Here is a 58,138-nt window from a genome sequence, read left to right on the forward strand (position 1 = left end):
ACGAGTTACAGGGAGCAGGCAACCATGGAGTACAAACTTCCGCGACGTGCTCTGGCTGGCTGTTTTGATTGGTTGCGCCGGGTGCCATCATTGGGAGAGCGAAATAGGAGTGGGAAGCCCCGCCAAAATCGAGTGGAGGGCAGCGTTTTGTTTGCTTGTATTTTGGAATTTCTCCACTGAATAACTCTCGTTCCTGTGCATCGATTCCTGTAATTCTTTTTAAGTCAGCATCTGTGTGACATAAAGAACCCACCTGAAGTATAGCCGGTATCCCCCCCAAGCAGTGTTTCGCAGCCCCTTTAAGTGCCCAAAGAATTTTTATTAATGCGAAAGCCTTTAATGCCTCATACTGTCGTTAGCAGCCGTATCGGCAGCCGTGTCAACAGCCGTGTCGGCAGCCGCGTCGGCAGATGTGTCCGGTGTCCACCGAGATATGCGAGACAGTTACGGCGTAATTTCCTTTCCTCAAATAGAATTTTCAGCTTCTTCATTACGGTCCCTCTTTCTCTTTCGTCTTTCACTCTGGCTTTCTCCCTTCCTGTACGGTGCGGTTCGGGTGTCCACCGAAATGACTGCCATTTCCTTCCCTCAAAAAGGGTTGCGTTCAAAGGGCAACGCATCGCGCCGAACGGGTGGTGGCGTTCCGTGGACTGCCTGGCAGCGCTACAACACGCTGTCGCGTTCCACTCCTAAAGGCGAAGCTTAAGTGTCATTAATTACCAGTTAATTAGTATTTAGTCATTAATCAGTAATTAGCCATAATTGGTAATTAGTCGTTACTTCATCAATTATGTGTGACGTCATCGAGTGCCGCATAGGCAAACTGGTTCGGAAAACGCTTTCGCCTCTACGCACAAAGTGTCCCCTGAATTTTTAATGTTATTTCTTTGTTCACAAAAAAATTCAGGGGCACTTTGGCTGTCTAAAGTGCTTAGAGGCGAAAGCGTTTTCCGCACCACTTTGGCTGCTTCTGTGGCACTGGTGGCGTCACATGTAATTGAGTACTAATTACTAAGTGATGACAAATCACTGATTAATGGTTAATTACTGATTATTGCCTGAACACTAATTAACTGCTAATTAATGACGCTTAAGCTTCGCCTTTAGGAGTGGAACGCGACAGCGTGTTGTAGGCTGCCACGGAACGCCACCACCCGTTCGGCGTGATGCTTTGCCGTTTGAACGCAACGCTTTTTGAGGAAAGGAAATGGCGCAGTAATTCTCTGTAATCTCGGTGGACACCTGAACCGCACCGTAAAGGAAGGGAGGAAGTGGGAGTGAAAGAAGAAAGACAAAGATGACCCGTAATGAAGAAAATGAAAATTGTATTTGAGGAAAGGAAATGACGCAGTAACTGTCTCACATATCTCGGTCGACACCCGTCAAAATTCAGGGGGGGGGGGGGGGGGGGTTGCACTTTTTTGACCTAAAGTGGGGTCACTTATGTGTGGTTAAGATGTTAAGCTTCGCCTCTAAGAGTGAAACGCGACATCGTCTTGCAACGCTGCCAGGGAGTCCATAGAACGAAATCGCCCATTCGGTTCTACCCTCGCTCGTCGGTAAATTGGTTTTTGAGGAAAGGAATGTATCTGTCTCTCATATCTCGGTTGACACCTAAACCTCGCGGGAAGGGAAGGGAGGAGGATGACAGTGAGCGAAGACACCGTATTCCCTAGACGCGCCTTTGTTCATTCCAAACCTTCGAGCTGGCATGGCGGAGTGGATAGCATGCTCGTCTCGCACGCCGAAGACCGGGGTTCGATTCCCAAGCTCGAGGAATTTCCTACTCGGTTTTATTTATTTATATAGCTGACTGGAAAAATTAATTAGGCTAATTGGGCAATTAGGCAATTAAATAAGCTCAGTCCCACTTACTTGGAGCATCACTACAGTGTACTAGAAATTCTAGTTCACTATAGCCTCACTATACGATCCCTTCAATTGGTGGCATGGTTTGAAATTCGCGCACTGTGACGTCACGACCGTTTCGACCATTTGAAAAGCGTGACATTTCTGTCGACAACTGCTGCTTACAACGATGAGACATTAAAGGCTTTCGCCTTGATATTCTCGGAGGAGAATAAAAAATTATGGCTGAGCCTTAGCTAAGGTTAAGCCTAGTCAGATGCGAAGCATATTGGTGGCTAGGCTTGGTTATACATGGCTTTCCTTGGTTGCATACTTGGTCATTTTAATACAACCACTAGAAGCCTTCGTCGTGGGGGAAGACAACGGCATGGCTACAACGGAACGCCGACTAACCCCGAGACGCGCGTGGGGTGAGCGCCTGGATTGCCACGGAAGCCGCGTCTGCCTGCCCGGTGGAGCGAGCGTTTCACCTACACCGAGTGTGAACGCGCGTTCGAAATGCGCGGGAATGCCGCTCGAGGACATTCCGACGTCTGTGCGATGGCATCGTTACGACGACGTCACGGTGTCACGTGGCGTGACGGCTAGGGGTATAGTGTACTAGGGGTCCCACGGCGACGGCGCGAGGTGGAGGCCGCCCAACACCACCGCCTCTCACATCCGATGTCACGTGGTGTGACGTCACGGTGTCACGTGGTGTGACGTCACGGTGTCACGTGGTGTGACGTCTAGGGGTCCCACGCCGACGGCGTGAGTGGTAGCTCTAGCAATATGCTTCGCATAAAAATTGGCAGAGGCTCAGCTTGGTTAAGCCCGGAAATTGCGAAAGCAACTTCATCCTTTTCTTCAGCCCGCCATCGTTTCCTAGCTTGAGCGAATCGTTGCAGCCTTGCCTTGTGCATGTTGGACGACATGGCCTGGCTGAAACGCACAGCGTGGTTACGCCGGGACGACTGCGACATTGTTGTTGTTGCGACTGAGAGAAGGATGAAAAGGAAAGTGCACGGGCCTGCCAACTGGCTCGAGCCGAGCCACCACCGCTGCCACGTGCAGATAGAGGAGAGTTAAAAGATGAGAGGAAAGATCGAAAGAACAGACGCGCGTCGCAGCAACAACCGCGTCCGCCGAAGCGGAGAGAGAGAGAGAGAAACAACTTTATTGCCATAGATTGGCGGGATTTAGGGCAGGTGGGCTTGGTATGCCCAGGAAGTCGCCCCCACCTGGGGGCCACACCGCTGAAGCGGACGCTGGCTGAAACGACTGCGACGAGCCGGGTCGGAGCCCGAAATATCTCCGTCTGGCGTGACGTCATCATAGCGAGCGCCTCCTCGCGGCAGCGGCGCGCAGCTGCTGCTCGGCACATGGTTATACGCTGGGACGATGCTACGTGGTGCAACACTCAGGAAAACCAAGGAAGCGATCACAACATCATAGAAATTGTTGTTAATGGAGGACCAACCACATGGATTTGCTCATGGAGCACGTGGTGCAAACTCGCCTTGACAGATTTCTAGAAGAGAACGAGCTGTATCCCGACACGATGATAGGATTTCGAGCGGGGCTATCTGTAACGGATGTCATGCTACAGCTGAAATATCAGATAATAGAGGCACAAACAAAAGACACGAGAATAGTGGTAGGCCTGGATGTGGCAAAGGCCTTTGATAACGTCCGTCACGACGCTATCCTAGACAACCTCACTTCGCTAGTGGTCGGAAGCCGAACCTACAGTTATAATAAAGATTTTCTAACGAACAGAACAGCTGACATCAGCATTGGCAATTGTAGACGAAAAGGGATTCGACTTGGAGCCCGTGGGAAACCACAGGGATCTGTGCTTTCACCCATCTTATTTAACATAGCTATGATTGGCTTACCAAGCAAGCTGGTAGAGGTAAAGGGATTCCATTATAGTATCTATGCGGACGATACCACGCTCTGGATGAACCATGGAAGCGATGGCTTTATAGAGGAAGCTCTGCAGACGGCGGTGCATGCGATAGAAGACTACTTGCAAAGTAAGGGACTTCGGTGCTCTGCTGAAAAATCAGAAATCCTTGTGATGACGGCACAAGCCCGGAAAAAGAAGGAAAATCAGAACATCACTGTTAAGGTAGGGGGACAGGCAATCCCACGGGTGGACTGAATGCGCATACTGGGGCTACACGTGCAGTCCACAAGATGTAACTCCCAAGCATTGGAAAGAATCCAACGTAGCGCGCAGCACACCAGTAGGCTTATTCGACGAGTCGCCAACAAGCAGGCACGCGTAAAGGAGGCAAATCTGCTTAGGCTACTACAAGCCTTTGTAATAAGCAGGATTTTGTTTGCTTTGCCGTATCTAAAACTCACCGTCTCCGACCGTAATGGCTTAGAGTTAACCATAAGAAAAAGTGTCAAGGTAGCTCTGGGACTTCAGCAATGGGCTCCGACAAAAAAACTGCAGGCCTTAGGAGTATCAAATACCATAGGCGAGCTTATAGAAGCTGCGTTCACTGCGCAGTTTAATCGATTAACGACCACGAAGACGGGTAGGTATATTCTAAGGCAGCTGGTATATTCTCCCACGGAGGCAAAAGAACTTGAGGTGGGAATTCCTGCTGAAGTTTGGCAGAAAATCATAATCCCCCCTATGCCACGGAATATGCATCCCGATTTTCATGAGGCACGTAGGAAAGACAGGGCAGAAATGTTGCATCGCAAATATACAGGGCACCAGGAGGTCGTGTATACTGATGCGGCGGAGTGCCACGGACGAACAGCGAAGGTAGCGGTGGTCGCAAAGGAATACGCCCGGTTGGTAAGCAGCTGCACAATCAGAAGATTGTGCACTACGGCAGAAGAGGCGGCCATCGCGCTCGCGCTCACACAAAAATACATAAAGGTGGTCATCAGCGACTCTAAGGAAGCGATACGCAATTTTGATTTAGGCAGAATATCAGCAGCGGCAGCACGCATACTGTCCAACGGAAAAATTGAGAGTCCAATCCTGTTGCTTTGGACGCCTGCGCACCAAATCCTTCAAGGCAATGAGGGAGCCCACGAGCTCGCCCGAGGAATTACCTTCCGGCCGATCTCGCCGACTCCGTCCGAGGATGGACACATTTCAAAAAACGAGCGGTTATACTCTTTCCGCGATATCACACAGTTCTACATTCTTAGTCCAAGAGAATACTCCGCACCGCACGAGAAGCCGAGCAAGAAGGAGGAAGTAGCATGGCGGCAGTTGCAGGTGGGCACTTTTCCGAATCCAGCCAGGCTGACTAGGTTCATGCCCGGCTTCAATGACGGGAAATGTAGATCCTGTGGAGAACGAGCCACCTTAGTCCATATGATGTGGGTGGTGGTGGTGAAAACATTTATTCAGAACGGACAGGAGGTGTTTATATCAGCCCGTAAGGGACCGATCCTTACAAACACTAGGTGGAGGTCCCTAGTATGGGACCCCAGTGGCGGTAGCCGCCGCCCGGGCGCGCCCGAATAAGGCTTGCTGGGCCTGTAAGTCGTGGCAGCCGAGTAGGGTCGCCTCCCAGTCGTGCGGGCAGTTGCCGCTAAAGGAGGGGTCGAAATGTTTTAGGGCTGCCGGGCACAGCAATGTATTGGTGAAGAGGCGGAGAAGGAGCCGCTCATCCGCCTTCTTGAGGCCTTTACATGGGCTAGGGTAAAGGCGATGGCTATCTTGATAGTAGGTTGCGATATTTTTGAACGTATAGACCGGATTAAAATCGGGTTCCTGATCAGGTGGGGAGGAGAAAACAGCCCGGTGAGAGAGCGCGCGGGCGGCTGCGTCTGCTGCCTCGTTTCCTGCCAACCCCTGATGAGCAGGGGCCCATATGAGGTAACGGTGTGCGGGGTCCGTATCCCGTATGCAATATGCGGGCATGCGCCCAATCCACACCTTTAGTGAATTGCAAGGAGTCATGGGAGGTTTTGCTACGCAGCCAAGACCTCCAAGAGCAAAAAGAGACCATCAGATATGCCTTCGAAGCCGTCCGGTCCCAAGGGATCTCGGCCGTCTGACAAGGACGGGATGGTGAGGCCGCCGTCCTGATTATCTGATATAATAAAGTTTGTCTAAGCCTAAGCGACGATACGAGTTGGGGCACTACTTCTTACACCGTGGTTGGGGCTCTGTCTCTCTCCGTCTGGCGTGACGTCATCACAGCGAGCGCCTCCTCGCGGAAGCGGCACGCAGCTGCTGCTCGGCGCACCGTGGTTACGCTGGGACGACCGCGACGAGACGAGTTGGGGCTTTGTCTCTCTCCGTCTGGCGTGACGTCATAGCGGAGGTCATGCTAAAGGTCAAACGTGGTTACACCGCCGGGACGACGCTGAAGGGCTCAAACTGCGAGCAGTATTGCTTTCGCAATAATAACTGCAGACCTGGGGGTGGTGGTGAAAGTATTTTTGAAGCGAAAAGCTTCACTACGAGTATAGTGAACTAGAATGTATTCTAGTTCACTATAACTACGAGGGTCGGAACCGAGCTTCGCGTATGCCGGGTATGCTGCAAAAGCCATATTCTGCGCATGCGCGAAACCGAGTGAAGTCACGCGCAGCGCAGGTGGCCGCCGACTCCGTAATAAAAAAAGGAAATGAGCACAAAAACGAGAATAAAAAAGAAATGAAAGAAATGAATTATCAGAAATAAAAAACAAATAAATAAAAGAGAGTGAGCCAGGGAACTCCAATATATCGGTGGACACCCGAACCGCGCCGTAAGGGCCTTAAGGAAAATGAAATGAAAATTGGTTTTAAGGAAAGGAAATGCCTGTCTCTCATATCTTGGTGTACAACCGAAAGGAATGTACACCACAGTACATGTCGCTAAAGCAAACCTTCTAAGACAGCACCGTATCCACTACACGCGCGTCTCCTCCTCCGCCTCCGTACAGGCAGTGTGTGGACGGCCGAACGCCTCCACTGTTATCGTGGTGCTCCCAGTGCGTTGCGCGCGAACTGCGACAGCCATGACGTGAAACCAAGCGTAACTGATCCTTTTCGCTTGTATATCCAGGCTTAACCACAGCTAAGCCACTACCAATTTTTTTTTATTTTTTTTATTAATGTTATTTATTTGTTCACGAATATTCTCGGAGAATAATAACTATAGAGCTGGTGGTGGTGGTGAAAATATTTTCATGAAATAGTTTAGGAGGTTGTAGCGGCGGTTGGAGCTCTCAGTCCGGAACCCTATTGGCGTAAGCTGCTGTCCGGGCTCTTTAGACCTGAAGTTCTGAGGCTTATGAGCCTACGCAGCTGCTTCGAGGGCGACGGCACGGAGAGAAGGAGAGTATAGAAAGAGGGAGAAATGGAAGTGCCATTTGGAGCTGCTATGTTTATGCTGGCTTTGGCACGAGGACTGATGAAAAGAATTCCGGGTCGGCGATTTCGAAGCACAAAGGCGAGGCAAATAGAAGATATAGACAGCAAATAGCTGCGCCTGCTCATGAAAGCTCCGCATTGTTTTGAAGTCGTTAAAGAGTCCGTCTCACGTCGAGCATTCTTTTTCTTTCTCCCTCGCTCTGTGCATTGGAATGGAAGGGAACAATGGCCGATTTATGCCGCTCATTGTCGAGCTGAAGGCACTAACAACTAAGGTTAAGGACCTCACGTTGAAAACATTCAGGGGGCACTTTGGCTATCTCACGACCGGCTTTGGGCTATCTAAAGTGCTGCAAGGCGAAAGCGTTTCCTGGCCACTGTTTGTTTTTATTTACTTCTTATATTTTTCATATTTTGTTTTTTATTTATTTTTTGCTCCTGTTCTTAATTTTATTGTTTTTTTTTTAATTTTGATTTGCACATCTTATTCTTATTGTGCTTTTATTTTTGTTTATTTTCTTATTTTTATTTTTATTTTCCTTTTCTTGACTTTACTCCTTTTATTTTATTTCTGAAGCCCATGCATTCACTAGATGCGCCTTTATTCATGCTGTAACCTTGAGCCTTTTAAGCAGTGACGCCGAAAGGCGGATGAATCTGCCGACGCGTCTGTCGACACGGCTGCCGACGCGTCTGCTAACGACAGTATGAGGCATTAAAGGCTTTCGCCTTAATATGAATGCGACGCATTTGATTGCGATGGCTCTTGCCGCGTCCGCATTTCAGCGGAGATTAAAGATAATGTAAAGAAAGTTATTACAGCGTGCATCTCAATTCTGCTTTCCTTGCTGTCTTTAAAGTTGAAGTTTACGAGTGGATAAATATTCGTCACTCCAAGAGTTCAAACTCATCCGTCGAAGCTTTTACAATTACATTTTCGCAGCTGCAGACAGGAGTGGCCTTCTACGCAAAGTTGTTGTCATCACCTGTTCATCTAAGTTCATCAAAAGGTTTTAAAAACATGTACTATCGCACCAATATTTTTTTTTTCAGTATTTCCCACCCCTCATGCAATACCCTTTCCTGAGGCCTTTAGGAAGATAAAATGAAAATGAAAGGTAATGAAGTTGTTTTGCAATAAAATGAGCGCAAATTTTGTGAGGCCTAAATATGATCTGCTTCGGCGAAACCGTATTATGCATTAGGGCACATCAGTGGAGTAAAATTAGCTCAGGTAAAAAGAAAGGAAAAGAAAACGAAGGCTTGTTTGCTAGTATACGTTTTGTATTCTCAGAAAAAGTGTGAGTGCAACATAAGTGCCGCAGCCACAACTAATGCTGCACAAACAACTTATATCGGTAGAATATTCTGACAGGCAATCAAGGGGCAAGCTTCTTGTGACATGCAGAATTGAGGAGATAAAAATTGCTAAATTGTTTTTGAGGAAAGGAAATGGTGCAGTATCTGTCTCACATATCTCGGTGGACACTTGAACCGTGCCGTAGGGGAAGGGATGAAGGAGAGAGTTAAAGAAGAAAGAGAGAAAGAGATGCCGTAGTGGACATCGTTTATAAACGGTGGTAGTGGAGGTCTCCGGAATAATTATTCGATCACCTGGGGATCTTTAACGTGCACTAACATCGCACAGCACACGGGCGCCTCTTGCATTTCGCCTCACTCGAAACGCGGCCGCCGCGGTCGGGTTCGGACACGGGTACTCTGGCTCAGTAGACGAGCGCCTTAACCAGCCAGCCACCGCGGCGGGTTTACCACACTTTCATCATTGCAGTGCTTCATCACGTCATGAATTTTTACGTCACTCTGCAGAAAATATTCATACACAGATCAGGTTCCGGGATCGGAATGGCAGAAAGAAATTGCACTACGCCACACTGCATTCGGCTTCTACTTCTCTGCTGCCGGACTGAATATCAACGACAAAAGTAATACGAAGTACTACATAAGTTTAGCTTAGTGTTGATGTTGCGTCGGTACTACTGTGAAAGTCGATGTTAGCGGTTGTCGTGGAACCGAAGCTTGCTGCAGCAGCAGCACGCGCTCGAACAGACAATGAGCTGTTCCCTGGTCATCGTCTTTGTCGTCGTCTATAAGGAGGCCGTAACAGTTTAGATAACGTGCTATCTACGCATAGAGCCTGAGCCACTGCAGTCTTTTAGAAGTGACAGCAGTTACTCAGTTCCATCAAACTCAGCACTGCGTCATTGAAGCGTAAATGTAACTGCCCCATTTTCGGATTGTTAAAGCAGCACAACTAAAGTAACGTCTCATTTGCATAGCAACACAGAAGAAGAAAAACGCAGAACAGGCACTGCGGAACAGGCACTGCGGTTTTTCTAGAAGTAAAAATGTCGTCACATTTTATGCTTTGTGGAACAAGCTTGAAAGCCGGCGCCCTTGTTTTCGGCACTTACCAAAAACACCAGCAGAGAATGTCGGAAAGGGCCCAGCTTTGAGAGAAGTGCACACTGATATATTTTCTGACTGGCGCGACAAGACACAGCAAGGGATTAGATGTTATCTAGAACAGGCTAGTGCAGAAAAATGATCTCTCCCGGCGAACACAGTAAAACTCCATCCCATGCCCGTCAAGGCCGTGTGTCATGCTTTGTAAGGTCCGGTGCGTCTAACCTCTTATCGACTGAAGGCGCAAACTTTTCAGGCCGTTTCACAGTGCAGAGATCCCGCGGGAATTTATTTCTGGATGCATGCCTGCTCCAGTCTTTTCGTTGTCAGGACTGGAGGGCGTTTATATTTCGTCCTTTGGAAGAGAGGCTTGGATATGCTAAAGTGAGCTAGAAGGGGGTAGTGGGCTCACTCCTTAGCCGGCGCCATGCATTGCGGTGACGCCGTCTATGTCAACAGATTCTACTTCTCCGCGCCCCCGCGAGGCGGCACCACCGCCGCCTTCACTGTAGGAGCGTGCGTTGGCGCGCGTTTGAGCCGCTGCCGCCGCTGCAGCCGCTGCTGTATGCCTTCGCGTCTTGCGCGTTGCCATAATCAGTACACCAGCCTATCTTACGCAGAAAGTTGGATACAAATACTGGATGACGTCAAGAACCAGTCAGGGCACCCTTGAAAACCTATTTGGTATTATCCGGCAGTCATCAGGTAGCAGTGACGGCCCCACTTCCAACACAGTTTTTGATAATGTCTTTCATTTAGTGGTCTTGTCAAGACAGTAAGCCAGGGGAACTGCGACCAGGGCGAGCTAGCCGCATTGCTAGATATATAGACTTGTGCTGACACGCTGTCACATCAAGAAAGCACACATGCAGCTACGAGTGTAAATAGCTCAGCCAGTTACTGCACCGACATCTGCTGACCACAGCCAGCATACAGCTAAAAGTGATTCTAGGCTGATATTTTACATTTCTGGGTACTTTGCTTGAAAATGTGTAGTGAAAACGAATTGCGAAGTCTGTACAAGCCTACTAGCCATATGGCACCGCAGGGAGGTTTTCAACTTGTTCGGCTTACAACTTTTCGCGACAGTTTCCAAATTTCAGCCACCTTTCAGAACATCTCCAAGAACAGCTATATTTTACTCGCGTCCGCACGGTACTCGAATATGCCTCAGTGAGCTGGGACCCGCACACACAAGAACTATAATTGATTAAGTGGAAAAAATACAAAACAGGGCAGTCCGCTTTGTATTTGGAAATTATTCCAGGACACTCGATCAGTATCTCAGAAAGCAAAAGGAATCTTCAGTGGCCAGAACTTAAAACTCGAAGAAGAAATCTGAGATCAAAATTTTTACAGAACAATTTCTATTCCAAGAGTATAGACGGAACAAAATATTTGAAGCCGCCTTTCTATGTCTCGAAGCGAATTGGGACCACAACTTAAAGCTTTATGACCTTCCTTTTAAAGGTGATCACGTACTCCGTTATTCGTTTTTTCTGCGAACAGTTCGCGAATGGAATGCTTTACCGCCACACATTAATGTTCTACCTAATGAAGCCTATTTTCACGCGTTAAGTGCATGATTTCTTGTTTTTTTTTTAATTGTGAAGTGCCCCCTGCTGTAATGCCGAAAGGCGATGCAGGTACCAAATAAATAAATTAGAGACTGCTGTATCCGTCAGGTCAGCTGTACAGCTACATGAAAAAACTAGTAAATATGTTCACGGAGTGTTTTTCCTGCAACGAGCTGCATTCGGACAGCATCATGGATGTACTATCAGCAAGAAATGAAACGCGAACAAGTCTGCTGAACCACGCCCTGCAAAATAAGCAGCTCTTAGCCAGGAGAAGCTGAATACTAGCTCCTGCTATATTCATTTTGAAGGCAGGACGACTCTTATTTAGAAGTGTTATTCAACCGCGCTTGTATTTCTTATACAGGAGCTAATATGTTGGTGTTTTTGTGTTGCCTCCTGCGTTTTCTTGTTCGCGTTTCATTCGTTGCTGATAGTACTCGGAGTTGTAAAAGAAAGGCTCTCGCAAGAAATCGGGTGCCCACAGAATGCCTCGCGTCTCTCGGCTAACGTTATCAGCTTTTATCTAACGACACGGTTGCATTTTTTTTTGTGTGTGTGTTTGTGAAAGGAGTGCTGGCGGATCAGGGAAGCGAGAAAAAGCTAAACATTTATAGTTGAGCCGCTGCTCATGAACCATACACGTCCTATAAATCGTGGTTTTCATTAGTTCAGAACTCCATGGTGCGGCCTCACTTCTTTCCTATATAGGTCAGTTTTCATGTGCATGTAAAAAATCCATATGCGCGAATAGCCACTTAATTTTTCAGTTATTTGAGATACTTTATCTACATTGAACAAGCGCGAGTAGTGGAGAATGTGCTGCTGCAAGCATTTAAGCTATGTTGAACACAACAATTTTAGGTAGCTCTGTTCCAGAAACGGTGTGAGTAGCAAATTCACGAGCCAAAAGAAATGCGCGCAACGAAACGGCGCTGACAGCTACAGCTGTAGCCAAAGAAATATCAAGAACGTATGCATGTCCTTGCACGCTTTCGTATACCTGAAGCCGTGAATAATAATCCTCAGAAAGCGGGGCTATTGGGCGCCGCAATCATTTTCATACAGGTGTGTATTCATGTTTCTGATCTGCGTTGCGGCAGGCACGCCGGAGAGGAGCCAGAAAAGCGTTTTCGGTTCGAACACGGTAACCTGTTAGTTCATCGTGTGCTACCGGTAGCAGCATTATTTATTATTATATTCGACGTCTGTCTACCTGCTCCATCTGCTCCATCCATCTGCTGCAAGTCTAACAAATGTGACTGAAGGCGGCGAGTTTTTCCAAGCCAGATTGCCGCGAGAAAGCTGCTCAACCAGCAAAGCGCTACAGTGAAGTCGCCGGTGGCGCCACCCCGTGCGTGTAACATATACTGCGTCAGGGAAAAAGCCCCAGCGAGCCCACTACCCACTTCAGATATGCACGATTATGGCTGTCCAAACGATGGCGCCTAAAAGGGGCGCGGTCTGTTCCTAGCCCCGTCTTGTGTTAGAGGTAACATTGTAGTTTCCGCACTCGAGCTCGCAGCGCATGTTGCACTACGGGACACTCCCACAGGGTGTGCGTTGTACTCCGAATACGAAAGGAGTAAAAAATGGTGTAAGCTCTTCTCCAGTGCCTTCCATTCAAGGGGCTGGATAGCTGCACAAGCCCCGGGGTAGATATCCATCACTAATAATACGGAATACTTAAAGTTGGCAACGGAAAGAAATTCCCAGTTCAAATTCTGGTAGTTACGAAGACTTTAACCGAGGTTTCAATCTCCTCTGTTTGCTAACGTCAGTACCACCGGTGCCGAATTTAAAAGCCTCCTTTCGTTGCTAACTGCATCAATTCACTACGCTTTGCGGCGGTGATAAAACTCCGTTGAGAGTAAGCATTTCGTGTATTTAGAGACCGAGATCTACCTGCAACTTGAGCAGCATACCCTGTCACTAAAAGTGACAGCTTTAGAGGATCTCTTAACTCCCTATTTACTCCCATATAGGCTCATTCGCGTTCAGAGTGTAGGCCGCCGCCACAGTGGTGGCATTTTCAAGAATCCTGTAGCGAGCCTGATATGTATAATGTTTCGAGTACTATGAGGTCCTGTTTGGTATCGCCGGATTGATGCACCGTGGTGTCCGCGGGACAAGTTTAGCCGGCTGAACAGGGTGATGCTTCTAGTCTTGAGGTTCTGTCTTCACCATCTCACAGGACGGCCAGGCTGACGAATGCATGAACGAACATCAGTGCGACAGACAAGCGAGCAATGTTAAACACATATGCAAACACAGGAATCAAGGGGAAACAGGGGATAGAAAGCACGAGCTCTGCAAACCTACAGAGGTTTTAGGTAGAGTACCGGCACTAGAAGTGCATCACTTCATGGATCAAGGCGCAACAGAACAACAGGATAGAAACTACACAATGTCATCAGCCTAGCCCTGGGAGTGTCCACGTACTTCTGCAGCCACTCTAACAAACAGGGCATCTAAGCACCACACAAGAACTTCTTGCAAAAAATAATAATAAAAGCTGCAAAGCAACGGCCGCGCCGCAGGCGCTGAGCTCGAAGGTACTCTCGGGACTTGTCCACTCAGAAAGTACGCTTGGTATAACGTTGGCCGTCTTCGTTGCGGCCGATGAACGGTGGGCCTCTCAGTAATTAAGGAGCCTAAGAGTAATAGTTAAAAGTTAACTATCGAATGCTAGTTAACCACCTGCTAGTTAGCAAGTCTTAGCTGTATTCTGATATAGCAGCCTAATAGTAATAGTTCGAAAGTTAACTATTGAATGCTAGTTAGCCACCTGCTAGTTAGCACGTCTTAGCTGTATTCTGATATACAGGAGCCTAAGAGTAATAGTTAAAAAGTTAACTATGGAATGCCAGTTAACCATCTGTTAGTTAGCACGTCATAGGTGTATTCTGATATACTTCACCGCTGACAGTGCTATGACGAAAAAGCACTCTTTTAACTCAAAAAGCCTATCTTTGAAAATTGCTTAAAGTCTTAGGTGGAACGCCCTGTATAAAGGCCTGCTTTTTTGTGGAATAAAATCCAGTTGAAGTCCAGCGTTCGTGGTGTCTACGCCCCCTCTGTCCATGTGTTTTATGTGCGCCGAAAAGATGAGTCATACTGTTACTTGGGCGTCGTTGCGTGGTGAGACCAAGGCTACTGTTGCTTGGAACAACGATAATAATAATGTAACCCGACACCGATGCTGCATGCAGAGGTGTTCCCTGATAAAGTGGCGCTGAGTATTTGGGCGGGGAAGGCATATTGAATTCTCTTGTTTTATTCAACTTTTCCTCTTTCATTTTAGAGAGATATATCTCTACTCTATGCATCAACCCGCTCAACCCTACGTGACCTGTCTGAAATTGACCTGCAACACTCACCGATGCTGTGTACGGTGCCTCCAGTAGCGCTCCGCGATACAGTGGCGCTGACCGCAGCGGTGGTCTAGTGGTCTGAGCATCCTCCTCGCATGCGACTGGTACGGGGTTCGATCCCCAGTGCCACCGGTACCCACCGCTGATACAATGGGTACAAGCTTTCCTCTGCCTGGTGCTCGCCTTCTTTAGGGTGAAGTGCTTGGGAAATTGTTCTTTGACCCCGCCTTGAGTAGAAGAGGAAAAACCTTGTGACATGGCGCGCTTTGGCCGCAGGTGCCCTTGCGCCATAAAAATTCATCATCATCATGATACAGACCATGACACTGGGTATTTGGGATCGCAAGCCATTTCTAGTTCTCTTGTTTTCTTCAACTTTTTTTCTTTCTTTTTAGAGCGATAGGTCTATCCGATGCACTAACCTCGCTCAACACCACGTGACCTGTCCGCAGTCTCAAATTGATCTTTAACCTAGACGAAGTCAAAATGTGCCTGGACAGAAAAAAAAGAGGCAGAAAAAGCAATCAATCCACGACTGGGAGCCGAACTCATGGCCGCGTGAACCCATCAGCCCCACAGGATGGTGCGCGAGATCACTATGCTAGCACCACAGTTTATTTTCTTTATTGCACAGAAATAGAGTCGAAAAAGAAAATCTGAGTTTGCGTATGTCAGAAACCACCAGGTTGTGTAATAAGAGCAAATCATACTCCCCCCCCCCCCGTCACCACCTTCCAAAACATCAAAAGTCTAGGAGGCACAGACATGCATCTAGATAGGCGAGCCAGCTAGGCGACTCTTCCAGGGCAGCATATACTCCCCGCACCAAAGCGCTCTGCTCACGGCTCAAAGATTTCGATGACCACGGTGATTCGGCGTGGTGGTCCGTCGGCCCTTACAGAGGCTAAATAGTACCATATCTCAGCTCGAACACGCCTCGCGTTAAACTGTACCACGCTCTCGCGCTGTGCATTGCAGAGTATCATGGCATCATCTTCATCAACTTCCATCTGCTTCTTCCTGCGGCTTGCTCATCGTCGTCTTCCACAAACCCGTGCTTTCGGACTTATTCCCCGGCCAAAATTAGAAGCGTCCCGAAATTTGACCATGGCCTATTTGGACCATAATCGATGTCCAACCATAACTGACCGAGCCCGAAACGAAGGCGACCTCCAAATTTAGCCCAGGCCATTGCCAAAATGCTATCGCTCAACCTTTGGGTATAACCGCGGTTAAACACTGCCCAACTTTCTTTCTTCATAGCGTGACGTGGGTGTATTACTGCCTTTTACGTCCTATAATGGGAAACATTCGAGCTGAAATCGCCGTTCGTGATGCTGTGCGGTGCGCTGTGAGGCGTACACGGAAGTTGTGGGTGTTGCGCCTTTGAATAACGCGCACGTGACATGTCTGCTGAGAGAAAGAGGAAGACTAAGGACGTGTCCATTCATCATCATCATCATCCATCGAGTTCGCACCTCCAGCCTTCCGTGGCGATGCAAAGAGACCAGCCCAACAAGGCCAAGTGGCCGATGAGCGCCCAGACCTCTAGTGACGATACACGGCAGCCGCCGGACGGAAACCCGCCCCGGCTCGCTGCTCGGGGTTCAGCAGCCGATCCTGGCGCCTCCGGACCGACGCAGCAGCCGCAGTCGGCCGCCGAGGACACCCCCTGGCGCCGGTTCCTGGCCCTGGGCAAAGGGTTGGCCACCGACGCCGTCGACCGCGTCACCTTCGACGCTACCGTCAAGCCTCCGCCCACGGTACGTATCAGCTGCGACCGATGACTAACAACTTCCTCTGGGGCGGACGACATCGGATTCATGTGTCGCAACGCCACTGCGGTGGCTCAGTGGTTATGGTGCTCGGCTGCTGGCCCGAAAGACGCGGGTTCGATTCTGGCCGCGGCTGTCGAATTTCGATGGAGGCGAAATTCTAGAGGCCCGTGTACTGCGCGATGTCAGTGCACGGTAAAGAACCCCAGTCGAAATTTCCGGAGCCCTTCAATACGGCGTCTCTCATAGCCTGAGTCGCTTTGGGGCGTTAAATCCCACAAACCGAACCAAACCATATGTCGCAACCGATATAACCGAATTTGTAAACTATATGAACATCTGTCCGATGGTACGGGCAGAGGTATGGGGTCCGGAAGCAAGGTGACACGAGCTGAAGTTTCTCCGCGGTAGATCACGCCGCCGGCATGGATGTAGTCATCATCACGACCATCGTTATTGGCATTTGACGATATAAAACCCACACATTCCTGTGATGGCCAATGGGAACCTTATCCAGTGGCTGTATTCCATAAACTGTTCATTTAGAATAGCCATTTCGCGTCCGTCTGGTCCTCTGCTATTGGTCACTCAATATATACCCGTGGCTTTCAACCGTCTACGGAAAGCGACCTGGCCATTGGGTAGAAGGCGACCGGACCTCATCGTTGGCTGGCATTGACCGTGATATGCAGCTTCTGGTGAAGTGCATACGTGAAATCGCTATGTCACGTATGCCATTCTACGTGAAACTCACTACGCTAAATGGCACTATGCATACGTGACATAGGCCGTAAGCTTGTGGAGTCATCACAACCTGCCCCATCGGATTGTCAGAAACTGCGCACTGTGGAAGGTGGCAGTTAAATCATTGAAGAGTTGTCGCGAGAGGTCGCTCGGTAAGAGAAATCTGGGTCCGTAAGCCCCACCGATGGCCGCGCCTGCCATCGCAGGGCAGTGGCGCATCGCTTAACCGCTGCACCACTGCGCAAGGAGGGGTATATGATGACTCCCAGGAGGACTATCAGTGCTATACAATATACGCTCAGTGCAAAGATAACACCCTTTATTGCGATAGCATTTACGTTGTCGTCTTGCAAAAGCCACCCGGTTTCTCAGTAACGAAATTCTCTGATTGGTCGACAGGTTCGTGACGTCATCAGCACAGCCAAATTTGAAAATCTGAGGAGTAGGAAGTTTACCTGCTGTTGTATTGTCATATGCAATTATGTTAACATGAACAGATTTCCATTTTAACCCACCGCTAATCCCCATCTGATCCAACTCAATCCACCAATTAATCCCCAATTACTCCCACTAAATTACATTAATCCATACACTGATCTCTCCTAATCTACCATATGAAAGGCTCCGTTCTGCAGAAAATCCGGTTTCGGCATTTTGAGCGGAAAATCCCGGGCATAGCTCTGGCAAGCCCTCCTCAGAGATCAACCTAGGAGGCAGGTAGGCCACCTAGGTCACGTCACCTGGTAGCGTCACCACAACCTGCCCATCATCGCAGGAGGCAGTTAATGATTGGTCACTCGGGAAGAGCAATTTGGGCAGCACAAGGCCCACCACTTCGAGCACCTGCCATCACAGGGTAGTGGCGCATCACTTAACCCCTCCACCACTGCACCAGGAAGGGTATAAGGACTCCCACGGACCTGTGAATGTAATGAAGAGAATGACATTCTGCATGCGTGAGAATTCTTCCATTACACTATCCAGTTTTTCTGGAGTGGGTACAGTTGCAAAATTTGGAGGGTCCTTTGAAATATTTGGGCGTGGGCCAACTTTGAAATCCTATCTCCTAGAGAAAATGAGAGACGGAGGGTAGCTGCCGCGGGAAGAACTCTGTCACCTGCCAACGTTGGTACACGTACAGCAACCATAGCACACGGACGAATCAATTGCGAGCTGCCACGGTTGGCAGGTGGCAAAGTGGACCGAAGGAAATCGCCTTCTTCTAGGGGACAGTGGGCGAGACGGAGGGTAGCTGCCGCGGGAAGAACTATGTCACCTGCCAACGTTTGTACACGTAGAGCAGCTATAGTACACGGAAGAGTCAACTTCCACCTGCAGCAGTTGGCAGGTGGCAATGCGGAGCGAGGGAAATCCCCTTCTCTTCTCCTAGGGGACATGGGGAGAGACTGGAGGGTAGCTGCTGCGGGAAGAACCCTGTCACCTGCCTGCGTTGGTACACGTACAGCAACGATAGTACACGGAAAAGTCAATTACGACCTGCCGCCTACCACTGTTGGGACCTCACAAAGTGGAGCGAGGGAAATCCCCATCTCTTCTCATAGGGGACGGGAGGAGAGACCGGATGGCACTGCAGCGGGAAGAACCCTGTCACCTGCCAACGTTGGTACACTTAAAACGACCATAGTAGACGGAAGTGTCAACTGCGACCTGTCATCTGCTGACAGGTGTCAAAGTGGAGATAGGTAAATCCCCTTCTCTTCTCGTGGGGGAGAGACTAGAGAATAGCTGCACTGGGAAGGACCCTGTCATCTGGCAACGCTGGTACACGCACAGCGGCCATAGTACACGGAAGAGTCAACTGCCACCTGCCGCAGTTGGCAAAATGGAGAAAGGAAGATCCCTTCTTCACTTGTATGGCATGCGTGGTCATGCATGGCAGCTTACAACAAGGTTTTTATGCTATCGCTTTGTTACAGCCAATGGTAATTATAGGTGTCCACCATTCCTTTCAGCACTGCCTTCGTCTGCGCATCCAATGCCTTCGTGCAGGAAAAACGCAAAACCGGCGGCCCACCGTCGTCCCACAACTGGGTGTCGGGCGGCGCCGTCGGTAGCGGTACCCCGCCTCGGAGAGCCACGGAGCCGGCGGTCACCAGGTCGTCTCCGGCGACTCCTGTCCCGCTGAGCAGGCTGCCGGCCAGCTCCACGGGCTTCACGGCGCACAGTCCGAGCTCGTCCCAGTGGGACTCGTCACACCACAGCGGCAGGGGCTCGAAGACCACGCAGCAGCCCCTTCTGGTGGTGTCCGAGGTAACTGCATCGCTGCCCGACTACGCCACCAACCAGCGACAGCAGGCAAGGCTCCGCTCATTGAACGAATCGTCGCCACCACACGCCCAGGCACAGGGTAGGCAAGGATCCCGCCCCTCGCAGGCATTGGAGGGAAAAGCACAAATCTCGTCCCATAACTAGTTCTCCCCTTGCTTCGCAGAAGACATGGCCGGAAGCCTCTCTTAGTCATGCTCACATCCGGTGGGTGGCAGCCTGGCAACAATGTACCCCACTGCGCACCATACAGTAGACGGAGTCGAAACTGAAAGCGCAAACTGACGGTTGCTCGGAGCGCAAAAGAAGCTGCACATAGAGGGTGGGATTAGTGAATCTCGCCCCCCCCCCCCCCAATAGGCATTCAATAGTTAAATCCCAGCACTATCCTGGTTCCTAGAAGACAAAATAGAGGGCGCTGACAAAGTTAATTTCCTCCCCCACGCCTAGGGGCGGGAGTCACTGTCGCATTTTCCGGACAACGGGGATATGCAAAATTTCGCAAGTGCGCTTTCCCGCATAACTATGGTGACAACAAGAATCAGTCGGCCATGCGTTTCCAGCAGAAACAAAGCAGGCAGGACAAGTTTATTGTTTGACTCTTCCATAATATGTTTCATGCATTCCATCCACGCACTTAACGAACTCTGTTAAAGAACTCCACCATCTTTGCTATGGCACCATCGTTATGTGGGAAAGTGCACTTGGGAAATTTTAGTATATCCGCTAATGTGGCTGCGACGCGAACACCATGCTACTGCGCGCCACGGTTGCCTGCTTAGGCTTAACATCGCATATACAAGAAAACCACATATATCCACGTGACTTTGTAACTATGAGAACGCTACTTTTTGTGTTTTTCTTGAACAGTGTGAAGAATATTGTCACGCCTGGATATATCGAACCCGGATATTTCGAATTATCGGCTACATCAAAAGCACAGATTATCCACTTGAAAATCCTGTGTAAAAGTGCAGGAAAGTAGCGCAGGATATCGAACTGCAACTTGGCGGGTAATTCGATATATCGAACAGCACATCGCGCCCCTGCTGGCAGCACTAGCGCTGTGAAAAGGCATGTCGAAGTGAGAGCTTGGGGGTATTTTTCAGTCTGTCGCACTCATTTCCAACGCCTCATCGTTGCCACGTGGTGAAACCAGCCTGATGCCTAGCAGCAGCCATCGCCTGGCGTGCTTCCCTGGCATCGCTGCCGAAGGCGCTGCGGAAATCAACTGCACCTTAATTTAAATGAGTACTAGTGTCAGGATTAGACATGAACACGATGTGCAGATTCTCTGCTAACATATACCAGAGGGCGGCACGCTACCGCAAGGAGCGCGTCACTAACATCGGTGCAACGTATACTTCCTTCTAGATTGCATATGAGATTATCCACTGCCATTTTTTATACACCGAATCATCGATATATCGAAGGACTTCGCGATCCCCTCCGAGTTCGATATAGCCGGGTGCCACGTACAGTCTGGGACAAAAGTCTGTGGACCACGTCTTCCTCAAACGAAGCCGATGGCTCTGCTTTTAGCTGACAGCTGGAGACCACGCTTGTGGAGTCGAAATGCAAAAGTTTGTTCTTTTATCTCCACAAGTGTGGTCCACAGCCACCGGCTAATAGCAGAGCTATTGGCTTCGTTTGAAAAAAAAAAAAACTGCAGAGAATGTTTACTACATTCGAATCGGAGCGAAAGCACGGATTTGTGCTACGCAGAAGACGACGGTGAGGAGGCAGTGCCGCGGGACGGAGCAGATGACAGTTGATGCAGACGACGCTCTCCAGTGCGCAGCGCGATAGTGTGGTGCAGTTTAGCACCAGACGTGTTAGCTGCATTAGACACGGTTGTCTGCCAAGGGGCACGACAACTACGATATTTTATTGATGTATTCATTCATGCAATAAAAAAAAAAGCGGCGATCGCCTAGTGGTCTCGCTGAGCGGCCCCTAAAGGAGATCTGTTCGCGCAGCTGCGGGCTCGACTCCCAGTCATGGATTTTAATTTATTTCTCTCTTTTTCATGGTTCGACCTCTAACCCAGCTGAAGGTCAAATTTACACGGTCAGCGATTGAAGCCCGATGTCCCGTAGTGAAGCTTTCGCTTCAAAACACGTGGTCCACATACTTTTATCCCCGACTGCCGCTGCTCTGCGCTTATTCTGCAGCCGAATCGTACCCAGCAAACCAAAAACCTCTCATAGACGTCTAGGTAGACGTCTCTGAGAGGTTTTTGTTTTGAAGGCCTAGGGGCAGTGAGCGCCTAACGACATGAGTATTAAGGCGAAAGCCTTTAATGGCTCATACTGTCGTCCGTTAACAAAGCGTGTCATACGCGTTTAACACGAGAACTAAAAAAGACAGAATAAAACCAAAGACAATTGCTTCAGATAGAGGAGGAAAAAAACGAACCTAGAAGCCAAGTTTGATGACTGTAGATTAATCCGTTAAATAATTATAGGCATAAATGTCGAAATATTGCGGACGTCGATATAGCCACCGGAACGGTGTGATGTGACATCCACCGGAAGTCGTCAGGGCATGGTGAAAATTCTCACAGAATGGTCGGGAAAACGTCGTATTTGTGTTAAATTAGATTGTAAAATATGTAATTACGCGTAATTAACGCTTGAAGATCCCTGAAAGATGTACAATTTGGGTATCGATATAGCCACGGGAATGGTGTGACGTCACATCCACCGGAAGTCGTCACGGCATAGTGTCCTCGGCTTTCGCCTCTCAACACTTTAGTTGCCAAAGTGTCGTCGCAATTTTTAGAGAACCGCGCTTGTATAGCATAATCTCGTTTCTTCCGCAGAGTACGCCGCCTCCGGAGGTCCGAAAAGGGTCCGCCGCGAGCTGCGCCGCCGGAACCGGAAGTGCCCCGGAGGAAGCCAACAAGAAGGCTCTGCCGAAGCCCGGCCGACCCTGGTACTGGGAGACCGCGCAGCGGGTGTCCGTGGCCACGGCTGCGCTCACGTTGGTGGCCATGGTATTCCTGTACGCGGCCTTGATACTCCGCGACGACGGTCGACAGGCGATGGAGGCCCGCCTAAGCCCCAACCTGTGCGTCAGCGATGACTGCATCAAGCACGCCGCCACCCTCAACGACGCTATGGACAGGTGGGAGAGACAGACACGCATCCCACGTCAGAGTCGCTGTTTCAGGTAGTCGGACCTCGTTATAACGAAGTGGTTTATAACGAAATAACGGACATAACGAAGGAATGACGATTACCCTTGGAAGCTCGGTAAACACGGGCTATAACGAAGCTACGGCTATAACGAAGTAATAGCGTTGTTCTGACGAACAACCAGCTATAACCCCTAGTCCCGCTTCAGCTGATATAGTGCCAAAGTCCTCGCGAAGTAACCTGTTTTAGGTTTGGTTTGGTTTATGGGGTTTAACGTCCCAAAGCGACTAAGGCTATGAGAGAAGTGGACGGCTCCGGAAATTTCTACCACCTGGGGTTCTTTAACGTGCACTGACATCGCACAGTGCACGGGCCTGTAGAATTTCTCCTCCAAAGAAATTCGACCGCCGTGGCCGTGATCGAACCCGCGTCTTTCGGGTCAGCAGCCAAGCACCATAACCACTGAGCCACCGCGGCGGCCGTAACCTGTTTTAAAAGATACAGACGAACAAGCAGGATCCTGTCTTTTCTTCCTCTCCCGCTCCGAAGGAGCCGAAGCGATGGATGCCTGTTCCTGATCTTCATTTTGTAGCGGAGCACTTTCATTGTGTAGATGTGTGCTTTGCGAACCTGTTTTAAAAGATACAGATGCGCAAAGCACACATCTACACAATGAAAGTGCTGCGCTACAGAATGAACATCAGGAACAGCCATCTATCGCTTCGGCTCCTTCGGAACGGGAAAGGAAGAAAAGACAGGATCCTGTTTGTTCGGACCTAAATCCAGCTACAGCGAAACACCGCTACGATCCAATGGTCTATAACGAACTCACCGATATAACGAAAGAAGCATGGTTATACGTTTGAAGCTCCACGTAGTTACTTGCGGACACCTCTAAAAAAACAGTCATTATAAATTTCAACGCCTCTTTAATGGTATACGTTCACACTATGACGTTTCGGAGTCGAGAAGCGAAATAATCCGTAACGGCTCACTTTAGATTGGTTTATTGGTCACTTGGGGTTTAACGTCCCAAAGCGACTCAGGATATGAGGGACGGCGTAGCAAAGAGCTCCGAAAATTTCGACCCCCTGAGGTTCTTTAACGTGCACTGACATCGCACAGTACACGGGCCTCTAGAATCTAGCCTCCATCGGAATTCAGCCGCCGTGGCCGGGATCGAACCCGTGTCTTTCAGGCCAAGCCGAGCGCCGTAACCGCTGGGCCACCGCGGCGGGCTCGGCTCACTTTCCGGCAGAAAACCTGGCGACCAGCACGATATGCTCGGTGCCTTTTTCTACCGACTGAAAAGTCGGCCTCTGTTCTCGGTGTCTCAGGATTCAGCGAATATTCTCTCTATTTCAACGCCGGGCACCTAAGTGTGAACGTACCATATAGGGTGGTTGCGCAATGTTTAATTGCAAGTTATGCAGTTTCCTCCATCGACACTATATTTCTCACCGCTGTTGACGCAGGTCGGCGCAGCCGTGCGAAGACTTCGAGGCGTTCGCGTGCGGCCGCCGCGAGCCGTCGCCCGAGCGGCGCAGCTTCGATTCGCGGCTGCGGCGCCATTGGCACACGCTGGACGCGCACCTGCTGCTCACCAGGCGCCGCCAGCAGCCGCGTTTTGCGGTCATGCGAAAAGCGCTGGCCATGCTGGACGCTTGCCTGCAGCGGGACTCGCTCGTGGAGAGGCGCCTGGGAAAACAGGTTCGTGCTGCACAGGGGTTGGCTTTGTTGAGCGAGGGAGATTCGTACTATGGCAGAGCGACAAGCTGGGCTAGTTGGTAACATGCTCTAGTAGAGGGGTAAGCTGGGCTAGTTGGTAACATACTGTAGTAGAGCGGCAAGCTGGGCAGTTGGTAACACGCTCTAGTAGAGGGGCAAGCTGGGCTAGTTGGTAACATGCTCTAGTAGGGGCGCAAGCTGGGCTAGTTGGTAACATACTGTAGTATAGCGGCAAGCTGGGCTAGTTGATAACATACTGTAGTAGAGGGGCTAGCTGGGCTAGTTGGTAACATACTGTAGTAGAGCGACAAGCTGGGCTAGTTGGTAACATGCTCTAGTAGAGGGGTAAGCTGGGCTAGTTGGTAACATACTGTAGTTGGGCGGCAAGCCAGGTTAGTTGGTAACATACAGTATTAGAGCGGCAAGCTGAGCCAATTGGTAACATACTGTAGTAGAGCGGCAAGCTGGGCTAGCTGGTAGTAGGCCGGCAAGCTGGGCTAGTACGTTGGTTACATACTTTAGTAACTAGAGCGGAAAGCTGGGCTAGTTGGTAACATACAGTATTAGAGCGGCAAGCTGAGCCAGTTGGTAACATACTGTAGTAGAGCGGCAAGCTGGGCTAGCTGGTAGTAGGCCGGCAAGCTGGGCTAGTTGGCAACATACAGTATTAGAGCGGCAAGCTGAGCCAGTCGGTAACACACTGTAGTAGAGCGGCAAGCTGGGCTAGCTGGTAGTAGGCCGGCAAGTTGGGCTAGTTGCTTACATACTGTAGTAACTAGAGCAGAAAGCTGGGATAGTTGATAACATACAGCATTAGAGCGGTAAGCTAGGCTAGTTGGCAACATACTGTAGTAACTAGAGCGGCAAGCTGGCCTAGTTGGTAACATACTGTAGTAGAGCGGCAAGCTGCGCTAGTTGGTAACACACTGTAGTAGAGCGGCAAAGTGGGCTAGTTGGTAACATGCTGTATTAGAGCTCAAGCTGGACTAGTTCGTAACATAATGTAGTGATTAAAGCGGCAAGCTGGGCTAGTAGCTGGGCTAGTTATTAACACACTGTAGACAGCGTCAAGCTGGGCTAGTTCGTAACATGCTGTATTAGAGTGGCAACCTGGGCTAGTTGGTAACATACTGTAGTAACTATAGAACAAGTTGGGCTGCTTGCTAACATACTGCATAGTAAATAGATTCGCACGCTGGGCTATCTTGGTAACTTGCTGCATAGTAACTAGAGCGGCAAGCTGGGCTAGTATGCTCTGAGAGGAGTCCAGGGTACGAAAGGCTGCTATGGCAGCTTCCTCGGCTACCTCTGGTGTGGTAGCGAGGATCGCTGCTGCGGCGATAGTGTTCAGTGAGGAATCAATAGCACTTATCACAGCGGCTGTTCGATTTCACGAGTAATTTGATTTTCTTCGTTAGGGAGGTTACGTTTAGCATGTCCAACATTCTTGGACAAAAATTTTTGAATATGGGAAAATTGTAAGGTACTGTTATATAAATATTGAAGATAATGATTAATTCTTGCGATGTGCAGCAAAATCATTCTTTTAATTTTTTTTCCATGGCTCGCATCAAGCAGTTAAAACTGCCATAGAAAACCAATGGGGAACGCTTCTGATGAGCTATCAAAAACTTCAACAGCAAAAAAAAAAAAAAGCGACCCTGTAAACGGGAGGTCTGCCAGTATACGAAGTCTGTTAGAAAAGTATCCGACCTTTAGCCGAAGAAAAAAAACTGGCATAATTGGAGCGTTAGAAACCTAATCACCTTCAAAGTAGTCTCCTTGGGACTCCACATACTTCTCCCTGTGGTGCTGCCATTGTTGGAAGTATTCCGAAAAGGCCCCTTCCGGAATGGAGTTCAGCTCAGCTGTCGTTGCAGCCATAATGTCCTCTCTTGTCTGAAATCGCGCTCCTTTCAACGGCCTCTTGATTTTGGGAAACAGCCAGAAGTCACAGGAGGCCATATCAGGAGAGTAAGGAGTCTGTTGAACTACAGCAGTCTGGTTTTTCGCGAAAAAAGTGTGAATTTAGTGCGAGGAATGTGCAGGAGCATTGTCATGATGGAGGCGCCAATTTCCTGTTGACCTCAACTTCGGCCTCTTGCGCCGCACAGCACCACGCAGGCGACGGAGCTCATCCCTGTAGTATTATTTTGGTCAATGTTTACTTTGTGGGGTGCGTACGCGTGGTGTGCCACAGAGAGAGAGTCAAAGAAAGCAGTCAGCATCAATCTGACATTACTGCGCACTTAGCGGGCCATCTTAGGTCTTGGTGACGTGGAATGCTGCCATTGTGGCGACTGGGATTTGGTTTCCGGGTCGTACCTGTACACCCAAGACTCGTCACCAGCGATTATGGTGTTGATGAAGTCGGGGTCACTGTTTGTGGAATCCAGCATATCCTGTGAGACTTCAACACGAAGATGCTTTTGCTCCACCGTGAACAGCTTCGGCGCGAATTTCGCCGCACCTTTCTCCATGGCCAAATTTTCGGTGATAATGGAATGTGCAGAAAAATTGATGATGTCCACCTCTTCCACAATTTCTGGGATAGTCACACGATGGTCCCGCGTCACCACAGCGTTCACTTAGGCAATGACCTGGTCATTTCGGCATGTTGATGGCCGACCGGACCATGGCTCTCTCTGCACCGATGTGCGGCCGTCTTTAAAGCTATTGTACCACTGCTTAATCTGTGTGCTGCTCATAGCATTGTTACCGAAAGCCGTCTGAATATTCCGAATGGTTTCCACTTGGCTGTCGCCTAGTTTCTGGCAAAATTTGATGCAGTAGCGCTGCTTCTGCCGCTCCGCCATTTTCCTTGCAATAAAAAACCGACGAGAGCACTGCGCACTGCCTCACTCAAACGCTGCGTGCCAGTGACTGACGCTATCGGCAGGCGAGAAAAAATTTGTGCATGCGCACGAAGGTTCATGGTAGGCTGGTGCAAGCGTGCTTGTTTCAAATCCATCCGGTGTTCGTAAAAAAAATAAAGTCGGATACTTTTCTAACAGACCTCGTATTGATTGTTATGGAGAAATCTTGCAATATATGGAAAAATTGCGCTCATAATTACCATTCAAACATGCTTTTGTCCAGAATTGTTGGCTACGACTACAGAAAAGGTCACAAGCTGAAAACCTTAGACCATTTCGTATCTTGTAAGCGCGTCACTGTGGAGGTGTCAAGTGGACTTAATTCCGGACCTCGCCACAGGCCCTCCTGGATTTTCTTCACGATCGAGGTCTACCATGGCCTGAGAAGCCGACCCCGGGTCTCGCGTCCAGGCCGCTACATGTGCTCTTGGACCTGTCCCTCAACTGGGCCGTCGACATCTGGTTCCGGCTGACCTTCGTCAGGCGGCGCTCCGGCAACAAATTTTACTTCAGGTATACGACCTTCATCAATTTAAGAGCCTACGAGGTTTGCTTCGTGACTATACTGTGTTGTTCATCATTTCTCATCAGCGCTCCAAATCTTCTGAAGGTTAGAGACGCGTTCGTCCTTATATCTAAAGTTAGGACTTCAGTGAGTTCTACAAGATCTCGGCTGCACAACATAGAAGTAAATCTGTCGGGCTCTTTACTTTTGGTACAGATTGCATGTATACACTGAGGGACGCAGTGACTTATTTCTAAAGGGGGCAAACAGCTGTAAAGGACTAACACCTAGGAAGGACGATGCGTGACAACCGCTTCTTTCATCTGGCTTCATCTGCAGGTCAAGCGGCAAATATAACGAAAAAAAAAACCCCGTTGCCGCTCGCTTGAGTCACAAGACGGAAATGCGTGAACAGACGCCGTTACATCGACCACATTCAGATTTCTTTTTAATTTCAGCCTTAGTCGCTTTGGGACGTTAAAGCCCATAAGCCAAACCTATTTAATTTCTTGCTTTTTCGTTCTTGGCCTCTTCGTTCTTTTTGTCACCTTCTCTGAATGCCGCGACATCGACATGAAATGAAAATTGGTTTTAAGGAAAGGAAATACGCTTGGCTCTCATATTTCGTTGCACACCCGAAATGAATGGACACCACAGCACCCTTCTAAGACAACGCCGTATTCACTAGACGCGCCTTTGTTCATTCCAAACCGTCGAGCTGGCATGGCGGAGTGGTTAGCGTGCTCGCCTGGCACTCCGAATGCCCTGGCTCGATTCCCCAACTGGACCAATTTTCTACTCGGTTTTGTTCATTAATGCTTCTGGGATTTTTCGCTCACGGCCAGCGCCGCCGACGCCGACACCGGCTTTTCTGCGACACGGGGCCCTTAAGGCTGTCGCGGTAACAGAGCGCTACAATGCGCACTTTCGTACCAAAATGCATTCACTGTGATTCACACTCGGAACGTCTTTTTGTTTGTTTGCTTTCTGCTTGTGTCTTCGCTAAAACGATAGTTTCTGACGACGATGTGCTGTGTACAAGCACAACGAAAAGCAGTGTCTCCGCATCCATTTGAACACCGTCCTTTGGTGCCCAGAGAGCCCCTGGTGTCCCTGACGGTCATCGAGGAGCTCCGCAAGCAGGACGGACGCGACGGAGGCCGATCGCGGGTCGACTCCCTACTGCTGCAGCTGCAGAACGCCACCCTTTACGCTGCTTTCAACGCAGCTGAAAACGGCGCGGAGGACCGCGTGGCGTCGCTGCTAGAGGGCGAACAGCGAGTGGTGAGGGCGCTGCGCGACGCGGTCGACAGCTCGGCCGCCGAGGGCAACCGGCTCGTCAAGCTGGCCCTCAGGGACATGGCTTTGCTGACAGCGGCGTTTCCAGGTGAGCCCTTGGAAAGTACAGCGGTGGTGTTCATTTCAAAATTGCGTTAATCCCACAGGAAGTGTGCGGAGAGTTTACCAGTTCCGCAGAAAAACAAAATGATTGGTCCTTTGAGCAAAGGAGCAGAGGTGTTCATCTAAACGTTATTGGAATCCGTCGAAGGTTTTTTGGTCCAGAAATCATTCCAGAAAAGAAGTATTCGAACCGCGGACCACCTTGCGAGGAATATGTGACGACAGGTGAAGGCGGTGGGCCGTCAGCACGCATGGCAGAGCTGCAGGAAGTGGTAGCGGCAAATTGGCCGGGAGTTTTCTGGACCTCTGGTGCAGGGGCATGTTTATGCGTCATTCTTGGAGGAGGCGGTCGTATTTAAAACCACGTATTTCTGTTTAGAACAAATTTTATTTACATATGTACACATGCCAAGTTTACCAGAGACACTGACATTTACAAGAACACGGAGGCGAAATTCCAGAGGACCGTGTACTGTGCGATGTCAGTGCACGGTAAAGAACCCCAGGTGGTCGAAATTTCCGGAGACCTTCACTACGGCGTCCCTCATAGTTTGAGTCGTTTTGGGACGTTAAACCTCAATAAATCAAATCAATAAATCAAACATGACACTAAGCATGTAAGGCGAGCCAATTAGAGAGGTACCATACACATTTTTAAGCAACTAATAGGAATTGCTCCTGGGCAATGTAAAACAGGATAGGATACCTATTACCAGAACAGTGAAAAGGCAATAATTTCACACTGAAACACTAAAATGGACCTGCTCAGAACAAAACTGTAAATGGGGTTCAGCATTTAATTCCCATTCGCCCCAGTAGTCGTGCTTTTCAAACAACCCAGGTAGCACCGAAACGTTGCAAAAATGTTGCGTTTTTGTCATGCTCAAATGCTATTTCAATGTCCTTAATGTCCTTTTTTCTAACGTTTTTGTAATGTTACATATAAGTGTTAGAATAACCTGTCCCGAACATTCATGAAACATGTAAATAACATAAATGGAACTTTTCGAAAATGGTGAAGCAGCCCCGCACAAGCATGCAGGCCCGCCAGTGGTGACGGCACACAATTTACAACGCTTTGCAAGAACCAACAAGAGCGACACCTTTTCCACCACACTACAGCACATAACTGGTATACACTCACCTCCGAACGGATATCATGCACTCGGGCTTTCAGTACTGCGGGATGTCCCATGAGTGATAGTGGCAATTGCGTAATAACCAAAATTTTGTGACAGAATAATGGGGCTATTGATGCAATCTGTGGCGAGTGCTATCTAAGAGGTGTGGTTACAAACTAAGAGATGTAGGTACAAAGTACTGTTAGTTGAAAAACATCTTTACTCTACGAACAGTGCGAAAAGGTCCGCAAATGAGTACTCGAAATATATTTGCAATACTGTTCTATAGTTGCGACCCTAACATTGCTATTTTTTAACGTTAGTGCAAAGTTACAATGCAACATGTAACATTTCTGCAACTTACATAACAATTTTATAACACTATTCTAATGTTCGGTGCTACCTGAGAAACTCCTCAAAGGACGAATTACGAAATGCTTTCTACCTGAAGACAGAATCAAAACAGTCTCAACGCCAAAGGACACAATGAACGCCGATGGCCTATGGTTTCAGCGCCGCGTTTCTGGCACAACCTTGTCAATGCCTGCAGCCCAAACCTCTCTCTCAACACCCCACGTACATGTTATCACGATTCAGGCGTCCACTGACCCAGGGAGCCATTATGCGCACTTCCTTTCCTTAATGATCGGAGTGTAAAACGTGGTCAACGCCAACGCCAATGAACACAACGAATGCCGACGTCCTATGGGTTCAGCGCCGCGTTTCTGTCACAACGTTGTCAATGCCAACGAATGCAGCGCACACCTGTCACTACCGCCACTTAGCTTGTGTCCACCATTCCAAGAGGGCAGTTGTGCGCCTTCCCTCTTGTTCAGGTGTCCACCGAGATGTGGACACCTCGCCCTCGTCTCACGCTACTACGTATATCCTGGAATAGCAGAGCTAAGCCGCTGTCAATTTTATATACACCACAAACCACAAAGATAATGATGCGCAATCGCTACTGCGCATCAGAGAGGTAGAGAGAGGGAGACTGTCGGCGAGGTGATGGAGAGCGCGCGGCGGCGGAGAGCAAGCGGACGTCACACCATTTGTTAGGCGCGGCGGCGGCTCCTCGAGGGACAGGGGGGTCCACGTACCACGCGACGAGCGGTTAGACCTGGCGTAATAAAACTGGCTCTGGTATCGCTTAGCTTTTTCAACCGCAAGCATCATGACACGCGAACTGCAGGGACCACATTTTATTTATATTTTTTTTTGCTTTTTGTAACTCCAATCAAGAATAACGCACTGAAGAGTCAAGACATATATGTTGTATTAGAAATAACCTTCGCATCAATGAAATCGCACCAAATTACTAATCTGGTCATGACATCAGGTCTCTTTTTTTCTGTTCTCATACGCGCAAGTAAAAGATCGCTCAGAAGAGAGTCCATTCCCCCCTCCCCCCATTTTCCAATGCTTATCCCCTAAGGGTTTCTGTCCCATAGCCTAATTAAACTATTCGGCACAATATAGTGATGCAATTGAAGTAATGTTACACAAATACAGGTCACAGAACGTGCAATAAATATTTAGGAACTCTTGACAACGATTAAAAAGGCGGATGAAATGCGGTTTTCTTTCGAAAAAATGTCTAACAACAGGAGAAACAATTTATATTGTTGCCATGATTTTTCTGTCTACATGTTTTGGACACGCTGCATGCCTATTTATGAACAACAAGTATGACACACGGTGCCACTACTACGAAGAATAGCCTTCAAAAGTTTTTTTTGTTTTTTATTTCCATTTCTCACTTTTTTCCGGCAAACATACGCTGGCTGTAGTGCTGTAGTCGCGCTCCCGTTTCCCGCAGTGTGTGATCGGTGAAAAAAAGAGTGAAAACATTGCTGTGAAGTCCGTAAAAAAAAAAAGTGTGAGCAGAAAAAAAAAATTTTCATGCCGAAACCCGGGATCGAACCAGGGACCTTTAGATCTTCAGTCTAACGCTCTCCCAACTGAGCTATTTCGGCAGATGCTTCGAAGATCTCTACATAACAACCCAGTTCATGAGGCGGTATTGAAATGGACACTGTCGTATTCTTATTACTTTTTTTTTTCGCCTGTGTGCGACAGATACACACAGTTTTCGAAGCTGACGGCTCGTGCTCCCAATCATGGACAGTTTAAGATTTGTTGGCTTAATGGTCAAACGTAATGCACACTTTTGCTTATCGTTTCTAGGTGCTAAAAATTTCGGTACCCAGCAGTGTGGAACATAAATATTCAATCAAAGCGCCCGTAACGTCGCGGAAAGGAGCGGTAGCATTCGTTCACTTCAGCTTGCTCGGTTGTGCTTAGCTTAAAGGTCATACAGCAGCCCCGTTCTGCAGTGAAAGTATTATATCCGACACATACGCTCAAATTGGACACACCTGTAGGTAAAGGCGTGCCAGTCGATCAGAAAAAAATCCATAGGCACTTTGTCTGAAGTGTGGAGAGGCGAAAGCGTTTTCCGCACCACTTCGACTGCCCCTGTGGCACTGGTGACGTCGCCACTGGATGACGTCACACTTAATTGATGACGAAGTAATGACAAATTACTAATTAGTCACTAATTACTAATCAATGACTAAACACTAATTAACTGCTAATTAATGACGCTTAAGCTTAGCCTTTAGGAGTGGAACGCGACAGCGTGTTGTAGCGCTGCCAGGGAGTCCATCCACGGAACGCCACCACCCGTTCGGCGCGATGCCTTGCACTTTGACAGCAACGCCCGAAGCGCACCGTACAGGAAGGGAGGAAGTGGGAATTAAAGAAGCAAGAGAAAGAGGAGCGCTAATGAAGAAACTGAAAAATTACGAGGAACTTTAGCGGCTAAAGTGGTGAAAGGCGAAAGCCTGAGTGCCGCATTCTGCTACGCGATTGTTCACTTCACATTCTGTTGGTGCATTAGTTAACTGCCAATTAATGGCGCTTATTCTTTGCCTTTAGGAGTGGAACGTGGCAGCCTGTTGTAGCGCTGCCAGGGAGTCCACGGAACGCCACTACCCGTTCGGCGCGACGCGTTGCCCTTTGAGCGCAACGCTTTTGGAAATGGGGCTGTAATTCTCTGTCATCTCGGTGGACACCCGAACCGCACCGTACAGTAAAAGAGGATGTGGAGTGAAAGAAGAAAGAGGGGCCGTAATGAAGAAAATGAAAATTGTATTTGAGGAAAGGAAATTACGCAGTAACTGTCTCACATATCTCGTAACTGTCTCACATATCTCGGTGGACAGCAGTCGAAAATTGTATTTGAGAAAAGGAAATTGCCCAGTAACTGTCTCGCATATTTCGGTGGACACCCGTCAAAATTGGCGCGCAGTGACATCACGGCCATTTCGACCAATCTGAAACGCGGACAGATTTGCTAACACGTCTTGGTCACGACAGTATGAGCCATTAAAGGCTTTCACCTTAAAACGCGGACACATCTGCTGACACCGCTGCCGACACGGCTGCTAACGACAGTATGAGGCATTAAAGGCTTCCGCCTTAATAATGCCACTTCATTCATTCACGAGCAGTTTGGCGCTGTCATTCGGGTAAATCAAACCTGCGAGCTCCGTCTCGTTTCACTCTTCATGCTTCGATCTATTAATGGTAGTCGCAGTTGAATGAATGTTGGCACAGTAAAGGAGGCTTGAGAAGACATGCTACATCTTTGATACACGATTTCTTTGAATGTTTTTTGTCACTGTCTAACTCAATTTTTGTGCAAAGAATGCTAACTTAAGGCATGCGTGAAAAATATGCGTTATGTTTTTACTATGGCGATTTCCATCGAAGTTTTGCCACATGATCATGAGGTACCTTTCACAAACATCTTTCCTGTGACATTGACAGCGCTTTCTTTTTCACAAGCAGGAAGCGCAATATGTTGATGTGCACTGAGCCCCTCATTAATAACCGAGACTTTTAGCGCTTCATCTCCATTGAAACACGGCCGGAACTTGAACCTGTGCCCTGATGTCCATGCGCAGAAGCAGCAGGGACCTTTTCGTGACCGTCGGGGCAACTGGCTTTCGGGGTGAGGGAAGAATAGGGGGAGAGTGGAGGGAAGGGAGCAGGATCCCTATATCTAAGCACTCAGCTCCTTCCTGCTCGAACTAGTGTTGGCAGGTATCAAATATGGCGGCGCCCTTCGAATACTTCTGTGGAAAAGTCTTCAGCCGCTGGGCCACGAATGTGACAGTCAAGATTAAAACAGCAAAGAAAGGAACACACAACATGAGGCTTTCATGTCATTTTCCTATTGGATGTCATATTACATGAGCAGTTCAGCAACCGATCCTTCCAGAGCCGTTCATGCATCGCTGCTGCATGTTTCATTCATTGGTTGTAAAAAAACGTGAAGGTTGAAAACGATTGCCGTGTTCTGTATTATGTTTAATCAATGGTGGCAGCTTTCTGCCAATCGCCTGAACGTACTGCCCTGTCTTCTTAACATAGCCTTGAGTTAGAAGTTTCAGAAACCGCGGACGTCTTAAAGAAGTTTCCATAAGACGTCTTGCCGTTGACGTATATGAGACGTTCCAATCTAGCGCGACATGTGAAGCCATTTCGAGCTGTTTCAGGACGTTTCTAAGACGTTATGTGTTTCGTGGGTGGTGTCTCCCATCAGGCCAGACATGGCTTCGGCTTCTGCATTCCGTGCTGAACGGCACGGACGTCCCCGTCGGCGCCGACGACCTAGTGCTGGTGGACAACGAACGCCTCCTGTCTGCGTTGGCCCATCTTGCGGTCAACATGCGGGCCGGTCTGCTCGACCAGCTGGCCCTGTGGTTCCTACAGCTGCACGCGGACCTTTGGCCCGCGCCGCCCAGCGACCAGGCGGACAGGCTGCTGGCCTGCCACGCCGGCGTCGAGCTGCGCTATGGCTTTCTGCTCAGCGCCGAGTACACGACCAACCAGGTTAGGAAGCCCAACAGAGAGCCAAGAAGCAGGGCAAATATGTTCGAAACCTGAGGCCCAGATTTAACAAGGCGAAAAATGGTGCGGGCAGCCATCATTTGATGATTTGTGATTGCACACACTATTGCATTTGATATCCACGCCTTCCTCGTTTTTCGAATCATGGCCGAATGAAGTCCCCACGAAAATATGAGGTTTCTCTTGGTAACGTCGAGCGCCAGCCGCTGTCACATGATAACCGTGAATGTCCATGTTCAGAGTGACTGTTGCGCTTGCCTCCACTATGCTTTCCCTGTCCCTTCTGCACAGTCTGTATACAAATCTCTGCATAACCGCGGTACCTTTGGTAGTAGCAGTTCTCTTGCTATCGCTGACTCAGAAAAATGGCTTCCACGGCGAAGAAGTCGCGCAGGTTTGTGGGGTTTAGGTGATACAGTGAAAAAAAAAAAACAGATGAGTTCACCGGCTTTTATCACTATAGTAGGATACAACTTTAAAACTAAAAAAAAAAGGATAGTTAACAAATGGGTCATGGGTTGCCGGGTCTTGCATTAGTCCGCTTACCAATCACGACAGCAAACGAAATCAAATTTCTATATCAAACAAGCCAGAGAGATAAACATATTTGAGGTGATAATTACTGTGCGGCGGTCACGAATGTGGCCAGAGCGTCACTGAATACTTAAGTTACATCTGACTATATTTACACCCTACCTAAAAACAACAGGAAGTTTTCTGTTGTCAAATTGTTGCAGAATTTTTGGCCACAAACTAATACCAACTACTACGAACTAGTACTAGAAGATGTTTCTACATATCACTATAAACAGAAAGGGGTAAAAAAGGGAGTAAGCCCTTTTCTGTTTAGAGTGTACTGTATGTCCCTTGCGGCGACAAAACTACACAAACATGCAACAGAAAAATACTAAAATACACAAAAATTTGCCGCTAGCACGAACGACAAAATCCTGTCGTACTTTGGGCGAGATTCTGTTGTGTTTTCTTTTACTGGTCGTAGCTTTTTTCGATACAGATGGTGATGACACAATTTTCCCATTACACCACTGCGCTGTCAGCACTATAGCCTCACTGCAAGGCATTTCTGCCCGCAGTTGGACAAAGGAAGCAGGAGCCAAATCGCAGCCGTGGCGAACGGCGTGCGAGACCACATGGTGATCGTGCTCAAGGAAGACCCACAGCTGCCCCGGGAAGTCAAGTCTAAGCTTGCCGCCAAGGTCGAGAACCTCACGGTGGGCGTCCCGCTTCTGCACGAATGAACCAATGAATAAGAGAGGGAGTGGTTCAGTTAATGCTACCATTTGTGTTCATTATGAAAGACGCATAAATAAAGAGTAACGTCCGTTTAAATCCCAGCAGCAAGACTGTATACAAGTACAGAGAAAGTTAGCTGTTTACAGGAATACATGTTTTTCGTGCACACGGTCTCAATAACGAAGTCCGGTCTTATTTTTCAAAAGGTATAGACGGGAAGTAACGGTTTCATGTTCAGTGAGTCGAGATGCATGAGTAAGCCATGAGCCGTTCGAGCGGGATCTGCAGCTTTGGTAAGATCTCCTGAAAACTCGTTTCAGAAAGTGAGAACTGATCAGGCACAGGCAAAAGCAAATGCATAGCACCTCCCCCTTTTCTAACTGCAGTCACGTCTGCCGGATTGTACGTGGAATGTGGGGTTTACTGTCGCGAAACAGCACTTTTTTTTTTATTCGAGCTGTTTGCCATTAGGCATAACGAAAAAGGGAAAGAAAGTTATAAAAAGGGGTGTAAACAAGCCTCGCTTAAAAAGCGTCAAAAGTTTGCTATAAAGCGATTATCATGAGTCACAGCACTTGGGCTGTGTGGGACAATCTATACACTCTACATCACTCTAAACCCGAATAATCTTCACCAGCATCATCATCAACCTGACTACGCCCACTGCAGCTGGGGCAAAAGCCTCTCCCATGTCTCTACAAATAACCCTATCCTTTGCCAGCTGCGTTCACCTTATACCCGCAAACTTCTTAATCTCATCCGCCCACCTAACTTTCTGCCGCCTTTTCTTGGAATCCACTCCGTTACCCTTAAGGACCAGCGGTTATCTTGCCTTCGCATTACATGCCCTGCCCAAGCCCATTTCTTCCTCTTGATTTTGACTAGCAGTTTGTTCCCTCAACCACTGCGCATGCTTCCGATCTCTTCACGTTACACCTATCATTTTCCTTTCCATAGCTCGCTGCGTTGTCCTTATAACTTAAGCTGAACCCTCTTTGTTAGCCCCCGTGTTTCTGCCCCATAGGAGAGTACCGGTAAGATACAGCTGTTGCATACTTTTCTCTTTAGGGCTATTGGCAAACTGCCATATTCCCGATCTGAGAGAACCTGCCAAATACCATCCCATTCTTATAAGGGAGTAAACATGGAGTACGCTGTCCTTTAACGCACTCCCTTCTATGGGCAGGGTATGCTGCCCAAGTCCCGGAGTAGATTTCAATCTCTAACTATACGGAATGCTTAATTGGTATCGGGGCACACATTCCCACTGCAAAGCATAACAACTTGGTGCAAATATCAATGAAAGAAGGCTTTTAAATGCGGCACCGGAGTCCTTGAGTTTAGCAAATAGAGGAAATTGAAACTTTGTTTAAAATCTTCTTAACTACTACAACTTCGCATGTTTTGAAGAGGGAATTCGTTTTCGTCGCCAACTGTACGTATTCTGCATTTTTAGTGTACAAAATCTACCCCAGGGCTTGAGCAACATACCCTGCCTCTAAAAGGGAGTGCACTACAGGACAGCTTAATTACTTCCTTTTTTCTCCTATATAGGCTAATATGTGTTAAGTGTGTGCAGTCGAGTTCTCCTGACTAAATTCCACCAACTGGGATTCAACGTGCACTGAGATCACATAGCGCACGGGTATTTTGACATTTCGCTTGTATCTATAAATCCGGCCGCTGTGAGGCACTGATCCACCATGAAGGGTGCACTCACATCTATGAGTGCGCCCTCCACGGTGGCTCAGTGGAGTCCGGACGCCCTAGTGGAAACCGAGTCGCTAAGGTTTGTCGACAAGCCACTGCACGATCATCACGCATGCGCACACGATTAACACCGGCAAATCGACTTGCACAGATGGAGCTTTGGCCGAGCGGCCGCCTGAACGACGGCCAGCTAACGGAGCTATACGACGCCTTCCCTGACCGGGCTCCGTCGTACGTCCACTTCTGGCTGGCCGCAGCTAAGGCACAGCGCTCACTGATGCTGGGAACGAACGCCACTTCCGACACCGGCGGGTTCGTATAGCGTTAGATTTCACATTTGTCGCAGCTTCTCTGCAACTTGTGAGCGCGTTTGCATTAGATTCTTAGCAACTTTTGGTCGATCAACCACCATATTCAAACAGCTAGCTGCATTAGCAGGTATCCACTATGCTGTAACGTTGCCAACATTTGCATATATCATTTTTTTTTTCATATCGATTCTCTAAGTAACTGTGAGAAACTCGATTGCTACCGTAATTGCCACCATATCTGTCCCTGTGGGAAGGCTGCTCACAATCCGGTGGCCAAGTTGCCACCTGCACGGTGAGCAGCTTGCGATGACGTCAACGTCATGTGACCTCTATCGACCAATTCTGTAATTTCGTGACATCGTATGGCAGACTTCTCTTCTGACGTGAACTATCGCATTAATACACTATTAACTGCAACTTGGGACTACGTTCTGATGCCTAGAAAAGTGAGGGCGTGTTTCTGTTCTCTAGCTTTGTTGCATTACCAACCGCAATCTACGCTTCACGTAAATATTTAGAATTGGAGGGTATTGCATTGTGCGGGTATACGCCGCATACCTGTCACCTATACAGTGCAGCGAGATTGCCATTTTTTCTACGCCCTGCGCAGTGACGACGATCGCCTGTGGCTCCCAAATACTGCCCGAGATCCCCCGGAAGAGTACGACTACTGGCGCAACCGCCTGGTGCTCAGTCCCGCGGCTCTGCAGGCTCCCCTCTACTATGCCCAGGCGTTGAACACTGCCATCGTCTACGCTGGCCTGGGAGCCATGCTGGCCAGGCTCATGGCCAAGGCTTTCGATGAGCGGGTGAGCGGCACGCACATGCTCGTCAAAGGTAGTCGCGTAGTTCGGCGCTGTGGTGGATATATATCCATACCCCCGCTACGAACCAAATCTGAACAGTGCTCAGCAAGCTGACGAATATATTACCGGGTATTTCAGCAAACACAAAAATTGCTAAAAATGTGGAGCACAAATCTTTTCACTAGCAAACTGTCAGTTGCGGCAGATGTCAGAATTACTGTACAATTGACTTTAGGTAGCTAATGAGCGAAAATTCACTACAGTAGGATAGAATTTAAAAAAGAAAGAGTAGTTCGTAACCGAGGGCAATGGTCCGCGGCATCCTGCATTACTCCGCTGACCAATGAAAACAGCAAGCGGAATAAGATTCTGAATATTTGACGATGTTAAACAAGCCACAGGCATAAAAAAATTCTTGAGCTTATAGTTTTGTATGGTGGTTACTCCTTGTTTAGGTAACAAGAAGTCTTTTAACAAAAGACTACTTTTGTTGTAGCGGAATCTGTGCGAAGGTCCTCAATGTGGGCAGAGCTTCACTGCAGACTTAAGTTGTTTTCAACTGTAGTTAACTTTTTAATTAACTGTCCATAGACAGCTAATATATGTTGTCAGTGCCAGTGAGATTTAGAAGCCATATACAAGACGATGGCATGTCAGTTTTTCAAACAAAGGAAACTCATTCTCTAAAGACCTGCAAGGCCAGGAAATCGCTGTACACAAAACCAGGACTGAGTGCATGAGGCACGCAGGAAGCTCAGTGCAACCGCGACGTTACACCTACCATTTTTCTTTCTATAGCTTGTTACGTTGTCCTTAACTTAAGCTGAACCCTCTTTGTTAGCCTCCACGTTTCTGCCCCATAGGTGAGCACCGGTAAGATACACCTGTTGTATACTTTTCTCTTCAGGGATATTGGCAAATTGCCGCTCATGATCTGAGAGAACCTGCCAATCTATGCGCTCCACCCCATTCTTATCCTAGTTATTTCCCTCTCATGATTCAGATCAGCGACCACTACCTGCCTAAAGTAGACGTACTCCCTTACCATTTACAGCACTTCGCTACCAATTGTGAATTGCTGTTCTCTTGCTAGACTGTTAAACATTACTTTGGTTTTCTGCATGTTAATTTTTAGACCTACCGTTCTGCTCTGCTGGTCTAAATCATTGATCATGCTTTACAGTTCATCTCCTGAGTGTCTCAGCAAGACAATGCCGTCAGTGAATCAATGTGCATTCCCCATTAACTCTTAATTCCAACCGTTCATGCAGTTCATCCAGTTATGTGAGCAGAAATGAAAATCATTCACATTTTTACACACCATATATTGCAGCTGATACAGGTGCATTACAAAGATTAAATTTGCTCACGTTGGTACGACAAGGTTGCTAGCCACATATGTATCTCCTGTCAGCACACTTCTAACAACTGTAAGAAAGAGAGTTGGGGTTTGATGCCCCAGCGGCTAGTGCCGACGAAGGAGAGAAAAAAGAAGGAAGGCAAAGCTGACGAAGTTCGGGTTTGCGCTTCCGAACACTGGCCTGTTCAGCAGCACCACTCGATCAAAGACTGTGGCCGTCCACACTAATTGTGCGAGTGGCCTCATTACACTTGGTGGAGGTGCTGGGTAGGCTGGGCCGGGGTGTCGGGCGTCGTGGTAGAGCCTGGTAGCCTGGGCATCGTGGCGTAGCTCCAGGGGAAGAGCAGGCAGCGTAATTAGGCGACTCGCACAATTAGTGTGGACGGCCACAGTCTTTGTTCGAGTGGTGCTGTTCAACAGGCCAGCGTTTGGAAGCACAAACCCGAACTTTGTCAGCATTGTCTTCCTTCTTCTTTCTCCCCTTCGTCGGCGCTAGCCGCTGGCATCAAACCCTAACCATCTTCCTTACATAAAAAATAGATCTCGCAAAGTTTCGGTTTCGGCATTTGGCAGGTATATAGTGATGAAATAATGTGAAGGTCTTTTTGAAGAGCCAGGTGGTCATCTGGCGTGATGATGGGGCGGTACAAAAAATTCAAAGATCAATGCGATTCATGTTGCAGAGTATGCGTTAGCTTCTACCGGACAAAGCAGCCGCTGCCTGGTTCACACCATGCGAGCGGGTGGTGCGATCCAGCCCATCAGTCTCCTGCCAACCAGGCTTCACACACCAACGCCGCATGCCACTTTTTGTGACAGTGGGCGTTCTAATGCGAACGCATCAAAACACTTTCAATACTCAGTATCATCGCTGGAACTTCCTGTACAGGCTATATAACAGGCTTTCGCTGCCTTCATAGGGTATCGAGGTTAGCAGCGACGGACAGCTGGGCTCCGGCTGGCTGTCAGCATCGGCACGCCAGCACTTCGACCAGCGAGCAGCCGGCTGCTGGGAGCCTGCGCTGGAGGCCACCATCACGGCATACGCCGCTGAAGTGCTGAGGTCGCACAGCGACACGGGACTGCTCCTGGACCGCGCCTATTCCCCCATGCAGCTGTTCTTCCTCAGCTTCTGCCAGCCACTGTGCGGACTGCCAGCCATCGCAACAGAGGGCCATGGGTAATAATCATAATAATAATAATAATAATGACACATTATGCGGAAAGGAAAGAAGCACGTATAGTCAGGCACAAGTGTCTCTGGACCATGTGCTCCATAAACTAAGCCGACAGTTTTACTGACCACCGGCTGAAGATCAGACTTGTGGAAATGAAATACGACTGTGGTCTCCAGCCGGCGGTTAATAGAGTGACTCCATTTACGGAGCATGCGGTCCAGGCACTTTTGTTCCTGACTGTACCTTGTACCCATCTCACACTCAATTGATACCTGAACCGCACCGTGGCAGAAGGGATGTAGTGAAAAAAAAGAGAAAAATGCCCTAAACGCCACAGCGAGTTATCAGTGCAATGAACCCAGGCATTGCGTGTACATCATCATGCTTGGTCAGTTCTGAGCTGTCGGGGCTTATAGTTTATGGGGGTTTAATGTGCCAAAGTGAATCAGGCTATGAAGGACGCCGTAGTGAACAGCTCCGAAAATGTCGACCACTTGGGGTTCTTTCACGCGCACGTCGGGGTATACTACCCTAGGGATAATTTCCCTTCCCTAGAAGCTTCTTGGGAAAGACTATTCATACTACAAAGCAACGGCGATTTTTTTTAATAGTATAAACAACAGCATTGTTGCGCCAGTATCGTCGCTAGCCGGTTACAGCAAAGGCCCAGCCAGTTCCAATCCTAATCTAGCTGGTTCCACGCTGCAGCCAGTTTTTTAGCTTCCGTCTATCAGCTGGGACCAGCTTATTCGAATATTCTCCCTGGAAAAAGGTTGTGGTGTCTAACTCGTCATCATCATCAGCCTGACTACACCCACTGCTGGGCAAAGGCCTCTCCCATGTCTTTCCAATTAACCCTGTCCTTTGCCAGATGCAGCCACCGTATCCCCACAAACTTCTTAATCTCATCCGCCCACCTAACTTTCTGCCGTCCCCTGCTATGTTTGCTTTCTCTTGGAATCCACTCCGTTACCCTTAAGGACCAGCGGTTATCTTGCCTTCGCATTACATGCCCTGCCCAAGCCCACTTCTTCCTCTTAATTTCAACTAAGATGTCATTAACCCGCGTTTGTTCTCTCACCCACTCCGCCCTCTTCCGATCTCTTAACGTTACACCTATCATTTTCCTTTCCATAGCTCGCTGCGTTGTTCTTCACTTAAGCTGAACCCTCTTTGTTAGCCTCCACGTTTCTGCTCCATAGGTGAGTACTGGTAGGATACAGCTGTTGTATACTTTTCTCTTCAGGGATATTGGTAAGCTACCATTCATGATCTGAGAGAACCTGCCATATGCGCTCCACCCCATTCTTATTCTTCTAGTTATTTCCCTCTCATGATCCGGATCTGCGGTCACTACCTGCCCTAAGTAGACATATTCTCTCACTACTTCCAGCACCTCGCTACCAATTGCGAACTGCTGTTCCCTTGCTAGGCTGTTGAACATTACTTTGGTTTTCTGCATGTTAATTCTTAGCCCCACCGTTCTGCTCTGCCTGTCTAACTGATTGATCATGCTTTGCAGTTCTTGTCCTGAATGGCTTAGCAAGGCAATGTCATCAGCGAATCACAAATTACTCAGGTATTCTCCATTAACTCTTATCCCCAACTGTTCCCATTCCAGCCCCCGGAATACCTCCTGTAAGCAGGCAAGTGAAGAGCATTGGCGAGATCGTGTCTCCCTGCCTGACACCTTTTCGTACTGGAATTTTATTGCTGACTCTATGGAGAACTATAGTAGCTGTGCAATCGTTATAAATATCTTCCAATATTTTCACATAACGCTCTTCTACACCCTGATTCCGCAATGCCTGCATGACAGCTGAGGTTTCCACTGAGTCAAATGCTTTCTCGTAATCAATGAAGGCTATATACAGGGCTTGGTTATATTCTGCGCATTTCTCTATCACCTGATTGATAGTGTGAGTGTGGTCTATTGTTGAGTATCCTTTACGAAAGCCTGCCTGATCATTTGGTTGACTAAAGTCCAAGGTTGTCCTGGCTCTATTAGCGATCACCTCAGTAAATAAATACCTTGTAGGCAACGGACAGTAAGCTGATTGGTCTGTAATTCTTCAAGTCCTTGACGTCTCCTTCCTTATGAATTAAGATAATGTTAGCGTTCTTCCAAGCTTCTGGTACTCTCGAGGTCACAAGGCATTGCGTATACAGGGTGGCTAGTTTTTGTAGCACAATGTCTCCTCCGTCCTTCAGCAAATCTGCTGTTACCTGATCCCCACCAGCTGCTTTCCCTCTCTGCATTCCTCCTAAGGCTTTCTTTACTTCCTCCTTCGTTACTGGCGGGATGTCCCATTGCTGTGCTCGACTGCCTACCTCAGTAATTTGATGATTACATTCGCTACTGTATAGATTTGTGTAGAACTCTTCGGCTAATTCAACTATCTTATCCATATTGCTGATGACATTGCCCTGTTTGTCTTTTAGCGCATACATCTGGTTTTTACCTATGCCCAGTTTTCATCTATCATCACGACCAGCTGGTACACGAGTTAATTTGAATGTAGAGCCCAGAGCAGGTTTCGGATAAACCTTTTTTTCACGCTGGTCTCTAAGGCCACTGTTCTTCATGGACAACAACTCATATATTCTGGACTTAGCGAGCATTCCATGTTGCCAAAGCAGTCATTCTAAACTCTACGAGAGGTACTGCGTGACAATTTCCATTTCGCTTTCTTTTACTTAGTGTTGCATATTGCTTTTTGTGTATTCAGTTCGAATTATGAAATTTTCTTCCTATTTTCGTTCTTCCCTTTTTGATACAGGTCTCAATGTGGGCTCCCTTTCATTCGCATTAGTTTTTCTGTAAGCTGCCTCTGTATGCATGCCTCAACCTAAGTTGGCATTTATACTAGACAGCGTTTGCACAGCAGACACGTCCTATAGTCCAATACAAATCAAGAACAAAGCGGCTTTTCCCTGTGAAAAGGACCCTATTCCAGTCCATGGAGGCGACTGGTTCTCATGAACTAGAGCATGACAATGGAGGGAGTTGCGTGACAAAGCAGGGTGGAGGGGACAACTATCCCCGACCATGGAGGGAGGGGGCTATCCCCTTTCATCTGCTGCCCCCTGCATTGTCACACTAGCAGGTTCATGAGAAGCAGCCTGCGCCATTGGCTCAGACGGGGTGCTTTAACGGGGAAAAGCCATTTTTCTTCACTTGTATGCGACCAAAGTGTGGGCGTAAACCAGATCAGTGGCAGGTATGCTTCCCCACTTCGTGTCACTATGGCTGTGCACACAAGTTAGTTTTTTTTTCATTTTTCTCTGCACTCACAGGCCGATACCCCCCCGTGAGCGCCTCTGCAACCAGGCCCTGATGAACACGCGCCATTTCTCATCTGCCTTTGGCTGCCACATTGGAGAGCACCCCATGGCTCCCGCGTCCATCTGTGGTGAAACCGACTGAGCAGCAGCGCTGCGGGGCGCAGCACTCGACGACGGTTTCGCAGCACTTCTCAAGAAACACGCGGTCACGAGATGAGATTGCAGAGATGCTGAGGACCCATGTCCGAACTTCTCAGTTGATCTCATTGCAGGGAGTGCAGCTGATGCAAATCACTCGCCGATTATTTCATTTATGCTTTTGCTTTTACATCACCGACTTTGTCCCTACTCCATAATGTTCACGTATTGCGCTAGCAAATCCTTTAATTCACCTTTCCCAATTTCAGACCATCCATGAAGCACACCTACCTGCCGCAGTGCTGGACAGGCACATCAGACAGAAATTTATACATTCTTTTAGCTTAATGTGAATATTCGCCCTACCATTGCTTTATTTGCACCCTTTAAGCTATACCGTGTTAATAGTTTACAATACTTTTTAGTGCCTTGACATTCGTCGAAATGTTTTGAGAAAACGCAACTCCTGTGGACACTTTCAATGTATATATTTGTGAATTTATGAATGTAAGCAACACGGCTGAGCATGAAGATGCCTTTCTGTCTCATGTCAGCTAGCAGTGAATGCTTAATACAATGCTTTGTTGATGACTGATTAAGCATTTAACATCATGCACACCTATCACACCTGTGTTTGCCTATTGCTTCACGTTTTGAGTACGCGCAGTTTTCGTGCTATCCTCAACAATTTCCACAGAAGTCTGTGGTCTGAAATGTATATCCATTAGATGTGAAGTTCAATGCCGAATACTCTTTTATCTTGTCAGTGTTCCACCATGCTGGAAGCTGCAGGTGAATTGAGTTAGTGCATTGAGCTGTATAACGGCACTAGAAGCAAACCTACAGCTCGCCAGCCCTTTTTCGGAGCATTAAAGAATGTGCTTAACATTATTTATTCTTTCTGCAGAGCTTGGCGTACCTATAAAATAATCGCAAAATATATCAAACAGTATGTGGCAAAACTGCAAAATATGGCACAATGCCAATGTTCTGAAGGAAACTCGCTACACTGCAATTCTCCTAAGAAACTAAATGGCAAGCTGCAATATTCATGGCAGTAACAGATGCGAATTGGTTCATAAGAGAAATCTGACAGAAGTGCTCAATTTCCTTCTGTGCTATCATGTAAGTAATGCAGAGAAGTCATGAGTAAATATTCAGAATGTGAGTGTGACTATTTCAGTAGCCTCCTACCCCTGTCTGGTCCACTTTGGATGCAGTTTTTGGTCTACAATGCATTTACACCAACACTAAAATGATCAACAACATTTTAAAGGCAACAAGAACTACAAAGGACGTGAGGCCCTGAAGACAAAAGAACAAATGGTTAATTGGCGTTTCACTGTCTTGCATGTCTCCTGCACTCTGTTGTCCAACTCTACATTGCCAATGCTTCAGCACATCAGCCAAACCTGCCAGGTTCGAAGCCATACCGAACAGAAATGTTAACTTCTGTACATTTTCGACGTGCACATTTGTCGTGATGTGGCCCACTGATTCTCATAAGCTTAACTACATGGAGGCTATAGAAGGACCTTTTCCACGACCCCCCCCCCCCCCATGCATATCACCTTCACTGATTCTTGTAACTCACATTAAACTAGGTTGACTGCATGCATGCCATTTCAGGGTGGCAATAACTTGCATGAGCCAGTGATCTGATGACTGTGACCAGCTTTGCGCCGCACTTTGTCCTGCGTGGTAAAAATATGGCTCTTCTGCAATGATGACGACGTTGTGCGTAACCACACCTCAGCACTATCTGCAAGCAATGGATGAACCTCTGCGGCATCCCTGTATCTTCAAATCCTTCAAGGGTGAGAAGACCTCTCGCCCCAACCCGAGCAGAGTTTCGAGGCTTGGTGTGCCGCAAGTATTCCAGCACAGGGCTCAACGGCAAACACTGTGGACTGGGCACTTTTGGCAAAGGCTGTACATGGGATTCTCCAGCACTGCAAGGATTCAAATGCAGTATATACATTGAGTGTTCCTCTTTTCCCAGAGATCTTATGTACTGCCCACAACAAAGAATTTTCGTGACTTTGGCAACAAAGAACACACAGTGGGCAGTGGCAGTGTTTTCCAGACTGAAACCTTCACACCAAAAGCAGCTGTTTACATGGTAAGCACAAAATGATTAGACTTCACGGGCCCTACAGGCTATAAGCTGCCCGCAAAAAAGGGGGTTCCCACGTCCTTCTGGTCATGTGGTTGGCTGACCAAACCTTTGCTTGAGCTCATATTTCACGACGTTAGCACTGACATAGGCAAGAACTGGAAAAAAATTGGCAACAGGCTCCTGGTAACTAAGTAACAGTGTTTATTTTAAATACATTTTGTGAAAATAAAAAAAGAGAAAATAATAAGAACACAAGCTCGCACCAAAGTTCTTTCTTGTGCAATTGCCTCTTAAAAACTCAATCTAGCACTCTGTATTTTCAGACTGTTTCAACTAGAAGACCAAGATTTCAGACAACAGGGTCAAAAATGAAAACATGTTAAAAGCAGTCCTTGTGCAATAGGGAACGAAACGTGTAACAATGCTGCCAACAACAATGGTTTTCCACTCCTCTCATTCAGTTTGACACTTATTACACCCCAGAGTTCATGGAGTATATTCTCTCCATTCCTCTAGTTAACTCTATCCCACTCAAGGAGGTCGTTTCACTCCATCCCACAAGTTCACATCACGCATGGTGGAAATGTGTGCATCAATCTAGCCTTGCTAGAAGAGTTCTGAAACTGTTCCACAAGAAGCCGGGCAGAAGATCAACAGGAAATGCAGCAACTGCCAGCTTCATAGAAATGCAATACCAGGCCGACCTGTACGAGAAATGAAAAAAAAAAAAATGCTCCATGCAACATACTGGCAAGCTTCGCTCCATAATTGCCATACTGTCCAAGGTTGCAACCCTCTTTGTTCACTGAATACATCAAAGAGTGGAGACCTTGGTAAACTATGAAAAAATTCATTGCTGTATGTTTGGAAACAGTTTGTAATATTACTTTTTATTTCATCTTTCAAAGAATCGCAAATGTGCGATTTTGAACATTCTGAATTGCAGAAAGAAAGGTTCCACCAACCTTTCTACCAAGGTTGCACCATAAACAAGTAGTCTTATTTGCCTAAGTCACTGGCTCAACTTTTATATCCGGTTTTCTGTGCCCAGCACCCTACACACCAATGCTTCCATAGTAACTCCAATGCCTACACGGTATATTGCTGTCTTCCGCTATACCTCTTAACCATGAAATGGTTTGGTTTGGTTTATGGGAGGTTTCACAACCCAAAGCGACTCAGGCTATTAGGGGACGCTGTAGTGAAGGGCTCCGGAAATTTCGACCACCTGGGGTTCTTTAACGTGCACTGACATCGCACAGTACACGGGCCTCTAGAATTTCGCCTCCATCAAAATGCGACTGCTGCGGCCGGGATCGAACTCGCGTCTTTCGGGTTAGCAACCGAGTGCAATAACCACTGAGCCACCACAGCAGCTCAACCGTGAACTGCAAAGTGTGCCTGACGTATCAAAGTTGATGCGTCCAGTTTGTAAATTGCAGCCTAAAACGAAAAGGACAGACCAGAGCACAGCTCCCTCAGTCACAGTGGTTGTACGGTGGCAGGCCAAACAATTCAGGCTTGAAGTCTTCCAGAGAGTCCAAACAGAGCGTGGCACTTCTACGCAAGTCTTCGCTCACGCGAGGGTCTGGCACCATGACCACCTGCATGCCAGCGGCCACCGCAGCTCGCACGCCGTTAGGCGCGTCCTCGAACACCAAAACCTACAATGGGGTAAAAAAGGCAGAACGCAGGTGTGATCAGGTGTCATTTGGCTTTAAAAAGAGCGGAAGTGAAATACCCAATCTTTCACGTCATCAAGTGCACGTTTTTGATCATAAATGGCCAGCAGGAATGCAGTAGGAGACGCAAGAAAGAAACATCACCTTAGCAAGCCATATGATCATCATCATCATCATTGTGAAGTGAAACAACGGATGTCTTGAAGTGAGCTGGTTTGAACATGCTCCAGACACATTATGTGAAGCATGAGTAACTCACTGTCAAATTCAGCAGCTGTTTCGTGAATTTGCTACCCTGCTTCAATCTACCAGTGGAGCTATTAATAAGCACTTTCATGTCAAAGAGAAAATTTCCGCGGCGGTTGAATTTCTTTGGAGGAGAAATTCTAGAGGTCCGTGTACTGTGCGATGTCAGTGCACGTTAAAGAACCCCAGGTGGTCGAAGTTATTCCGGAGCCCTCCACTACGGCGTCCCTCATAGCCTGAGTAGCTTTGGGACGTTAAACCCCATACACCAAACCAAACCAAAGAGAAAATTTAGTGGGTACCAGACGTCTACTCAGGCTGCTCCTTTAGTACACCAAAAAAATTGCGTGGACACTTAGGCAACTAAAGTGCTGAGAGGCGAAAGCCAAGGACACTTTGCCATGACGACTCCCGGTGGATGAGACGTCACACAGTTCCCGTGGCCATATCGATACCCAAATTATAAACCTTTTGCGGACTTTAAGTGTTAATTACGCTTCATTATGCATTTCTTCATCTAATTTGACACAAATCCGACGTTTTTCCCACCATTTTGTGTCAATTTTCACTACGCCATGACAACTTCCGGTGGATGTGACGTCACACCGTTCCCATGGCTATATCAACGTCCATGCTATTTCAACGCAATGTCGACATTTCTGCCTATAATCAATTAACTAATTAACCTAGTCACCAAACTTGGCTTCTAGGTTCACGTTTTCCCCCTCTATCTGACACAACCATTGGTTTTTTTCTATCTTTTCTATCTGTGCTCATGCCCGTGCTCATGACTGCTTGGAGTCGAGCGACTCTGCAGTATTAAATAAATAAATAATAAATAATAAACACGTGTGAAACGCTTGGTTAACGGACGACAGTATGAGCCATTAAAGGCTTTTGCCTTAAAATTCGAAGGTCTGATATTGATGAATTATTATAGTGCAAGAGCACCTATGGCCAAAAGAGCATCTCGGTAGAAGGCGTTTTTGCATCTAAACAACGTAATGTCAAAGACTCATTTCCCAAGCACTTCACCCCAGGGAAGCTGAGCTTCAGGCTAGGGTAAAGCTTGTACCCATTGGAGACTCGTGGGTACCCGGTGGCACTGGGAATCTAACTCCCGCATACGAGACGGATGCATTTGTTCCCTCACCCATTCAGCCACTTCCGATCTCTTAACGTTACACCTATTATTTTTCTTTCCGTAGCTCGCTGTGTTGTTCTTAACTTAAGCTGAGCCCTCTTTGTTAGCCTCCACGCTTCTGCTCCACAGGTGAGTACCGGTAAGATACAGCTGTTGTATACTTTTCTCTTCAGGGATATGGGTAAGCTACCATTCATGATCTGAGAGGATCTGCCATATGCGCTCCACCCCATTCTTATTCTTCTAGTTATTTCCAGCATAACTGCGCACACAGCCTCTCAAAGGATTCACCGCACATACCTTCTCGGGAGGAGGTGGGTCGTCGAACCTCGCGGCAGCCACGAGGAAGATGTCCGGGTGTGGCTTGCCGCGCGCCACTTCAGGTGTGTCCCCGCCACACACCACGTGGTGGAACTTGGAAAACAGGTCTCCGTGGTGGCTCGTTTTCAGGGTGAACGAGTCTCGCTTAGAGCTGGTTGCCACAGCAATCGGGACCCCGCACCGGTGCAAGTGGCTCACAAGCCGTTCGGCGCCTGGCACAAAGTAGCACGGTACCAACGCATGCACTAGCCTGTTTATGGTTCACCAATCGGTTGTGCAAGTGCATCTTATTATCAAAGTGTTTCTTACATATACCGGGTGTTTCACGTAACTTGAACCAAGCATTTAAAAAAAGCAGTACACCGCAGCCCGGTGAAACCAACGATACCATGTTTGCCATCATGTGGCGCTCCTTAGAATATTTTCTATATTCTGTTTAACTAGTTAATTAACAAAGATTAATTATGCAAATTTTCAAATATTCATTTTAGTGCCAAGACCGTTACGTTAGGTTGTACAGCAGGTTTATAAACAACCGATCCAGTTTATTGTAGCATCGTATCTCCTACGGGGTCCTTTTTTCCGGCATCGAAAGAAAGCCCGCGAAGTATGAAAAAATACTACGTGACTACGCTTGTGCACTACCAAATTGCAGCGCTCTCAACGGCGTTTCGAGCAAATGGAGCGTGCCCGCTGACCGTGGCGAAGTGAACGGCCGCTGCTCTTAGCAGCACTTTTCACTGCTAAGAGGAGGTATGTGATGAGCAGCTATTTCGAAACCTGCACACGTAGATGTCCTACATGAAGAGAGTGCCAGTTTTAAAAAGTACACAGAAAGAGCAAGCTAACGTTTCAGCAGGACCATGTTCTCTGCTACATGTGAAGGTGTAACATTCAGCTGATGTGTTCATGACAGTAGAATCTAATGACTGGGAAAGTTAATTTATCATTGCCATCAAGTATCGCGGGGCCCCTAGAACAAACTTACACCATTTCATGCATTATACCACAAAATGGTCGCTGTCCAGATGATGGCTTAACACACATGGATTAAAGGGACATAAACGCTGGTGCTATCGAATTTGAGCAGGTGTTGAACTTAAGTGTTCCAACTAATGACAGCAGGCTCACCCATGAGTCTACCGACTCAGCCTCAGTTATTCACACTCAAACTCCAATGGGAATCTGAGCTCTCAGAAGAAATCCAGGTAATGCAAATGAAACCAAAGTCGATACAGGGTTTTCTGAGCCCAAGGGAATCCTACATGCCCCAGTTCCTCCACTGAGCGAGATCTCAGTTACTGCTCACCGGGCATAAGTCTGGCAGTGGGGAAGAGTTCCAAGTATATCTGACGCAACTCTGCCTCGAACTCTTGTACGGAGAGGGGCAGCTGAAGCCGGTCGATGAGGAACCGTGTCATCTCGGAGCCCACAGAGCCCATGACTGCAGACTTGACTTCCCAGGTGAAGTCCTTGCCATAGCGACCCGTCACCCGCTGTGTTGCTTCCGTGTACAGTCTCTCTGTGTCTGAAAAAAAAAAGAAGGAAAGAAAAGATACAGTGATTAACACATCTATTCTGTAAACAAAAGTAGATTAAGAAAAAAATGCCAGCTCTATCAGTGCACTATTAGCCGCAGCTACTGCTGTCAATACTTCGCATCAAGGAAAGGTGCTCGGCATTGCGGTAACCAATGAATTGACAACTTGCAAAATTGAAACACATCATCATCATCAGCTTGACTATGCCCACTGCAGGGCAAAGGCCTCTCCCATGTCTCTCCAATTAACCCTGTCCTTTGTCAGTAGCAGCCACCGTATCCCCGCAAACTTCTTAATCTCATCTGCCAACCCAACCTTCTGCCGCCCCTGCTACGCTTGCCTTCTCTTGGAATCCATTCCGTTATCCTCAAGGACCAGCGGTTATCTTGCCTTCGCATTACATGCCCTGCCCAAGCCCATTTCTTCCTCTTGATTTCGACTAGGATGTCATTAACGCGCGTTTGTTCTCTCACCCACTCCGCCCGCTTCCAATCTCTCAACGTTACACCTATCATTTTTCTTCCATAGCTCGCTACATTGTCCTTAACTTAAGCTGAGCGCTTGAAACACATTCAAGGTTAATGTTACGCACAACATGGGTGCACACCTTTTTTTTTTATTCGATAAGTGTGCCATGAGGCACAAGTTGAGAAAGGGGGAGAGGAATGTAGGTTACAGAAAGTTAAAAGAAGGAGTGGAGACCAGTTTCGGAGAGGTAGTCGTATAGGCTGCTGGTGAACTGATTGTTCACAGTCCGCTTCACATAGTCATATTTGCAGTCCACCTCCACGAGGAGCCGTTTTCTAATAGGAGCCGTCGCCGGGCACGTCCACAAGTGAAGCAGCATCACAAATATCCGGTGCAGTGACACAATGAGGGCACCTGTCAGTTGCTGGCAGACCTTTGTCACACCACCAATGATGGACAGATGGGGTCAGAAACACCCCTGCCCGAAAGTTGAAGATTTGAGCGCTTCCGGTACGCGACATCCAGAGGTCGTTGCCTTGGCCCCACTTGTGGCAAAGTGGTTATTTTTCCTTCTACTTTCTAATGAACTATCTTTCAGGTAAAAATGATTACACTACTAATTTTTTATTCATCAACATAAACTAAAGAATGAAAAGACACAACCCTATGGTTTCCTTGGTTTCGGTAACTGTTGGTTTCCTTCAACATCATAAATAACACCTTATAGCCAATAGCGTTAAAAAGTATACCGGAAAGAATGCTCCACTTTTTAGAGCATACAAGGAATGTCAAAAAGTGTACGTGACTGAGTTGTCCAAGTTACCACTTTACTGGCCACAAGCCAAATGCATCCCCACCTTTACTTTTTCAACAAAACTGTGAGGGCCACTGCACAAATCTTGATCCATGAAGATAATGTCCAAAGTCTTTTATACCATTACATTTTCTTGAAATATTTGCCGGGGTGTTTCAAGTATGCTAGCATTCCAGCAAACCACCGTTTGGAATACTCCTCCCACCCACTATCTCAGAGTGTTGCAAGCTCATTACCTCAGGCGTGAACTTCGGCTCCCCGAAAGCTTGAAAACCTTCAACCACACGTGCAGTTTTTGCTCCAGAAAGCAGGAAGCTATACTTTACGGCCAGGTTGGAATGGCAAGGTGATCAAGTCTACAGTTAACCTCTGGTGAGTACAGCAGCTGAAAGGTGGTGCCGGCTGTGCAGGCGGATGCACTACCATCATCGTCATCATTTATTGACCCTTAAAGACCCCTGGGTGGCAGGGCATTACATAAAGGGGGGGGGGGGGGGGGGGGGTACATCACAAGAATACAACAGGCCATAATCAGAGCTATATACATATACTGGCAGGATATAAAGAGAAAATGTACATAAACCCATCAGAGAGAGTGGGCTTGTGTACTATCGGGGACAAAAATGGTATACTACACATCGAAGGAACCAGAGCAATGGAAAACTGCGTTGCAACGCCATCTACAGGCGGCATCTGGGATCGAGACAACCAATGCGTGACCTTTATTATCAGCAGTCATGTCGTTTGGCTGGTTTCAATGTTCCGTGCTTTAGCTCGCCAAAATGCCACAGTTTTCCATTGCTCTGGCTCCCGCCGCATGGAGGATACCACTTTTGTCCCCGATAGTACATGATGCAAAATGATGGCCCGCAGTCCAGAGAATGGCAGCTGTTCTTGCAGTGTCTCAAAAACTTTTGAGAAGCGCACCATCATGTAACAGTGAGCAGAAACAGCCCTTTGTTCCTGCAGAGGTACAGTTGCAATATGACCGTTTTCACAGAATAAAGTCAGCACCATTTTCTTGCCGACACTTATGGGCCACTTCATTTTGTCAATGCATCACACTGCTGCATATTTTAATGGCAAAACACGAAGACGAAAGTTTCCCTAAAAATTTTTGTGTGTAATATATCACCAGCAAGGGTCTTCCTCCAGAGATCCACCAACTACCAAAACTGTCGTCACGACAGTTTTGTCTGATTGGGCCTTGGTTCTGCTAAGGGCTGTGAATGTTCCGACTGCTCTTGAATGAAATCTGAGAAGCAACTGATCTAGACACTACTTAAAATAAAGATTTGATCAATTCCTTCATGCTCATCATTCCCAAGGCCTTTTCTTGCACATAACATACTGGGTGATTGGTCAAGACCCAAGACCTAATCGATCTTGTAATCCCCAGGTCATAATTTTGTCAACAGAATGCAACAGGTAGATGGGTACAGCAAAAACTGAGGAGTGGGTCTAAATTACGAAAGTTTAAATTTTGTTTGTATGTATATAACGCATTTAAGGCGTAATATATGTGCTCGGCCGAAATTCTTTTCGCGTTTTATGTTGTCGCCAGCACAACATACACATCGTCACGACAGTTTTGTCCTTGTAGACGCGCTAAATGTAATAAAATAAAGCCTAGCTCGATCACTATTCATTGCCGCAGGTAAGTTCATTCAAAAGGACGCGCTAAAACCGAGAGCGCTCCACAACCGAACTTCAACAATTGTTAAGTAAGCATTGATAATTCTGAAAGAAGTGTTAATAAAATCACTAAGACGCCAGCTAGCCTGGTCGTATGCATAGCTTCTCAGTCAAAAATTCAACCACTTGAAAGCAAAACAGAGGCCCAATCCGAGCGCGCAAAGTTGCCAAGTCCGAAACGATGTATAACGCGACAAGTATGAAAGTACAAAAGCGACAACGTACCGCTACCTGCTCTTTTGAAATTCCCACCTGCGCTCAACGGCTTTCATCTACAAAGGGCTTGCGGTTGGCTTTCCAGAGAAAATAAAGTAAAGAGAAATACAACCAAAGCTTACCCAGGAGCAGACCGTCCATGTCAAAAAGCACGTGAGTAACTGGTTTGAAAGATGCCTTAGCATCCCCAGCCATGCTTGCACTTTCCTTTGATGCCGCTTTGATCTTTAGTGAAAGGTTATTGAGCGCACATCCGAAGGACGTGGTGTGTCAGCGTAAACGTTTTCGTGACAGCGGTACTTGCAGAAAACGAGCGACAAACAGCCAGATTGCAATCACCGGCACCCAGCTGGATTTGTCTACGTCTTGTCATGGCTTGTTACGGTTGTGGTCGAAAACGCGTCGTCTGCTAGCCTGCGGCCTACTGCCCGACAGGCCGCAAGTTGTCTTTTCCAATATCATCAACAAGCAGCCACTAAAGCTATTTGTTCAAATCGGTGTCCACAGAAGCTAAAATTTATGAGCGAATGCACTACTACGCCGTTCTTGTAAACAGTCCCCCTCGTTTTTCTGCAGCGATGCGGCACCCAGCTCACGTACGTACAGTCGCCGTCAAAAGTAAATGGAAGGCGATTTTGTCAAAAGAAATTTAATTTCTTTAAATTTAAGCATAATGGTCCATGTTTGTTGGTGCACAGTGCAATTCGAACAGTCACAATTAGTCTGCGCATATGTATTCAAGGATGCATGAATTGAGCGGACAATGATTAAATTTTTTTGTTAATATTGTTTTTTTTTTGTTCCCTCGTTTTTCTGCAGCGATGCGGCACCCAGCTCACGTACGTACAGTCGCCGTCAAAAGTAAATGGAAGGCGATTTTGTCAAAAGAAATTTAATTTCTTTAAATTTAAGCATAATGGTCCATGTTTGTTGGTGCACAGTGCAATTCGAACAGTCACAATTAGTCTGCACATATGTATTCAAGGATGCATGAATTGAGCGGAGAATGATTAAATTTTTTTGTTAATATTCGATATCGATATGGCATCGAGGCACTGATCGCTGTCAAAGCGGCTGTCAGTTGACTGCCATGGTGAACCAGACAAATGATGGTGAAAGGACTGCTTATCACCACCTGTTTTGATGTGCACTAGTGTAACCTAGAGCACTATTGTGTACTGTCAGCAGAAAAAGTGCGGGATCTCTAGAGCGTGGCGGAGCGACGCAAAACTGCATTCCAGTGTCATCTGCCGCCTCCAAGCACATTGTCGAGGCTCACGGAAATTGCGTTTGAAGCACGCTTTGCGCATATGCCTATCAAGCGTGCCTTGACGCTTGCTTCCCCGTGACGCGCTTATCAGAGTACTCACAGGAGCAGCAGCCGAAACAGATGCGCAACGATGGCGACACAGCGATTCATTGCCTGCAGCGAGTGGCAAAAGAGGACCCGGCGACGAACGCGATGAGACATGCCTGATAACAAAAGAAAGGACAGGCATGCACAAATAACGGTTAACGCGGAAGTGCAGTGAGCCTTAACATCGGACGTAATCACGACAGATGGCGCTGAAATGCAGTTTTGCGTAGAATTCCTGTATATGCTACCAGAGGTAGCAGAGTTGCGCGTCTGTTTTCCCTCGCCGCTCCGAACGCCATTCGCCGAGAGGCGGTCACATGATTTTCGTGACGTCGTGTGTTCTACCCTCCGCGGAGAAGCTGACTTCACAGGTGCAGCGCCGAGCGAGCTGTCAGCTCGACGCCTCATGTGTGCCCGCGCCGTCGGCATTCATTTGTTTTCCGTGCACACTTGTGGCGTCAGGTTTGGTGTTCTGAAGTGGCAGTGACGGATGCACTCGTCAGCTATGACTGGGTGCAGTGCGCCAAACTGCAGCAATCGCACAGGGAAACGGCAAAGCGTTTTACGCAGTGCCGTGTGGAAGGTCGGCGGCCGAAGTGCGTCGGCGCCTCAAGCGGCTCTTGAGAATGAACCTCTTCTGTTTGCGGCTTTGAAAGGCTTACAGTACTGATGAATAAATAAAAATTTCTAACATGTTTCACGATCTACCAGTGCCATCACAACCAACATTTGCCTGTTTCGACAGCGAGATCAGAATTGTATTGGTAAAAACATTTTTCATCTGTCGACATTTGTTTACCTTGAACAAATCACTAGTTTTTTTTCTAACTTAAACACATTATCAAATAAGGAACAGGCAACGAAAATCTTGATTGTCTATATCTTTCACTTAGTGTCCTTTTATGGATACTAGTTTGAGCCTATACCTGTCCCTCGAAGCAGTATTTGTAGCATATCACTGCATTAAAATTGTGTAGAATTTACAGTCTGCATCTGCAACTCTTTGGCCCTTCACTAGGGCAGGCTCTGCTTACTCTACTGCTGCTTCGAACCTTCTGTAGTGATGGTTCGAGGTGAAATATAAGGGACAATGAAAGTTCAAGAAGCAAATTCCATGCAAAGTTTTGCTACATTTCGATGCCAGTCTCACCTGCATAAACATTTAATTTGCCTATGCAGCCGCTGCGGTGGCTTAGTGGTTATAGCTCTCGGCTGCTGACCCGAATGACGCGGGTTCGATCCCGGCTGCGGCTGTTGAATTTCGATGGAGCCGAAATTCTAGAGGCCATGTACTGTTCCCTGTCATAGCCTGAGTCGCTTTGGGCAGTTAAACCCCCCTAAACCATTTGTCTGCCTACGCTATGAAGTATTGTTCTTAATAAAAATGCCCTTAAAAACCATCTAAAAAAGGATTAAGTGAGAGATGTG

At 47.8% G+C, this 58,138-nt stretch overlaps 2 protein-coding genes and 1 non-coding gene across 6 annotated transcripts; 1 reads left to right on the forward strand and 2 right to left on the reverse strand.

The window, feature by feature from the left end:
* The first annotated feature begins 16,065 nt into the window (after nt 1–16,065).
* On the forward strand, nt 16,066–46,531 carry LOC149347090 (endothelin-converting enzyme 2-like). Its single transcript, XM_089541486.1, has 12 exons — nt 16,066–16,332; nt 19,099–19,404; nt 22,199–22,503; nt 23,990–24,224; nt 27,459–27,631; nt 28,721–29,010; nt 34,758–35,047; nt 36,160–36,297; nt 38,181–38,341; nt 38,951–39,149; nt 41,427–41,686; nt 44,982–46,531. Exons 1-12 carry the CDS (start codon nt 16,066–16,068, stop codon nt 45,109–45,111), a joined length of 2,754 nt encoding a protein of 917 aa, XP_089397612.1. The 3' UTR covers nt 45,112–46,531.
* Nucleotides 32,049–32,121, reverse strand: TRNAF-GAA (transfer RNA phenylalanine (anticodon GAA)). Its single transcript has one exon. It is a non-coding gene; the product is annotated as a tRNA-Phe (tRNA).
* On the reverse strand, nt 41,423–55,715 carry LOC149347092 (pseudouridine-5'-phosphatase-like). 4 transcript variants are annotated; one of them, XM_089586864.1, is made up of 5 exons: nt 55,476–55,715; nt 51,929–52,147; nt 50,599–50,831; nt 48,690–48,890; nt 41,423–41,657 (listed from the first exon to the last, which is right to left on the reverse strand). In XM_089586864.1, exons 1-4 carry the CDS (start codon nt 55,546–55,548, stop codon nt 48,705–48,707), a joined length of 711 nt encoding a protein of 236 aa, XP_089442990.1. In that variant the 5' UTR covers nt 55,549–55,715; the 3' UTR covers nt 41,423–41,657; nt 48,690–48,704. The 4 variants fall into 4 exon arrangements, with proteins under 4 accessions (XP_089442990.1, XP_089442991.1, XP_089442988.1 ...); XM_089586865.1 differs by lacking the exon at nt 41,423–41,657 and adding an exon at nt 46,696–47,059; XM_089586863.1 differs by lacking the exon at nt 41,423–41,657 and adding an exon at nt 47,097–47,930.
* Nucleotides 55,716–58,138: the final 2,423 nt, after the last annotated feature.

Source organism: Amblyomma mixtum, chromosome 4 (assembly GCF_055824585.1).
Source record: "Amblyomma mixtum isolate Tamu chromosome 4, ASM5582458v1, whole genome shotgun sequence".
Taxonomy (NCBI): Eukaryota; Metazoa; Arthropoda; class Arachnida; order Ixodida; family Ixodidae; genus Amblyomma; species Amblyomma mixtum.

Bases quoted from the DNA above. Each gene is read 5' to 3' on its own strand.
- LOC149347090 (XM_089541486.1), top strand. From the start codon at position 16,066: ATGCAAAGAGACCAGCCCAACAAGGCCAAGTGGCCGATGAGCGCCCAG. The intron at 19,405-22,198 runs GCAAGGCTCCGC...TTTCTTCCGCAG, and splicing joins CCACCAACCAGCGACAGCAG to AGTACGCCGCCTCCGGAGGT. The intron at 39,150-41,426 runs GTGAGCGGCACG...CTGCCTTCATAG, and splicing joins CCAAGGCTTTCGATGAGCGG to GGTATCGAGGTTAGCAGCGA.
- LOC149347092 (XM_089586864.1), bottom strand. From the start codon at position 55,548: ATGGCTGGGGATGCTAAGGCATCTTTCAAACCAGTTACTCACGTGCTT. The intron at 52,148-55,475 runs GTAAGCTTTGGT...TTTTTTTTTCAG, and splicing joins CATGGACGGTCTGCTCCTGG to ACACAGAGAGACTGTACACG. The intron at 50,832-51,928 runs GTGAGCAGTAAC...ACTTTGTGCCAG, and splicing joins CACTGCCAGACTTATGCCCG to GCGCCGAACGGCTTGTGAGC.